General features: G+C 40.1%; 3 protein-coding genes across 11 annotated transcripts; all 3 read left to right on the top strand.

The window, feature by feature from the left end:
- Positions 1-35,392: 35,392 nt before the first annotated feature.
- LOC107776706 (uncharacterized) lies at positions 35,393-41,815 on the top strand. 9 transcript variants are annotated; one of them, XR_012706561.1, is made up of 14 exons: positions 35,393-35,849; positions 36,958-37,091; positions 37,186-37,335; positions 37,427-37,538; positions 37,721-38,003; positions 39,455-39,668; positions 39,796-39,885; positions 39,984-40,239; positions 40,419-40,531; positions 40,735-40,828; positions 40,910-40,957; positions 41,133-41,243; positions 41,315-41,405; positions 41,499-41,815. XR_012706561.1 is itself a non-coding variant. In XM_016596617.2 (14 exons), the coding sequence occupies exons 1-14, from the start codon at positions 35,603-35,605 to the stop codon at positions 41,600-41,602; spliced, it is 2,052 nt and encodes a 683-aa protein (XP_016452103.1). In that variant the 5' UTR covers positions 35,393-35,602; the 3' UTR covers positions 41,603-41,815. The 9 variants fall into 9 exon arrangements, 7 of the variants coding, with proteins under 7 accessions (XP_016452103.1, XP_016452102.1, XP_016452105.1 ...); XR_012706560.1 differs by having other exon boundaries at positions 37,661-38,003; XM_016596617.2 differs by having other exon boundaries at positions 40,730-40,828.
- A 611-nt stretch (positions 41,816-42,426) lies between these two features.
- On the top strand, positions 42,427-44,911 carry LOC142178424 (uncharacterized). The gene is made up of 2 exons (XM_075247817.1): positions 42,427-44,019; positions 44,115-44,911. Exons 1-2 carry the CDS (start codon positions 43,917-43,919, stop codon positions 44,693-44,695), a joined length of 684 nt encoding a protein of 227 aa, XP_075103918.1. The 5' UTR covers positions 42,427-43,916; the 3' UTR covers positions 44,696-44,911.
- A 621-nt stretch (positions 44,912-45,532) lies between these two features.
- LOC107792228 (uncharacterized) lies at positions 45,533-46,480 on the top strand. The gene is made up of 3 exons (XM_016614420.2): positions 45,533-45,917; positions 45,986-46,104; positions 46,190-46,480. Exons 1-3 carry the CDS (start codon positions 45,533-45,535, stop codon positions 46,478-46,480), a joined length of 795 nt encoding a protein of 264 aa, XP_016469906.2.
- Positions 46,481-72,089: the final 25,609 nt, after the last annotated feature.

Raw genomic sequence — 72,089 nt, 5'->3', positions numbered from 1 at the left:
AGGACGAGAGTAAAAGCACAAAGGGTTTTGTCGTGCCATCTTTACTTCATTGCCTGATTCGATTCCCGGATTGGTGATTTACTTAGTTATATTGTTGCTTAATTCAAAAGATGTTATTGGGTGATTTCGTACTTGCCGTTCTTTTGATATTTCCCCTATTGCATGTCCCCTCCCAGTTAATATTTTATTGTCTTACTCGTTATTTTGTTGCTTTATATCCATATCTGTATAGGATTTTACGTAGGTGTCTTGTCATAGCCTCGTGACTACCTCGTCAAGGTTAGGCTCGACACTTACAGAGTACATTGGGTCGGTTGTACTCATGCTACACTTCTGCACTTCTTGTGCAGATTCCGATATTGGTCCCACCAGCGTCTAGTGGTGCTCTACTCGGATCCAGCTACATTTAGAGACTTGAGGTATAGCTGCACAATGTTCGCAGCCCTGAAGTCCCCTTATTTTCCCATTTTTACTGTTTACCTAGTCTCAGATAGTTGTACTTTGTTTCAGACCATATATGTAGTACTCTAGTCGCTCATGTACTTGTGACTCTGGATTCTGGGAGATGTTTGGATAGTATCTTATGTATTTTATTATTTCATTTTGGACTATTTCGGTTTATCTTTATTAAATGCTTTATTTTGAATTGTTAAAAATGTTTAAATAATCTAGCTAATGTTGGCTTGCCTAGCAAGTGAAATGATAGGCGCCATCACAGTCCCGAGGGTGGGATTCCCGGACGTGACAAGTTGGTATCAGAGCACTAGGTTGCCTAGGTCTCACGAGTCATGAGCAAGCTTAGTAGAGTCTGGGGGATCGGTACGGAGACGTCTGTACTTATCTTCTAGAGGCTATAGAGCCTTAGGAAAATCTCACTTCTTTATTTCTATATAATGCGATTTAATTCTATCATTGATGTTTGAATTATTCCATTCTTGTTCTCTCATAGATGGTGAGAATGCGCACAACATCTACAGTCGGGCAGGAGCTGGAGCCCCCTATTGCAGCCACTACCAGGGCTAGGGGCCGGGGCCGAGGTAGAGGTAGAGCTCAGCCTAGAGTACATCCAGTAGCACCCACTGTGGAGCCTCTTATTGATCATGAGGAGAATATCCCAGCTCAGACTGTACCAGTCAGACCCTCTCAGGTCCCGAAAATATATATAGTCACTCTCGTACTTTAGGACGCTCTAGTCCGTGTAGTGGGCCTTATGGAGAGTGTGGGCCAGACCGGTGCATTTCTGGTGGCACCAGCCGTTTCTCAAGATGGGGGAGGAGCACAAACTCCTGCTACTCACACTCCGAAGTAAATGGCTCCCATATATCAGACTCCAGTAATTCTACCAGTTGGGGTAGTTCAACCTATTATTGCGACACAGACTGGGGAGAGGCCCGCGATGTCTTCTGAGGGATTGATGAGTTGGATAAGTTCACAAAGCTCATTCCTATTCCCTTTAGTGGTGCACATTTTAAGGACCCACGTGATTATTTGGACCATCTCTACGAGGTATTGCACAACATGGGTATTGTTGAGTCAAATGGAGTAGACTTTGCAGTCTTGGCAGAAGAGTTATGCGGATCAGAAGGATCGAAATGCAGCTTATATGGTGGGAGGGTGGGGTTCGCTCAGAGTTTTGCCTATGAAGGGCGTGATGCGGTTTGAGAGAAATGTCAAGTTTAGCCCTAGGTATATTGGGCCATTTGAGATTTTAGATAGAGTTGGGGAGGTTGCCTACAAGCTTGCATTTCCTCCTAGCCTATTTGTAGTACATCCGGTATTCCATGTTTCCATGCTTTGGAAATATCACGAGGACAACTCGCATGTTTTGGACTTCAACACGGTTCGGGATGTAGCTTATATGGTGGGAGGGAGGGGTTCGCTCAGAGTTTTGCCTATGAAGGGCATGATGCGGTTTGGGAGAAAGGTCAAGTTGAGCCCTAGGTATATTGGGCCATTTGAGATTTTAGATAGAGTTTGGGAGGTTGCCTACAAGCTTGCATTGCCTCCTAGCCTATTTGTAGTACATCCGGTATTCCATGTTTCCATGCTTTGGAAATATCACGAGGACAACTCGCATGTTTTGGACTTTAGCACGGTTCAGCTTGATGAGAATTTAGCATATGAGGAGGAGCCGGCGGCTATTCTAGCCCTGCAGGTTCGACAATTGAGGTCTAAGAGTTTTCCTTTAGTGAAAGTGCAATAGAGAGGTCAGACGATCGAAGCATGTACGTGGGATTCCGAGTTCGATATGCGGAGTAGATACCCACACATTTTCACCAGTCCAGGTACTTCTTTATGTCCGTTAACGTTTTTTTTTAGAGGTGGAGAATGTGAGACCTGATAGGTCATTTTGAGTAATAGCCCTTATTTTCGTGTTCCAAAACCTCTCTTAGCTCCATTTAATGTTTCTTGATTTGCGTGCACAGTCCGTGTCTTTTGCTGAAAAGATTTATATGAAAATTTAAAGAAAACATGATTTTTGGCTTTGAAAATAACTTGAGTTGACCATGGTCAACATGTTGTGTAAACGACCCCGGAACGGTATTTTAACGATCTTAGTGGGTCCATATCATGATTTTGGACTTGGGCATATGCCCAGAATTGAATTCGGAAGTCCCTAACTTGATTTGACTTGTTTTGTCGAAAGCTAGTAATTTGAAGCTTTACAAAATCCCTAGGTTTGACCGTAGGTTGACTTTGTGGTTACCGTGTTCGGATTTTGGTTTCAGGACATGGTATAGGTTCATATTGCTATTTGAAACTTGTCTGCAAAATTTGGTTCAAATCAGAATTGGTTTGATAGGATTCGGACACTTGGTTGTGATTTTAGAAGTTCTTGAGTTTTTATTGAAATTTCATGCATTTTGACATCCGATTCGTAGCTCTAGGTGTTATTTTGGTATTTTGATCACGCGAGCGAGTTCGTATGATGTTATTATACTTGTGTGCATGTTTGGTTTGGAGACCAAGGGGCTCGGGTGAGTTTCGAATAGGCTACGGACCATTTTTAGACTTAAAAGATTTGCTAGTGCAGCTATTTCTGATATCTGGTGCCTTGTGCTTTGCGATTGCAAAGGGGGAAATAGGACTGAGGCGAAATCGTTCATCGCAAACGCGAGGACACGGGTGTGAATGTGAAGAGTGGGGGCTTACCCTTCACGAACGCGACCATCCTCTTGTGAACGCGTAGGGTTCTGGGGTTCTGGGAGGAAATCTGTCTGATACTCTTCGCGAACGCGTTCCTTGGCTCGCGAACGCGAAGGCTGGGGAGTAAGCCTCCGCAAACACGGAGTGTATCTCGCGAATGCAAAGGCCTTTTGGCCGCTGTGCATTGCGATTGCGTCAGGTGCTTCACGAACGCGAAGAGCACCTGACGCTAGTGATTTAAACTTTCAAAAGTCAGGATTTTCTTCACTCTTCACCATTTTCAAGTTTGAACTCAGCTTAGAGGCGATTTTGAAGAGGTTTTTCATCCCATCTTCATAGGTTAGTAGATTTTAACTTGTTTCATTTTATTTCCATGAACACATTGATTTTAACCTTTAATCTGTGCTTTTTCATGGTAGAAATTAGGGATTTAGGTAGAAATTGAGATTTAGACCTCAAATTGAGGTCGGATTTCGAAACTAATTGCATAACCAAGCTCGGGGTTGACTTTTATTGACGTTTTCTAAAATCATTAAATATTGAATCTTTTTCACTCGTGGGTAGTTTCTAAAACTTATTTTGAATTATTTGAACTATATTTAGCTAGATTTGATTGGTTTGGAGGCTAATTCTAGAGGAAAAGCCGCGATTGAGTATTGATTTGGTTGCGGAGTGAGGTAAGTGTTGCTAAAATTTGAGTAACAATTAAACTTATATTGTGGTTTTAAGGATATGTGATTTAATCCAGTATCAATTGATAAACAACGAATTGAATAAATAAATTGGACAATGAAATGAATCAAACCGGTCTGCAAACAACACCTCGACCTCGACTCGAGATAGTCTCGAGGCTAGTTAATAAGAACAATAGAGGATGGAACAAATAGCGATGAACAGTGATGAACAAAGAAAACAGCATATATGTATATTCTTCTCAGTGAATAATAATTGCCCTCTACAAGTGAATGGGATCCCTCTTTATATAATAGAGGAATCCTAAATAACGCACAACTCTAATAATGGAAGTAGATCCTATGATTGGCACTAACAACTGCTTTGATTTGACCTGTTCCGGGATTTCCGCCGTGATCTTCGACCCGTTACTGATATCTCGCTATTCTGTTATTACGCCTTACTCGACGTCAGTCATGCTTGATCTCGATTGTTGCTGGCCTCGATTTCATAGAACACTTCGATCTCTAGGCTCGATGTCCTATCTTCGAGCTCGATCCCGATCTATTATGAGGTTACCCTCGGGGCAACTCCCCTGCCAACGAAATCGGGTATGCTCGATTCAACCGTTTACAGATAGTCCCCTCATTTTTGGAGTGTAATGAGAAGAAATGAATGTTGAGACTTCGATTTAATACCTCGATCAATTATGACATCAACATCGTGACATAAGAGACATAAGCAATTGAAGCGTCGTGTCTACATAGTTTCTAAGGTAATTAATTAACGCCAGTTGATGGTCGGCCACCAGTGCTTTCAAACCATCAAAGTGGATATTATAAATAGATCACCTTCATAATCTTCTCAAACTTTACTTTCAAACTTCTTCTAATCTTCAAAAGCTCTTCTATTCTCTTCAAGTTCATCAACTTTGCCGGTTTCCGTTTGCCAATCTATTATTAAAACACAAATTCTGCCTTCTTCTTCCTTAAATCTCATATAGCAATGGAAAAAACATCAAAGACTATTCCTCAAGAGGAAAAGGCCTCCTCATTGCGGTCGGTCGGTGACAAAACACCGATGGACCCACGTATCGAAGAGTGCATCCCCGGGCCATGTGAACTTACTTCCGACTTTAAAGTCGAAAACCTCTCCGGTTCCTGGCAGATGCGAGCCCATGTCTAGATACATCTATTCGATATTCGAAGGTGATCTCGAGCAGGTGAAAAAAGACTGCCACTGGGAGAATAAAGAGGTGGTGATTCCTACCCCCGAGGAGGACATCACCACTCATGTAAAAGGGTTCTTAAGTGTGTATACTTACCCTTTCACACTGGGTCCCGTCGATCCCGTCATAATCGACTTCTGCCGCCAATACCGAGTAACCCTAGGCCATATCTACCCCTCTTTTTGGCGCACTGTCATTTTTCTCAGATTCTTCTCGAGCAAGGACAATGGTATGTCTTTCACCCTCGGTCATCTCATTAGGCTATACAGCACCCGTCTTTATTGGGGCGGACTGATAAGGCTTCAGTGTCGGTCCATGAAGGTGATGTTCTCGAGCATAGACGAGGACAAGGATCGAGGGTGGATGAGCCGGTTCATCCGAGTCAAGACCTCCGACTCAATCCCCACCGAGAAGATGTCATTCCCCGAAGAATGGAACATGAAGCGTAAGTAGAACCTCACCGATAACGTTTGATTACTTGTTATGTTTCCTTTACCTCTTCTTATCTATATTCTTCTTTATGGTGAAGCTTCCCCCTGGTTTCCTGTGCAGTCCCGGACCTTGCAGGTTGGGTTCGACAACTGGTTTCAACCTCTTCGTATGCTGAGCGCTCGTGGCGCGATTTGGCCAAGGGCCGATGGGTGGCCAAAAATCATGGTAAGTTCCCCTGTCTGTGTTTGATGCTTTCCTGTGAAATACTTCTTTTTAACTTGATTTCTTCTCATACAGGCCTTGGAGATAATGTCGTCATAAGGCCACCTCCCTCGAGGAAGGGGAGGCCCTGAAGCCAACAAAAGATAAGAAAAGGAGAAGGGCCTCGACTCCAGATACCCCAAAGCCCAAGAAAAGCAAGGCTCGAAAGTCGAAGACTGATCCTTCCGTTCTATCTGCCGATGTAGTCCAAACTCTACGAGATGAAGATGAGGAGGGAGAAGATGTTGACTGCCTGCTGGTGGCTCGGAAGAGGGAAGGCACTGAAGCTTCGAGAACTGCTGAGCCGGTGACGGTCGAGGAGGTTCAGCCGCAGATCGAGGTGATCTCGGGAGAAGGTCTGAGTAGGGTCCCCGAGTCATCGGGTGTTGATGATGCCTCCTGTCGTGATGAGCAACCAGCGGGTAAGCCCGAAGGGTCTAGTTCTGAGGCCCTTCAAAGAGAAGAGAATTCCCCAAGTGACTGGCTTGGGGCAATTAACATCAATGATTCGCCGCCCGGCCCCACGCTCTCTGAGAGGCAGTTTCGGGATGCCCAGTCCATGGGGACCCCCGATGTGGGGACGGCCCCCGAAGGGGATGATATATTTCGCGGCTGCTTCGCGGGGGTCGAATATGTTCCCGAACTGGACGCATCACTCATTTTTTATGAGGCCCAGCAACTTCTGAACCAAGTGAGTTTTAGCCCATGTTACCATGCTTGCATTTGTTCTTATTTCTCAAAGTTTGATTTCCTTCCTTTCTGTACAGGCTACGACGCTCCATCAAGAAGCGTCCTCCAAATACCGAGCTGAGCTGGCCCAATGCGAGGCCAGTCTCAAAAAGCTTACGGAGGAGAGAGACGCCCTTAAACTCCTCTATGTGCACAAAGAAGATGAGATCATGAGTATTCGAGCCGAGCTGACAAGAGCTCATCAAGATCAAATCGAGCTCATTGAACGGGTAATGTAAATTTTTGGGAGCTTGTTATGTATTAACTTGATATTGGCGACTAACACTTTGATCCTGCAGGTTCAGTAGAAGGCCGAATTGGTTGAGCGGCTTCGTAAGGAGGCCAAGATGAAAGAGGCAGAGACTTTGGGGTAGAAGCAGAACATGGACTGTCTCGCCTCGGAAAAAGAAGCGGTTCGGGCCCAACTATCTTCGGTTGAGCGTTAACTCTAAAGTGTGAATGAGGAGAACTTGACCCGAGCCCAGAAGGTTGAAGAGCTCGAGACTCGATTGGCTGCTGAGCTTGCAAGGGCCACATCCGAGGCACAGGCACTCATGGCCTCTTACCGAGCTGACGCCGAAACCTCTAACACTTGGGCAGAGGAAATTTCTGATGTTGCTGAGGTTAGGTTGTCCCGTGTTACCGAGAATGCTAGGCGCCAGTCTCGAAGAGAGGCTCTTGAGGAGGAACATGCTCGTGGCTTCGACCTCACGGCTGATATCGAGAATGCGAAGGTTTGGGAGGACGAGGCTAGATCTTTGCTTTTCGATGAAGAAGACTCTGCGAGTGGATCCGAGAGTGGAGGAGATGAAGCTCCTGAAGCAGACTAGGCATTTAGGATTTTTTTCTCCTTTTGTTTTTTGTGTAAGACCATGTGTGGTCTTTGTAAATACTTTACATATATGAAAGATTCCTTTTCTTTCCGTTTTGTCTTCGATTTCTGATTTATGATAAATTCTGTTTTGCCTTTACCTTGTGAAAACTTTGTTGCAATCGAGTTGTTGTAGCCTCTATAATCAAGTGAGCAATAGCTCGAACTCGGAGTAGAACAAACCCTTAGGTTTTTTAGTTAAGCGAGGGCGAGTCCCCGAGCCTAACAATATGTTCGGGATTTTGATTTCGGACGGCTTAATCGAAGCCGTAATTGTACTATTTTTATAGCCGAGTTCGAGTAAGTTTCGAACTCACAGTAATAGACCCCTTAAGGTTTTATATCAAATAATGATGAATCCTCGAGCTATATTCAAGTCAGCTTTATTTGAGCTCGGAATAGTGGAACCCTTAGGTCCGTATTGAGTGAGAACAAAATCTCGAACTCTAAGTGTATTGGACCTTAGGCTCTTTAGATTGGGCCAATATGGCCTCTAAAAGATGGCTATTTTTTCCCTTTTTCGGCTTAGAAGACTTAGTAAAAAATTTCTTTATGCCTTAACACGTATTCTTTACCCATTGGGTTTTTTGAGGGTTCGATGTCAATTGAAACCCATTTGCTTTTTGTGCCTTAGCACATTTGTGTTAAGAAAATTTGATACCTCTTAAGGTTTTTTTAGGGATGATTTTATCGAAGCCCTTTTGATTACTTGCCGAGGGTAGCTTTTTTTAACCGGTTTTTCAAAAATTTCGAAGGCCTATTTTTATTACGGGATTCGGACGTCTTCGAGCCGCCTTAATTTGGCCGTAGCCTTTCGGTATGCCTCTTTGGCTTATTTTCCAATAACACTTCAAACTTATTTGAAGTGTTAGTCCCCGAGAATGATGGCCTTGGCCTGTAGATCGAGGGGTGCCTCTTTGAGGTCTTATGAATTTGAGTTTAGATTACTCGAATATGTCGATCGTCGACGGCAGTCCCCGAGTGTACGAGGTATATTTGCACTTGGCCCTTGAGCCATTTCTCACAAAATCATAAGTATGGAGATTGTATAGAAAACTTTCTTTGATACACAAGATGTTTGATATAAAAAGAATGCTTCTTTGTATAATTTATACATGAGTACATGTTTTTCCATCGGGGCTCGACTAATCTATATGGGCACGGTTCAGTCGACCGTTTGGCCCATTACAAAGTTTCTCTATCGATACCCTTTGACACGAAGTATTTTCCTCGAAAGTGTAACATCCGAGGTTTATATCCCCCAGTATTCGAGGTTGATTGTAAATAAGCCTTGGATACTGTTGAATCGTCCTCAGGTAGCACATAATTGTTGCCTCATTAAAAACCTCGCCGGAAAAACCCACTTGGGACAAAAACCGATCTAAGGGAAAAAGAGTGCAATGCATGCTTTAAAACCTGAGGTTTTGATGTCTTCGATCGATTATCTGTAGTGAGTTAGTGTCAAATATATAAATGAAAAAAGGGAGTAAAGTCATACCTTAGCAATAATACCGCTTGAGAAGCGATATGTTCCAATTATTTGGCAGTTGTTCGCCGTCCATCGTGTCGAGCTTATAAGATCTCTTTCCGATGATGTCGAGGACTTGGTAGGGTCCTTCCCAATTTGGACCGAGCTTTCCTTCATTAGGATCTCGAGTGTTGATGGTGACTTTCCTCAGGACTAAGTCCCCAGCTCTGAAGTGGCGAAGGTTGGTTCTCCTATTGTAGTATCTTTCGATTCATTGCTTTTGTACACCCATTCGAATGAGTGCGGCTTCTCGTTGTTCATCCAATAATTCGAGGGTAGTATTCATAGCCTCGTGATTTGACTCTTCTGTTGTATGTTGAAACCTGGCACTGGGTTCCCCGACTTCGACTGGAATCAAGGCTTCGGAGCCATATAATAAGGAGAACGGGGTTGTCCCTGTACTAGATTTTGACGTTGTTCGATATGCCCAAAGGACTTCGGGTAGAATTTCTCTCCATTTCCCCTTAGCGTCGTTCAACCTTTTCTTTAGGTTTTGAATGATAATCTTGTTCGTCGATTCGACCTATCCGTTTCCACTAGGGTGATACGGCGTTGATAATATCCTTTTTATTTTATGGTATTCGAGGAATTTTGTCACTTTGCTGCCGATAAATTGTTTTCCATTGTCACACACTATTTTGGCAGGTATCCCAAAGCGGCATATGATGTGATCCTAGATGAAGTCTATAACCTCTTTATCTCTCACTTTCTCGAACGCCTGTGCTTCAACCCATTTAGAGAAATAATCAGTCATAAATAAAATGAACTTGACTTTATTTGGGGCCGATGGCAGAGGGACGACGATATCCATCCCCCATTTCATGAATGGCCATGGGGATAGGACTGAATGAAGTTGTTCTCCGGGCTGATGGATCATCAGTGCAAACCTTTGACATTTATCATATTTTCGAACAATCCCCTTAGTGTTTTTTTCCATGCTATCCTAGTAGTATCCTGCTCTAATGATTTTGTGAGTCAGTGATTCAGCGCCGGATAGGTTCCCACAAGTGCCTTCATGGACCTATCGTAGAACATAATCGGTGTCTCCTGGCCCTAAGCATACTGCCAATGGTCCATCGAATGTCCTTCTGTATAATGTTCCATCTTCAGCCAATGTGAATTGAGTAGCTCTGGTTCGTAGGGCCCTCGACTCTTTAGGGTCCGATGAGAGCTTTTCGTTCTTCAATTATTCAATATATTTGTTCCTCCAATCCCAGGTTAAGCTTGTAGAGTTTATCTTGGCATGACCTTCCTCGATCACGGATCTCGAGAGTTGGATGACAGTCCCCGAGCTGATCTCATCTTCCTCGACCAATGACCCTAAATTTGCAAGTGCATCAGCCTCACTATTTTGTTCTCGAGGTACATGTTGTAAAGTCCATTCCTTACAACGGTGCAAAGCTACCTGCAGTTTGTCCAAATACCTTTGCATTCTATCCTCTCGAACTTCGAAGGTTTTGTTTACTTGGTTCACCACCAGTAAAGAGTCACACTTGGCTTCAATGACTTCTGCTCCCAAGCTTTTAGCTAGATCGAGACCTACAATCATGGCCTCGTACTCGGCCTCATTGTTAGTCAACCTAGAAGTTTTGATAGATTACCTAATAGTGCTACCCGTGGGCGACTTCAAAACGATGCCTAGCCCGGACCCCTGCGCATTTGAAGCACCATCTGTGAAGAGGGTCCATACCCTCGATGATGTACCCGATTTTAACAAGAGTTCCCTTTTAACTTTGGGTACGAGGATAGGCGTGAAATCGGCCACGAAGTCTGCTAAAATTTGATACTTGATGGCCGTCCGGGGTTGATATTCGATATCGTACCCACTGAGTTCGACGGCCCATTTGGCCAATCGTCCCGATAGTTCGGGTTTGTGCAAAATATTATGAAGTGGGCAAGTGGTTAATATGCATATAGGGTGACATGGAAAGTATGGTCTTAACTTTCTAGAGGCGTTTATCAGTGCAAGTGCCAATTTCTCCAAGTGTGAATATCTAGTTTCTGCTTCTCCTAAGGTTCGACTTACATAATAAATGGGAAATTGCATACCTTGCTCTTCTCGGACTAGAACACCACTTACCGCGATTTTCGATACTCCCAAGTACAAGTAAAGTCTCTCATCTGCCTTTGGAGTGTGAAGCAGTGGTGGGCTTGATAGGTATCACTTCAATCCCTCTAATGCCTGTTGGCATTCCGGGGTCGAGGCGAAATCGTTCTTCTTTTTTTAGTAGAGATAATAATCTGTGGCTTCGATCCGACGACCTCGAAATGAATTGGCCTAAGGCAACTATCCATCCAGTTAGTCTCTGTACGGCTTTTACACTGTCCACAATGGTGATGTCTTTGATGGCCTTGATTTTATCGGGGTTGATCTCGATCCCCCGATTCGATACCATGAAGCCAAGGAACTTGCCCGAACCGACCCCAAAAGCACATTTCTCGAGGTTGAGCTTCATATTGTATTTCCTTAAAATCTTGTCCTGCAAATGAGCCAAATGGTCCTCTGCGCACAGGGACTTAACTAGCATGTCATCAATATAAACTTCCAATAATTTACCTATTCGTTCTTCGAACATTTTATTTACTAGGTGTTGGTAAGTAGCTCCTGCATTTTTTATCCCGAAGGGCATTACATTATAACAATATGTTCCATACTTGGTGATAAATGAAGTCTTTTCTTGGTCTTTCGGGTTCATTTTGATTTGATTGTACCCGGAATAGGCATCGAAAAAAGTAAGGATCTCGTGGCTAGTCATGGCATCGATCATGCGATCGATGTTAGGCAGTGGAAAGGAATCTTTGGGGCATGCCTTGTTCAAATCCTTATAATCTACACACATCCTAAGTTTGTTCCCTTTTTTAGGGACTACAACTACAATGGCTAACCATTCGGGATATTTCACCTCCCGAATGGACCCTATTTTGAGAAGTTTAATTACCTCGTCCTTTATGAATGCGTGCTTTACCTCGGACTGGGGTCTTCTCTTTTGCTTCACCGATTTGAACCTAGGTCCAAGCTTAGCCGATGCGTCGTTATCTCCGGTGGGATCCCTGTCATGTCTAAATGGGAGCCAAACAAAACAATCTATGTTATCAATAAGAAATTGAATAAGCTTTTTCCTGAGTTCGGGGGTTAATCTTGTTCCCAGGTATACCTTTCGCTCGGGCAGGTACTCGATCAATATAACCTATTCCAGCTCTTCGACAGTTGATTTGGTGGTGTTAGAATCTTCGGGAACAATAAAAGTTCGAGGGGTCAGAAAATCCTCCTCTTCTTCTTCTATCTCCTGCTTCCCCGATTCGGTTGAGACTGGTGGCTGTGATTGCTATTTGACTTCCCGTTTACCTTTGATGCTCGACCTTTTCGAGGTTGATAGTATCGATATCGGCATTGCCTCATCGACCGTAAACATTTCCTTTACAGCATGCTGCTCCCCGTATACTATTTTTACACCATCCAACATCAGGAATTTCATCACTTGGTGGAGACTCGAAGGGACTGCCCTCATATTGTGGATCCAAGGCCTTCCGAGTAGGGCATTGTACCTCATGTCGCCCTAGATTATGTGGAACTTGGTATCTTGAATGGTTCTAGCCACGTTCACAAGTAGAATATCTCCCCTTTAGTTGTTTCACTGGCCATATTGAATTCGTTTAAGACCCGAGCTGTGTGCACGATTTGATTTTGCAGGACGAGCTGCTCCATGACCCTCGATCGGATGATATTTGCTGAGCTACCTGGATCCAATAAAACACGCTTAACTTGAACTTTATTTAATAAGATATAAATTACCAGAGCGTCGTTGTGAGGCTAAGAAATGCCTTTCGCTTCTTTGTCGTTGAACGATAAAGTGCCTTCGGGCACATAATCTCGGGTTCGTTTTTCCTTAGTAATTGATACCTTAGTGCGTTTGAATATGGGTCCCTGTGGAATGTCGACCCCACCGACGATCATATGAATGACATGTTGGGGTTCCTCCTGTTCATTTTTCCTATTGGCGTCCCTTTGTCTGAAATGATTCTTAGCTCGATCGCTGAGGAACTCTCGAAGGTGGCCCTCATTGAATAGACGGGCTACCTCCTCCCTTAATTGCTTGCAATCCTCGGTCATGTGACCATGCGTGCCATGATACTTGCACATCAAATTTGGGTTTCTTTGGGAAGGATCGGTTTATATGGGTCTGGGCCACCTAGTATCTTTGATCCTTCCGATTGCCTAGTACAATGCCCGATGCATCGATGCTAAAGTTATATTTCAATAACTGAGGTGCCTTTGTGGGATCGGCATACTTGTCAAAACCACTTTTGCTCATAAGTCCTCGAGAATTCTGTCCTCGATCACTTCTTCGATCGTTCCAGGTGGTATTGCGTCTTGAACCATTGTTCCTTCAATCTGCGGTATATGGTTGACATCGGTCTTTGTTTGATCTTGGCTCCCTGTCAACGTCCCTTTGATTTTTAATTGTCGACCTGTTTGGATGTACTGAACCGCATGGGGCTTCTAATTGGTCATCCTCGGCCCTGATCTTCGATTGATATCGATTGTGCACATCTGCCCAAGTTACAACTGGATACTCGATCAAATTTTGTTTCAACTGACGTGAAGCTATCGAACTCCGCTCGTTCAACCCTTGGGTGAAAGCTTAAACGGCCCAATCATCTGTGACCGGTGGCAACTCCATGCGTTCCATTTGAAATCGGGACACGAACTCCCTGAGCATTTCATTATCTCTTTGTCTTACCTTGAAAAGGTTTGATTTCCTCGTTGTGACCTTTATGGCCCCGGCGTGTTCCTTTATGAAAGAATCTGCTAACATGGCAAATGAGTCAATGGAATTTGGTGGCAGGTTGTGATACCAAATCATTGCTCCCTTCGAAAGGGTCTCTCCGAATTTTTTCAACAGCACAGATTCGATTTCATCATATTCTAAATCGTTACCCTTGATGGAGCATGTATATGAAGTAACATGCTCGTTGGAATCGGTGGTCCCATTATATTTGGGTATGTCTGGCATACGAAACTTCTTTGGAATAGGCTTCGGAGCCGCACTTGGAGGAAGCGGCTTTTGTATAAACTTCTTCGAATCCATCCCTTTCAAGATTGGTGGTGCCCCCGGTATCTGGTCAACTCGAGAGTTGTATGTCTCCACTTTTTTATCGTTGGCTTCGATTATCTTCTCCCCTGATTCAATTCTTTTGGTGAGCTCCTCGAGCATTTTCATTACCGCAAGATCAGTCCCCGATTCATTGCCATTCGACCTTTCCGGTACTGGCTCGGTACGATGAGTAATTTCCGGCTCGACCCTATTCAGAGCTCTATGTTGATTTTGTAACTGAGCAATAGCGGCTTCCTGAGCCTAAAGCATCTCGAATATCACTTGGAGACTAACTCCTTCGTCTCTTCTGCCCTGTGTTCCTTGATCATTAGATCGGCCTTCTCTGCGTACGCTCCCATTGAGACCTACACCTAGGTCCACATTTAGAGCAACGTGCGAACTAAAATCGACTGGGTTGGCAACCGATGCTTCCCTGAGATTAGCCTATGGCACCTCAACTCCAGGAGCAATCACATTTTCGTTTTCACCATGCAATCCGAGGCCATTCTCACCGTGTGTGGATGCGTTATGTGAGTTTGACACGTTTTAATCTGAAAGCAAAGATACTTGACAAGAACAAGCATAAAATAGTGTGTTTTACCAGAATCAGTACTGAACAATCACTATTATCCTCAGCCCCATGGTGGGCGCCAAACTGTTTACCCTAAAAATTGAGTAACAATTAAACTTATACTGTGGTTTTAAGGATATGTGAATTAATCTAGTATCAATTGATAAACAATGAATTGAATAAATAAATTGAAAAATGAAATGAATCAAACCAGTCTGCAAACAACACCTCGACCTCGTCTTGAGACAGCCTTGAGGCTAGTTAATAAGAACAATAGAGGATGGAACAAACAGTGATGAACAAAGAAAACAGCGTATATGTATATTCTTCTCAGTGAATAATAATTGCCCTCTACAAGTGAATGGGATCCCTCTTTATATAATAGAGAAATCCTAAATAAGGTACAACTCTAATAATGGAAGTAGATCCCATGATTGGCACTAACAACTTCTTTGATTTGATCTGTTCCGGGATTTCTGTCGTGATCTTCGACCGGTTACTGATATCTCGCTATTCCGTTATTACGCCTTACTCAACGTCAGTCAGGCTTGATCTCGATTGTTGTTGGCCTCTATCTCATAGAACACTTTGATCTCTAGGCTCGATGTTCGATCTTCGAGCTCGAGCCCGGTCTATTATGAGGTTACCCTCGGGGCAACTCCCCTGCCAACGAAATCGGGTATGCCCGATTTTGACCTTATACAATAAGTATCGTGATTAACCTTGACTTAAGGGATTAGGACTTGTTGGTCTATTTGCTACATGTATTATGTGTGGGAATGAAGTATATGTGAGGTGACAGTACATATGCATTGTTATTGGGTTAAAGCATGCGGGGGAGGGGATTATTGTTTTTTTTCTAAGTTGTTTATTTGACTATGTTCTCCATGCTTAGGTTAGATTACAACAATAACAACAACAACCCAGTATAATCCCACTAGTGAGGTCTGAGGAGGGTAGTGTGTATGCAGACCTTACCCCTACCCTAGGGTAGAGAGGCTGTTTCCGATAGACCTCCGGCTCTTTCCCTCCAAGAACTCCGCACCTTGCTCTTGGGGTGACTCGAACTCACAACCTCTTAGTTGGAAGTGGAGGGTGCTCTGTCACGACCCAAACCGATAGGCCGTGATGGGCACCCGGTACCTTACTCAACCGAGTACTAACATAACGTATCTTTTCGTATCATATTAATATAGATAACTGAGCCGGAGAGGCTGCCGTGAGATAGGTAGAATACAACATGTAATACCAACTTATACATAAGACATATGGGCCTCTAAGACCAAAATAACCACTCGTACACTAAACATAGGCCGACAAGGCCATGCAATATTTTACGTACATGACATCTGTCTATAAGCCTCTATGAATACATAATTGTCATAAAGGTCAGGACAGAACCCCGCCATACCAAACAATACACATCTAAATCGTACTAACCAAACAAGAAACTCCGGAGCAAATGGAGTGCACCAACATCTTCCGCTGAGTTGATCACCTACTTGGAGGACTCTCGACCTGTCTATCGAGACCTGCGGGCATGAAATGCAGCGTCCCCAGGCAAAAGGGATGTCAGTACAAATAATGTACCGAGTATGTAAGGAATGAAAATCAGTAAATAATCCCCAGGTGGTGCGTATATAACGTTGTAACCTTTTCCTATATCCCATATACATATAATATACGCGTATATAATGCCATCTGGTCATGGGTCAATGTATATGTATAAATGCATGAAATGCATAAGAAATACGTTAATAAGATTTCTCGGAATGTCATAAAAATAATATGCATGTCAGATAAACTTTATCAAATACGTATTTTTCTAAGACCCATGAACAGAAGATATAATAATAATAATTCACATGGGGAATCAAGAATATAGACACCCTTAGTATTTCTATGAATAGAGTCATTTATGAAAGTTGTGTATTTTGATAGTTTTATTTATATCATTTGGACCATGCCAAAATAAAGAAGGGATAGCCTTAACATACCTGGAGAAGGGGAAAATCCGTATAATATTCTTGAGAAGGATTGCATCATACTCCCTTGGAATTGCAAAATCCCATTGTTATTACGAAGTGCAATTTCGTATGGATTTCTTTACAAATCTAAGAACTCGTTGCTATTGTAACATGAAGTCTCATATGAACTTCCAAAATCTCCTCCAAAAAGAAGTCTTGTATGAATTGTGTTAGAAGTAACTCACGTTTATATCATAAACCTTAACTCTCTATTTTCTAACATTTAAATTATTGAAAGGAGGATCTCTAAGTTACTAATAAAGAACCAAACAAAAGTACTTATACAAAGGAATCTTACGTGTAAGAAAGGCAAATTTTGTCTTATGAGTCATCATGCCTCTTGGTGCCACCAAGTTACATGGCTTTAAGAGTCATTAATTTGTGACTTGATGGCTGCCACGTTAGGAAGACTTAACTTTATCCATTTATGTCTAATTACTCAATTAGCTTACTTACTTAATTAATCTCCCACTAAAAATCCATAATTACCCAATTATCCACATAATTAAGAATTATCTCAAATTACTTAAAATACTAGTCACTTTTAACATACCTTATACACCTCACTATCATGGTCATGTGGTACCTTGTATGGCACTAGTCCATAAATATCGAGTATTTTAGCTCGGGCCGTATTTTATCCCAACATGTTAAACTTTGAAGAAAAACCATTTTCTTTGATTTGCTTACCCTCTCACCTTCACGAATTTACTCATCACTTGTTTGAAATAGCGTAATGCTTATAATTTCAAAATAATCTCATTCTCGAACTTACGTCGATTAGCTTACGACAAAATTTTAACATGCAAAAATGCGGGATGTACCATCTCATTTCCGAGCTTCTATAGCGTACTTTCACATACGAAAACATGGGGTGTAATATCATTCCCCCCTTTGGAACATTCATCCTCGAATGTTAACTGATGCACTTATCATTTTCATAACTTATGTTTTCCGAATACTTTAATATTCTCCTTGCCATTTAGGTAACTGTTCTTTGAATAAATCCAAAGGCCAGGGCATTCCCCCCTTTAGGCCTCTTTCTCACACCACGGTATGTGGTCGGAATTCCTCCAATCTTGTAACTCTTGCTACCTTCTGCCATGCAGGCTGTAGGACCTTTTCCTTGCATGTGCTCCTATGCGACTCTTCCCTTCAACTTTTAGCTAGTCTTTAGGCCTCACTTTGGGAACATATATAGAACTTGATAATATGTCCCTCTGGTCATCTATAGGTGTATTGAAGTTCTTCGGTCGGTACTTTGTCGAACTTACGAATATTGCCATATCTCATTTTGTACTTTGTAACTTCTATCCATCCATTGTTGATTTACCTCAATGTTGATCTACAATCTACCATTGATATCTTGAAACTTCTTACGTAAAATATTGCCACTAGGGCTTACGTTGCATCGAGGAATATTTGAAGTGATTTTCCTGATCCACTTAGCGGCGATACTGTACTTCAATAACCGTACTTTATAGCATCCCAATGTGACTCACTTACATGGGTATTTTAATCCTGTACAATTCATGAAATCCCTTCAAATCATCACTCAATCGAAGGTTCAAACATCATCCTTCATTTATCACAAGTATACCCTCATTTTACTATCAAGGCAACATTCCATCTCTTTTAAATGCTATTAGTCTTAGACTCCTTTGAGTTCATTCAGGCTATACTGAGCTTTCTATAACTTAGAGAAACCATCAGCTCTCTTGTTTTCATGGGCTTAATCCTAAGGACTTATCCATTCTCATCACTTTCTCACTCGCTCTTTCTTATTCTTACTCTTGTCTTCCTAAAAGCTTGTCGCTTTACCATACTTTAGCTTACGACCTATACATATCTAGTTATACTACTCGCAACCTTCTTTCAACTTGCTTGCACCATAGATTTCCTTATGTTATTTTCGAACATCAAGCGAGACATCACATCGTCTCAAACTCTTCTTTACTCTCTTAACTAGGCCTCTCGGTACCTAGAAACCATAGGCTGGAAGATATATGCCACTGACGATGCTGCTATCATTCATGGATACTGAATCCCAGCGCTTCTAGCCTTCTATCCGAAGTATGGACTATTCACGATCTTCTGCATTTGAGTATCTCGTACGCTGTTCACCTTTACCTTACTTACCTTAAAATCTCGCATCACATCTTCTATCTCTTTCATGACCTCCCTTCCACATAGGTATAATTCACATCCGCGACTTGAAGCTCTATTATAATACTTGCACCTCTGGTGCATACACACTCCGGTGGGAGCTTCATATTGACTTCTTATGAGGCTAGTACTCTTCTAACTGACTTTATCGTAGACCATTATAGAATATGTCTATTGTACTATCTCTCGTGTACCTATGATATTAAGAGCGATCCTGCAATGTTCTCAATCACAATATCTATAATTTTCTGGGTCCAATAATCAGACTCCTGATTTACTTAGTTGATGTAACTCTTTAGTTTCCTCTTCCCTCTGACCAACCTTTATGTAAGCTTAAGCTGTCTTCCGATCTGTGACTCTTGGTATTAGTTATTACTTTAGCCCTTCATGGACGCTATGGAATATCCATGATACAATCTTCTAATAATTCAATCATTTGTCTATGACCTGGGCTTAATTCTTTCTTTTAACTTATACCGGAATCTTTTACGGCTGTATGATTGTCAACATATATGGTGCATGGATATCACTCTAAAGTCTTAAGTGCATAATTCTTTTTTTTTCCTCTAAGCTTCCTTTAAACGTAAGCTATTACTTTTCCCGGTCTTTCTGCCCCTCCGTTGCATGTATACTTTGCTTATCTTAGCTCCCACGCATGCTGGAATTTTTGTGCAACTCACATTGTTACAACCCAAATTCGCGTACCTTAGATCATGCCGTAAGTTAGTCGACGTAAATCCAAGAATAGATTATCTTTGAGATGATAAGAAGTTAATCATATTGGTCTTAAACGATACAAGGGTGTATAAGAGTGGTTAACAAGTATTAGAAGTTAAACGAATCAAGGATGTTGTAACCCGTATTTTTAGGTAACACTAGAGGTGATTAATTGTCCCAAGAGGTCATGTTTTAATGTATTTGAATCATATAATATCCTGATCATAAGTCTTGAAGTCAAGCGAGTTATGAAACAAAAGTCGGTAAAAGTTGTCGCAACTACGTTTATAATTTTACTTAAACTTTAGGTCAAATGTTACTACATTTTTCTCCCAATGTACTTGGAATTATGGGTTGATATACCTATCAAATTGAAGATCTATGAGTCTAATTTCCAACTCATTAAACCGTTCATCAATACGATCTCGGAATAGAGAGATATTCGCGTTTTCGCGAGAGTGCGCCAAGCAACTCTCTATGGGGCCCACATAGGCGGTTTAAGACATATGGATATATATAAGATGCCTCAACCCCGTTTTAAGTCATTATTTTTCAGTATATTCAGACCTTAGAACCCTAAAAATACTCTCTCAAGGTTCTCTCATGATCCAAGACCCAAACAAAGGGCAAACAACACAAATCAAGTGTCGGGAATCCCGTGGGGCTAGTAAGTTTCTTGTTCTTCTTGTTTTTGCTGATTTTTTTGTGTTGTTCCAGCTCATGTGGGAGGTTGTTTTAAGTGTTTTATGTTCTATAAATACTCCCTCAAGTTCTTAATATCAACCCTAGGTGATTTCAAGTCTTCTAAAGTAATTCTAGTGCCGAAAAACCCGAATTGATTGCTAGTTTCGCTTCCTTGATCTTGTGGCAGCATTGGAGGGATATTTCGTGGAAAATTAAGGTCAAATTGGAGTTGTTCTTTCTGTTTAAAGGTAAGTAACCTCTTACTCAACATGTATTTAAGATTATCCAAGTTGCGGCTAAGTCGTTGAAGCTAGAACTTGTGAAATATATATCGAAAGGCTTGGTAGTAATGTTGTTGGTTGGTGGACTGTTTTGGGAGGCTCAATATGATTATTAATGATGCTGTTTGGGCTGTTTGGTGATTGTATTGACTTGTGGGAAGTCATATAAATAGGGGAGGTGTTGTCTGTTTCATCGTAAAATAGGTTGCGGTCGATACATAATAGTTACGACGCTTAAACGATAATGATAGTGTCATTTCTCTTATTGTAAACTAAGGAGTCGTGACATTTGCATAGCTTGAGGTTGGGAAGTATATACAAGGTATGTGAGGCTATCCCCTTCATTCTTTTGCACGACTCCGATTGTACATAATGTAATGAACGAGCTTCCAAAGATACTCTACTCTTAGAAGCTAGCAGTACTTACATTGCTGCCCTTCTTATGGAACGATTGATGTTGATGTTACTTCTCTTATTCTTATGTTATCAATGTTATTGGTACTTCCTGATTCTTATAAGATTCTTGATGAAGATTTAATCCTAATAATGTGTACGAAGGATACCGACCTTACATCACTCTGAAAGGTTCAAAATGTGATTCCAATGAGTCCAACATGCATCATATATATGTATCTATTTTACTCTACCGAGCCGCGCTATAGTCGGTCGGGTATGACACCTATTGTGAATCCACTGATCAGTTGGGTTTTACCGAGCTCCACGTGGCCGGATACGATTCTACCGAGCCCTATGATGGCCGGGTACGTTTTACCGAGCCTATTATGGCCGGGTACGATATGATGATTGTGATGCCCACAAAGGCGTATGTTTTTTTAAAGTTTATGTATATATATGTATGTATCATGTATTTTATGTCAGTAGCCCTCAGAGGTACCCAGATGTCACAGGTTATATATTCTATATCCCTGTTTACATTACTATCCTTACTTATGCTTTCCTGCCTTACATACTCAGTACTTTATACGTACTGACGTGGACGCTGCATGTCGTGCTGTAGGTCCTGATAGGCGGGTAGACGCAGCTCCCCCACCACAGTAGGCTATCCAGTTCAGCGGTTATTGGTGAGATCCCTTCTCCGGACTTGTCGTGGTCTTGGTATGCGTTTTTGTTATAGACATTATGGGTATGTCGGGGCCCTGTTCCGGCAATATTGCAAAACTTATGTTCCTTTAGAGGCTCATAGATAGGTGTCGACTCATGTATGGTTTGGAATGCCTTGTCGGCTGATTTTTATTGTATAGTCTTTCATGGCAGCATGGTAGCTCGTACCTTATATATAGTTTCTTGACAGTCTTGTCGTCCCATGTTATGTATGTTCATTCCATTATCTTTCATTGTTGGATGTTCATGATCCATGTCTACCATTTATATTGATCTTGTCGGCCCTTAAAGATAATAAGGAAGGTTAGATAAAATGTACGTTGATGCTCGGCAAGTATGGCCCGGGTGCTAGTCATGACCCTCTAGTTGGGTCGTGACAAACTTGATATCAGAGCAAGTCTGTCCTAGGGGTTGTCTATGAGCCATGTCTAGAAGAGTTTTGATTATGGATGTGTAGCGTGCCACATTTATAATCAGGAGGCTACGTGACATCTAGGGTTGTTACCTTCTTCTTGAATCTAGATCGTGCGTAGAGTTGAGTCGTAAGTGTTCATATCTAATATTCACCTTGTTTTCTTTCAGCGATGCCTTTGACTAGGAAGCAAGCGATTAGTAAACGGATTGATACAGCTGTGGGAGAGGGTACCAGTCAGGTGCCTCCAGCCAGAGCAGGCCAAAGTGAGGCTTAGAGTGAGATGCCGTCTCATACCTCTTTGTCTCCTCCAGAGGATATTAGGAGGCACCCAGTACATCCAGTTCCTCCGTCTGGCACTACAGACCAGGATATGCGCAGTGCAGTGCAATTATTGACTAGCTTGGTAGCTGCTCAGGATCAGAGGCAGAATACCGGTGCTGCTGATAAACCGGTTAGTGCGAGAGTTCATGATTTTATTAATCTAGACCCTCCAGTGTTTACCGGATTAGACCTCAAGGAGGACCCGCAAACATTTATTGATCAGGTTCATCGTACATTGCGGGTTATGCATGCTAGTAATACAGAGGTAGTAGAGTTGGCTTCTTATCGGTTACGGGATTTAGCAATTTTTTGGTATGATAGTTGGGAGAGATCTAGGGGTCCGAACGCTCCTCCAGCCGTGTGGAAGGAATTTTCTGAGGCCTTTCTTCATCACTACTTGCCAGTTGAGATACGACGAGCTAGAGCTGATAAGTTCTTGAACCTTCGACAGGGTAATATGAGTGTACGAGAGTATAGTATACAGTTTGATTCTTTAGCAAGGTATGCTCCCCATATGGTGGCCAAGATGAGTGATAGGGTGCACCTGTTCGTGAACGGGTTGGGACCACATCTGATAAATGAGTGCACAACAGCCTCCTTGGTAGAGGACATGGATATTTCCCGTATTCAGGCTTATGCCCAGACCCTAGAGGATCGTAAGCGCCAGCAAAGGGCAGATAGGGAGCATGATAGGGGCCAGCATAAGAGGGAGAGATTTGCAGGGTATTATGATAAGTTTAGAGGCAGTATCAGGCCCCAGTCTTCGAGGAGTTCGGTGCCACCTATAGCTAGTGCTCCTCCACAGTTTTAGAGGCCTCGGTATGATCGATTTACCTATTCTGGTTCAGGTCAGAGTTCGAGGGCACCAGGCTCACAATTTCATAGAGATACTAGTCAGACGAGACCCCCAACACCTCGTTGTGATCAGTGCGGCAAGGCCCACTTTGGACTGTGTCGTCGAGGTTCCGATGCGTGCTATTCTTGCGGACAGCCTGGCCATATGATGCGGGATTGTCCTAACAGAGGAGGTGGTGGTATGGCTCAGCCGACTGGATCTGTGTCTGGTTCTTCCTCATCAGTTCAACCTCCAGCACAAGGTTTTCAACAGTCGACAGGTCATGGTAGAGGTAGAGGTTCAGTGCCGAGTTCGAGTGGTGCTCAAAATCGAACCTATGCTCTAGTAGGTCGACAAGATCTCGAATCATCTCCGAATGTTGTTACAGGTATATTGTCTGTGTTTTCTTATGATGTATATGCGCTAATTGATCCGGGATCTACCTTATCATATGTTACACCCTTTGTGGCTAATAAGTTTGGCATTGAACCTGAATTGATAAGTAAACCACTTGTGGTATCCACTCCGATAGGATATTTTGTCATTGCTAGAAGGGTATATAGAGGTTGCACTGCGATTATTTGTAGTCGCCAAACCTCGGCAAATTTATTTGAGTTAGAAATGGTTGATTTCGATGTGATAATAGGAATGGACTGGTTGGCCTCATGCTATGCAAATGTTGACTGTCGTACGAAGATGGTTAGGTTTCAGTTTTCTGGTGAACCCACCATTGAATGGAAGGGGAACATTGCTACACCGAAAGGTAGGTTTATTTCCTATCTTAAGGCAAGGACGATGATCTCAAAAGGTTACATTTATCATCTTGTTCGCATTAGGGATGCGGAGGCGAAGACGCCTACTCTACAATCAATCCCCGTTGTCAATGAATTTCCAGATGTTTTCACAGATGAACTCCCAGGCCTTCCTCCTGAAAGGGAGATTGAGTTTAGCATTGATGCGTTGCCTGACACTCAACCGATCTCTATCCCTCCATACAGGATGGCCCCGGCAGAGTTGCGAGAGTTGAAGGCGCAGTTGAAGGACTTGTTGGATAAGGGTTTCATTAGGCCTAGCACTTTACCTTGGGGTGTGCCAGTCTTGTTTGTGCGGAAGAAAGATGGGTCGTTAAGGATGTGTATCGATCATCGACAGTTGAATAAGTTTAAAATAAAGAACAAGTATCCAATTCCAAGGATTGATGACCTGTTTGACCAACTCCAGGGTGCCAAGTATTTCTCCAAGATTGACTTGCGTTCAGGGTATCATCAGGTGAGGGTTAAGGAGAAGGATATTCCAAAGACGGCCTTCCGGACAAGATATGGGCACTTTGAGTTCTTGGTGATGTCGTTCGGGCTAACAAATGCCCCAGCAGCTTTTATGGATGTCATGAATAGTGTATTCAGGCCGTATCTTGATGTGTTCGTGATCGTATTCATTGATGACATTCTGGTGTATTCTCGTTCAGAGGTGGAACATGCGGGCCACTTGCGGATAGTATTACAGACCCTTCAGGATCATAAGTTATATGCTAAGCTCTCCAAATGTGAATTCTGGATGAACTCAGTAGCATTCCTTGGCCATGTGATATCTGATGAGGGTATTAGTGTCGACACTCAGAAGATCGATGCAGTGAAGAATTGGCCGAGACCTACAACACCGTCAGAAATCCGCAGCTTCCTGGGGCTAGCAGGATATTATAGGCGGTTTGTAGAAGGGTTTTCCTCTATATCAGCACCATTGACTAAGTTAACACAGAAAGCTACCAAATTCCAGTGGTCTGATGCTTGTGAACGTAGTTTTCAGGAGCTAAAGAATCGATTGACATTCGCGCCAGTGCTCACTCTCCTAGAAGGAATAGAAGGTTATGTGGTATATTGTGATGCCTCAGGTATAGGTTTGGGGTACGTATTGATGCAAAAGGTGTTTGCTTATGCATCAAGACAACTGAAGAAGCATGAAAAGAATTACCCGACTCATGATTTGGAATTGGCTGCAGTAATATATGCTTTGAAGATATGGCAACACTACTTATACGACGTCCATGTTGACATCTACACAGATCACAAGAGTTTACAATACATCTTCAAGCAGAAGGAGTTGAATTTAAGGTAGCGTAGGTGGCTTGAATTACTGAAAGACTACGACGTCGAGATATTGTACCATCCCGGTAAAGCCAGTGTTGTGGCAGACGCTCTCGGCCGTAAGTCAATGGGAAGCTTAATACATATTGAGGCAGGTAGACAAGGGTTGACCAAAGAGCTTCATCAGCTGGCCATTATGAGAATCAGATTGTTGGACTCTGATGATGGAGGTGTTACTGTACAGAATACAGCAGAATCATCCTTGGTAGCCGAGGTAAAAGCACGGCAATATGAAGATCCTACCTTAGTAAGATTGAGAGAGGGAATTCAGCAGTGTAAGATTACAGCTTTCAAGATCGGAGGAGATGGGACACTGAGATACCAGGGCCGATTATGTGTGCCTAGTGTGGCAGGGTTGCGAGAGAAGATTATGATTGAGATTCATCAGTCCCGATATTCTATCCATCCCGGCTCGACAAAGATGTATCATGACGTTAAGGAGCAGTATTGGTGGGATAACATGAAGAAGTCTATTGCAGAATTTGTAGCCCAGTGTCCTAATTATCAACAAGTAAAGATCGAGCATCAGAAACCTAGCGAATTGATTCAGAATATAGAGATTCTGACCTGGAAATGGGAGGTGATTAATATGGACTTCATTATTGGATTACCTCGCTTTTATCATAAGTTTGACTCCATCTGGGTGATAGTTGATCGACTTACAAAATCTGCCCATTTTTTTGCCAGTTAAGACAACTTACATGGCTGAAGATTATGCGAAGTTGTATATCAAGGAGATTGTTAGGCTTCATGGGGTGCCGGTATCTATTATACTAGACCGAGGAGCTCAATTTACGGCTAACTTTTGGAGGTCTTTTTAGAAGGGTTTAGGCACATAAGTAAATCTCAGCACTGCATTCCATCCGCAGACTGACGGACAGGCTGAACGTACCATTCAGATGCTTGAAGATATGCTACGAGCATGTGTTCTAGATTTCAAGGGGAATTGGGATGACCATCTGGCACTCATAGAATTCGCCTACAATAATAGCTACCATTCCAGTATTAAAATGGCCCCGTATGAGGCACTGTACGGGAGGAGATATAAATCACCAGTTAGATGGTTCGAAGTCGGTGAGATAGATTTATATGGTCCAGATTTGATTCACCAAGCCATTGAGAAGGTGAAATTGATACAAGAGCGACTGAGGACGGCACAAAGCAGGCAAAAGTCTTATTCTGATGTCCGACGTCGTGATCTGGAATTTGAGGTTGGTGATTGGGTTTCCTGAAGATCTCACTGATGAAGGGTGTTATGCATTTTGGGAAGAAGGGTAAGTTGAGTCCGCGGTATATTGGGCCGTACAACATTCTTCGACGAATTGGACAGGTTGCTTATGAGTTAGAATTGCCATCCGAATTGGAATTTGTCCACCCGGTATTCCATGTATCTATGTTGAGGAAATGTATTGGAGACCCTTCTCGGGTCATCCCTATCAAAGATGTACAAGTTACAGAGGATCTATCATATGATGAAGTGCTAGTGGCTATATTAGATCGACAAGTCTGCAAGCTGAGAACAAGGGATGTAGCTTCCGTCAAAGTATTATGGAGGAACAAGAATATAGAAGAAATGACATGGGAAGCAGAAGAGGAGATGAAGTCTAAATACCCTTACCTATTCCAGAGTGAAGATAACGAGGATGCCGGGGGAAAGAAGGACATATTATAAGGTGGAACGGCTCTATGAGGTAAGCAATAGCTTGTGAATACTTTTTTTTAAATACAAAATGGTGATATGCAGATATTGTACATATCCATAATGCTTTGTATAGTCTTGTAAGGCCATAAGTTGGGTTTAACTGTTTGCAAGTTTGGCTAGTATCCATTTTATAGGGGAAACTCAGTCGGAAATTTTCGTCGGAATCCAAGATGAGTTAGACACCCCATAAACCCTTACATTCGAGGACGAATGTTCCCAAGGGGGAGAGGGTGTTACAACCCAAATTCGCATACCTTAGATCATGCCGTAAGTTAGTCGACGTAAATCCAAGAAGAGATTATCTTTGAGATAATAAGAAGTTAATCCTATTGGTCTTAAACAATACAAGGGTGTATAAGAGTGGTTAACAAGTATTAGAAGTTAAACGAATCAAGGATGTTGTAACCCGTATTTTCAGGTAACACTAGAGGTGATTAATTGTCCCAAGAGGTCATGTTTTAATGTATTTGAATCATATAATATCCGTATCATAAGTCTTGAAGTCAAGCGAGTTATGAAACAAAAGTCGATAAAAGTTGTTGCAACTTACGTTTATAATTTTACTTAAACTTTAGGTCAAATGTTACTACATTTTTCTCCCAATGTACTTAGAATTTTGGGGTGATATACCTATCAAATTGAAGATCTATGAGTCTAGTTTCCAACTCATTAAACCATTCGTCGATACGATCTCGGAATAGAGAGATATTCGCGTTTTTGCGAGAGTACGCCAAGCAGCTCTCTATGGGGCCCATATAGGCGATTTAAGACATATGGATATATATAAGATATCTCAACCCCGTTTTAAGTCATTATTTTTCAGTATATTCAGACCTTAGAACCCTAAAAACACTCTCTCAAGGTTCTCTCATGATCCAAGACCCAAACAAAGGGCAAACAACACAAATCAAGTGTCGGGAATCCCGTGGGGCTAGTAAGTTTCTTGTTCTTCTTGTTTTTGCTGATTTTCTTGTGTTGTTCCAGCACATGTGGGAGGTTGTTTTAAGTGTTTTATGTTTTGTAAATACTCCCTCAAGTTTTTAATATCAACCCTAGGTGATTTCAAGTCTTCTAAAGTAATTCTAGTGCCGAAAAATCCGAATTGATTGCTAGTTTCGCTTCCTTGTTCTTGTGGCAGCATTGGAGGGATATTTCGTGGAAAATTAAGGTCAAATTGGATTTGTTCTTTATATTTAAAGGTAAGTAACCTCTTACTCTACATGTATTTAAGATTATCCAAGTTGCGGCTAAGTCGTTGAAGCTAGAACTTGTGAAATATATATCGAAAGGCTTGGTAGTAATGTTGTTGGTTGGTGGACTATTTTGGGAGGCTCAATATGATTATTAATGATGCTGTTTGGGCTGTTTGGTGATTGTATTGACTTGTGGGAAGTCATATAAATAGGGGAGGTGCTGTCTGTTTCATCGTAAAATAGGTTGCGGTCGATACATAATAGTTACGACGCTTAAACGATAATGATAGTGTCATTTCTCTTATTGTAGACTAAGGAGTCGTGACATTTTCATAGCTTGAGGTTGGGAAGTATATACAAGGTATGTGAGGCTATCCCCTTCATTTTTTTGCACGACTCCGATTGTACATAATGTAATGAACGAGCTTCCAAAGATACTCTACTCTTAGAAGCTAGCAGTACTTACATTGCTGCCCTTCTTATGGAACGATTGATGTTGATGTTACTTCTCTTATTCTTATGTTATCAATGTTATTGGTAATTCCTGATTCTTATAAGATTCTTGATGAAGAGTTAATCCTAATAACGTGTACGAAGGATACCGACCTTACGTCACTCCGAAAGGTTCAAAATGTGATTCCAATGAGTCCAACATGCATCATATATATGTATCTATTTTACTCTATCGGGCCGCGCTATAGTCGGTCGGGTACGACACCTATTGTGCAACCACTGATCAGTTGGGTTTTACCGAGCTCTACGTGGCTGGGTACGATTCTACCGAGCCCTATGATGGCCGGGTACGTTTTACCGAGCCTATTACGGCCGGGTACGATATGATGATGGTGATGCCCACAAAGGCGTATATTTTAAAAGTTTATGTATATATATGTATGTATCATGTGTTTCATGTATATGTTTTAAACGTTTATGTATATATATATATATATATATATGTATGTATCATGTATTTCATGTCAGTAGCCCTCAGAGGTACCCAGATGTCACAGGTTGTATATTCTCTATCCCTGTTTACATTACTGTCCTTACTTATGCTTTCCTGCCTTACATACTCAGTGCTTTATACGTACTGACGTACTTTTTATTTGTGGACGCTACATGTCGTGCTGCAGGTCCTGATAGGCGGGTAGACGCAGCTCCCCCACCACAGTAGGCTATCCAGTTCAGCGATTATTGGCGAGATCCCTTCTCCGGACTTGCCGTGGTCTTGGTATGCGTTTTTGTTATAGACATTATGGGTATGTCGGGGTCCCTGTTCCGGCAATGTTGCAGAACTTATGTTCCTTTAGAGGCTCATAGACAGTTGTCGACTCATGTATGGTTTGGAATGCCTTGTCGGCTGATTTTTGTTGTATAGTCTTTCATGGCAGCATGGTAGCTCGTACCTTATATATAGTTTCTTGACAGTCTTGTCGTCCCATATTATGTATGTTCATTCCATTATCTTTCATTGTTGGATGTTCATGATCCATGTCTACCATTTATATTTATCTTGTCGGCCCTTAAAGATAATAAGGAAGGTTAGATAAAATGTACGTTGGTGCTCGGCAAGTATGGCCCGGGTGCTAGTCATGACCCTCTAGTTGGGTCGTGACACACATGGTCTCGAATATTACTTTTGATTTTTCTTCCCGTTCCTTAGCCATGGTAGGTGCCACTTTCTCATGGAGTGCATACAATGTTGTAGTGAGACTATTTTTATATGACCATTTCCTCTTTAGGTCACTATGCTTAGGTTGAAGCCTTCTTCCTTATTTCCTCAGCTAGTCTTTCATTGTATTACTTAGGGAGGACCCTCTGACTCTTATAAAGCTATGAGCTTATTATATTGTATACTCGATGGATTTTGTTTTTGGTACTCTTTCTTTGCCTATAATTATCCGTAGTTATTTACTTCCATGCCCTTGTGCTTGTAGGGTTGCTTCTGAACTGATATTTTGACTGTTTTCTCAGTGGAATTTTCTTTTATTTCCGTAATACTCACACGGTACCTTTAACTATCCCAACTCCTATCTGAATATTTCTCAAGGGTCACGATGTCATAACTGTGAGACTGAATTCCCTATGCTGGGGTTCAATACATTTATCTTGCACGATCTGTTGATTTATTTGTATCCTCTTGTCTAGCCATAACTAGACTCTTTCTGAATCAACTGCTAATTATTCGTTGGTCCATTCTCATATCTATATTCCGCGTAATCTTCTTGGGTTATCTCCTTTATCTTAACTTATATCTCGCACGTGCTCCTTATCTATCAATAACATCTCAGGCAGGAACCCTTACTTCCTCTCCTTGATGTCGTATTTGCATAATGTTCTGGAATCGTTGCATATCTATAGGATTTGAATAAGTGCAATCTTATCCCTTTCTCATTCTTTTCACATTCTTCCTTTATTAATCCATTGTTACTAGAACCACTTAATTCTAACTTAATGCCACATCACTCCATATTCCCCCCTTTAGGGGAGTACTAGGAGTTGGAGCCACGAGGATCTAACTATAGATATTTTACCCCTTCATCTTTGGCGTCTTTTCAAATCATCGATGACCCTTACTCGCCTTGCAGCAATTCTTCTGTATCAAGGATAATAAAATTCCTTATTCACGAGGGTGACACTTAGTATAACTGGCACATACAGTCCCTTAAGCTTAACTTTGCTCACATTGCTTGCTTTAGGGAAGCGTCTTCCTGAATGACCATTCTCTGAATTTCTCATGAATATTCTTCTGTTGTCCACTCTATTATTGCCGGAACGAAATCTGAAATTCTCATGATACTGACTATTATCCAATCACTCAGTCCCTAATTCATGTTTAGTTTATCTTGTTCACCAGCCCATACTGATTTCTATTGTTCTGGGGTCTAACTTTTCCTTCCGGTAGTCGTGTTGGAGTCACAAACTTATTTCTCGAAATGAGGATATGACTTTATGGCCTATACTCTTTTGTTGTCTCAAGGCCTGTCACCTCTCGTCTTTTCCTTCAATTGACTATAGACTCTGTAATACTGTTATCTTGTTGATCTACCGTTGTCAATTCATGTATCGTATCTTACTCATAATGCTTCATTAACTCTTTTCTTATTTTTCGCTAATATTTATGTCTACCACTTTATTCTGAAAACTCGAACAAGACATTCTTTTGCTTTTAGCTCCCCTTTGCTCCATCCAGTGGCTCTTCGGGTTGCTTAACGTTCTCGTTCTACTAGGGACGCGAGCCACACTAAGGTAATATTTATCCCTTCCAGGCTTTCCGTGCCTATCTTCTAATTTTTTTTAATGCTAATATTCACATCTAATTGTAATATTCTAGAGTGCACCATCTGGGTGCCTCACAAGGAGATCTATTAGCACCTTTGTAATATCCTTCGGAAATGTCAACTAACACAAATAATTCATTTACCATTTTGGGTTACTCTAACCCCAGCCAGATCCTAATATCATGTCCTTTTCTTAAACTACACATCTTAAACCCCAATAGGGTATAACTGAGATGGGTGTGGCCAATTCTACATACATCTGTTACTGTTGAAGGTAAGTCACAATGCTTATATTTTTCTGCCGGAGTTGAAAATACCGATAATCTTCATTAACTGGGTACCTCGTACCCTTCTCATCTTGCTCCTTTTACTTGTTGAAGCTTGTATCTATCTTCTGAATCTCTCATTACCTTTCACCATAGAGGTGGATAGATATTCTTGCTTTAAGGCTCCTTATCAAGAAACTTACACGTAAGGTACACACATGTTCTGCTGAAGACCCCACATTTATCCATCATAGGAATGATGCAAACTCGAGTTCCTCTAACTCAACTCTTCCACAGCTATATCTATTACCAACCATCTTTCTAGATGTAGGTATCGTCGTATTATGAATAAGATAGATTTTAGGAAATTGAATTCTTACAACTGAGCTCTACCACACGATCTAGAGTAAGAAGAAAGAGTGACAGTCTTAAATGCCCTGTAGTCTCCTGCTTATAAGTGTGGTGCACGACACACCATAAACAAGACTCTACTAGACACGGCTTGCAGACTCCCTAGGACAGAACTGCTCTGATACTACTTTTGTCACGACCCAAACCAATGGGCCGCGACGGGCACCGGATACTTTATTCAACTGAGTACCAACATAACATATCTTTTCGTATCATACTATCATAGATAACTGAGCCAGAGAGGCTGCCATGAGATAGGTAAAATACAACATGTAATACCACCTTATACATAAGACATATGGGCCTCTAAGACCAAAATAACTACTCGTACACTGAACATAGGCCGACAAGGCCATGCAATCTTTTACGTATATGACATCTGTCTACAAGCCTCTAAGAATACATAATTGTCATAAAGGTCGGGATAGAGCCCCGCCATACCAAACAATACACATCAAAATCATATTGACCAAACAAGCAACTCCGGAGTAAATGGAGTGCACCAACATCTTCCGCTGAGCTGATCGCCTACTTGGAGGACTCTCGACCTGTCTATCGAGACATGTGGGCATGAAATGCAGCGTCCTCAGGCAAAAGGGACGTCAGTACAAATAATTTACCGAGTATGTAAGGAATGAAAATCAGTAAATAATAGACATAAGAAAAACATGGAGTAAAAGACTCGACATGTACGTCTGCATAGCTCTGTGAATCATTTCATTTTTATAACGCCATGCATATGCGTATAAATATCATACCATGCATAGGTATATGTGTTCATAACATCATCAAGCCTCTGAGGGCATCCCATCATATCATTTCGGTCACTGTGGACAAATCATCAACATATACCAGCTGATCAGGTGGTGGTGCGTATATAACGTCGTAACCTTTTTCCATATCCCATATACATATAATATACACGTATATAACGTCATCTGGTCATGAGTCAATGTATATGTATAAATGCATGAAATGCATAAGAAATACGTTAATAAGATTTCTCGGAATGTCATAAAAATAATATGCCTGTCGGATAAACTTTATCAAATACATATTTTTCTGAGACCCATGAATAAAAGATATAATAATAATTCACATGGGGAATCAAGAATATAGACACCCTTAGTATTTATATGAATAGAGTCATTTATAAAAGTTGTGTATTTTGCTCGTTTCATTTGTATCATTTGGACCATGCCAAAAGAAAGAAGGGATAGCCTTAACATACCCGGAGAAGGGGAAAATCCGTATAATATTCTTGAGAAGGATTGCACCGTACTCCCTTGAAATTGCAAAATTCCGTTGTTATTACGCAGTGCAATTTTGTATGGATTTCTTTACAAATCTAAGAACTATCATTGCTATTGTAACATGAAGTCTCATATGAACTTCCAAAATCTCCTCCAAAAAGAAGTCTTATATGAATTGTGTTAGAAGTTACTCACGTTTATATCATAAATCTTAACTCTCCATTTTCTAACATTTAAATTATTGAAAGGAGGATCTCTTAAGTTACTAATAAAGAACCAAACAAAAGTACTTATACAAAGGACTCTTACGTGTAAGGAAGGCAAATTTTGTCTTATGAATCATTATGCCTCTTGGTACCACCAAGTTACATGGCTTTAAGAGTCATTAATTTATGACTTGATGGCTGCCACATTAGGAAGACTTAGCTTTATCCATTTATGCCTAATTACTCAATTAACTTACTTACTTAATTAATCTCTCACTAAAAATCTATAATTACCCAATTATCCATAAATTAAGAATTATCTCAAATTATTTAAAATACTAGTCACTTTTAACATACCTTATACACCTCACTATCATGGTCATGTGATACCTTGTATGGCACTAGTTCATAAATACCGGGTATTTTAGCCCGTGCCATATTTTATCCCAACATGTTAAACTTTGACGAAAATTCATTTTTTTTGATTTGTTTACCGTCTCACCTTCACGAATTTACTCATCACTTATTTGAAATAACATAATGCTTATAATCTCAAAATAATCTCATTCTCGAACTTACATCGATTAGCTTACGACGAAATTTTAACATACGAAAATGTGGGATGTACCATCTCATTTCCGAGCTTCTATCAATTTACTTATGGCGTACTTTCACGTACGAAAATATGGGGTGTAACATGCTCACCACTAGAGCAACCCACTCTTGTCTGCTTAGGTTAGATTATTACTTTTAATTATTTGCCTCATATCTATTGTTTATTTTTTTGAAGATGTTGGAAATTTTGAAAGTTGAGTTTGTTATCATGGCACTATAATTTAAGTGAAATTGTTTTTCGCCTTGCATTTATTATTTAGATTTGTATTGTTGCTTGGTGAGCAAGAGTGAAAAGTACGAAGGGTGATGCCGTGTCATCTTATTTATGATATTACATGGTGAGGACGAGAGTAAAAGCACGAAGGGTGATGCCATGCCATCTTATTTATGATATTACATGGTAAGGACGAGATTAAAAGTACGAAGGGTGATGACGTGCCATTTTTATTGTATTGCCTTATTCGATTCCCGGATTGGTAATTTACTTGGTTATATTGTTGCTTAATTCAGAAAATGTTATTGGGTGATTTCGTACTTGCGGTCTCTTTTGATATTTTCCCTATCGCATGTCCCCTCCCAGTTAATATTTTATTGTTTTACTCGTTATTTTGTTGCTTTATATCCATATCTGTACAGGATTTTACGTAGGTGTCTTGTCATAGCCTCGTTACTACCTCGTCGAGGTTAGACTTGACACTTACGAAGTATATTGGGTCGGTTGTACTCATGTTACACTTCCGTACTTCTTGTGCAGATACTGGTATTAGTCCCAGCGACGTCTAGTGGTGCTCTGCTCGGATCCAGCTACATCTAGAGACTTGAGGTATAGCTACACAGCGTCCGCAGCCGTAAAGTCCCCTTCTTTCTCCATTTTTACTATTTACCTAGTCAGACAATTGTACTTTATTTCAGACCATATATGTAGTACTCTAGTCGCTTATGCACTTGTGACTTCAGATTCTGGGAGATGTTTGGATATCATCTTATGTATGTTATTATTCCGTTTCAGATTATTTCGGTTTATCTTTATTAATAAGTATTTTGAATTGTTAAAAATATTTAAATAATCTAGCTAACGTTTACTTGCCTAACCAGTGAAATGTTAGGCGTCATCACGGTACCGAGGGCGGTCATTACGAAAAACCACATAAGTTTTAAGGGTTGTCAAGTCCAAAATAATTAGAAGTAGCAATAAAATCAGTAAAATATTTGTTAGCCCCTGTGAGCCAGTCGTGGTGCATTTCCCTCCTCAACTCTCATTATCTTTCCTTTCTCAAAATCTCAGTTTCCTTTCTCCGCCACAAGAATTCAGAATTTGAAGAACCGTGTAATGTAACCCTCCAATTTTCTTGCGTATAAAACCCAATCACACCTCCTTTGGTTAATGGATTTCAAGTCCCATCAAACCCTTAAACCTTCTCTCTCCTCTCTATGGCTCGTTTTCTTTCACTGTCATTCTCTTCGAACCCCAAAGCTCCTGCTTCCCTCTGTTGTACATCTCCTATGATGTCCGTGAAGAAAATGAAAACGGCTGGTTCTGGTGCTGTCAACAAAGATGCAGCAGCTATACTGTGGTACAAACACGATCTTCGTGTCGACGATCACCCCGGCATTGTTGCAGCTTCTATGCATCGCACACTTGTACCTTTATACATCTTCGATCCCCGGATTCTTTCTCGTATATTCCTTAACCATTTCGAATAATGGGTCTTCTTGGAAAAGTGTTTTACCCATTCCTTTTATTTAATGTGATGGGCTCACGGGCGAAGCCACACTTAAGGTAGGGTGGTCAAGTGACCACCCTTTGTTGGAAAATTACATTGCCTATATAAGTAAAATATTAGGTTTTAGAGTTACATATCATATATTGAAGGCCCATTGTCGGAATTTGTTTTTACTTATTTTAAGTTTGAACACCCTTCCGAAAATTCCTAACTTCGCCACTGTCATGGGCTAGGAGTGTAAAAAGTTAATGTTATTTATCTGTTATATTTGGTGATACTAGAAGAAAATAGTTAAGGAGTGATTTAAAAGTTAATTTGATGAAGATATTACATCAAAGTTTAAAATCTGAATGATAAATAAATTTGAGTTCTTGAAAGTTATGAAAGTTGTTTAGAGAGACTGCCAAAAAATACTAGTAACAGAGCTAGTATGAATCTCCAGTTTTTTCAGTTATCCATTTTCTGTTTGATTAATTTGATGATTGTTGAACTAAACATAACAATTGAGAATTGCCGACAGGGCTTAATTCAAGTGGCAAAGGTTGAGGGATTTGTGACTTAGGTCACACGTTCGAAACCTAGTGATCTTTGCTTGTTTATTTGAAGATAGCCAAAGCAGAGCAGTGGCAGATTTTTTGAACTTCCAGTAACTCACAAAAAAGTTCTTTCTGCTCTGCCTGTATCAGAGGAGCGAACTTCAAATGGTCAATATTTTACCCTTTAGGAACTTGCTAAAGAGTCGAGTGAGCTACTCATGTATTCTGCTCAAGTTTAAGCACAAAAATTTAAGTGTAAAATTATGTGGAGTGTCTAATCATTGGAAGTGATCCTTTTAGTTGGATTTGAGTGTGTGTGTGTGTATATATTCAAGACACTACACTCTCATGTTAAATGCTTATGTGATTTAAAATAATATTACTTTTAAGGGTGCAACATTAACAATGTTACAAAAATTTAAATTTGTTCTCGTGAAGCCTGAGAACTATGTCTAATAAATGAGTTAGCTTCCAACTTCTAGTACATTTTAACTTGGTTTTTTGACTCTTGTTGTCATTTTCACAGGATTTCCGGATGACATGCTTGAATTACTTCTTTTTGCTTTGAAGGATCTGAAGAGTTCACTCAGGGAGCAGGGATCTAATCTGATGATCAGGTCCGGGACTGCAGAGAGTATCATTGAAGGGCTTGCCAAAGAGGTTGTTACATACTATATTTGCTTATTCTGATATTTAACTTGCCAGGAATGGGGAAACTTCAGGCAGTCATCCACTTATATGAGGTTTGGAACAGGTCAAGGCTACCAACATATTTACAGAGGAGGAGGTAGAGTTTGGCTTATGGAGAATGGTAGAAGGTGTAAAAGAGACCTTGGATACAATATCTTTTGCTGAGGGGACTCCCAAACTTGCAATATGGAACAGTCCATTTTATGATATGAAGGTATTGCTCTGTCTTATTTCGGCCTCCAGATGCTCTGTAGGGGAGACAAAAATTCTGATTTCCTGATTTTTCAACTTCTATCTATATCCAGAGCTTGAAGGATTTGCCCAAATCATACGATGAATTCAAGAAGATGAAATTGCCCACTATGTCACCTATTTCCCCCCAAGTGTTACCAAAAGGAGATATGAGCTTGTCTTGGGGTATGCTCTGATAACTTTTTTTCCCTAACGGCCTAACCAACACCGTGCAACACTCTTCGGATATCTATCATTTTTTTCCCCTATGCTCACACCAGGGGATATAACAATAGTATATGGAATAGGTACTTTGCCCACATTAGAAGATTTGAAGAAATTTATGGATGACAATGCTGGCATGTTAGGAAACAGATGGGCTTCAATTGAGAAGGATTCAGCTACAAGTGAATTGCGAAAAGACCAGGCAGCAACTCTGAGTAATGTGGTTCAAGGTTTGAGAGAGGAAAAGTTTAATGGGAACAGTCAAAGTGATTCAAGTCTCAAGAAAATTCAGAGGAAGAGACCCGTAAAATCTGCTTTTGTCACACAATGTGGAAATATAGCGGGAGGTGGTACAAGTCTAGTGTTGAATGCTTTGGCTGCATATTTGAGATATCTGGAGGGTACTTCCCGAGATGAATGGCAGGAGTATGAGTCGTCTCTTTATTTTTCTTTGTGCCATGATTGTCACTGAATCCCCCCATATCCTATGATATCTTTTGGTTGGTTGATCAAAGCTTCTAAGGTATTTGTAGGCTAGATATATTTATAAATGAGTTTTACTCTCTGAAAAATGTTGTATTATTTATATTTATTCATCTATGCCAATGAACATCGGAAAAACGTTTGAACTGATTTTTGTGTTTATTTAATTGTAAATATAATTTTAAACAAGCTCCAAAGGCTTTGGTTCAATGGTAGGACATAGCGCATGATGTGTAGGTTAGGCTTAGTCACGAGTTTGATAATTGCTATGGACTAGCTTGGTATTTAAGTATTTAAGTGGAGAAGGATAGAGGGGCAGACCTATTATTCACCGAGTTTCGAACCGTGTGCCAACTGGTCCTCAAGGATTTCTCAGTGGCTAGTGGTCAATAAAGTGGGTTGAGAATTAAGATGTCTCAAGTTCAAATCACATCGGAGGTAAAAACACTAGGTGATTTCTTCCCACTTGGTCAAGCCTTGGCAGTCAGAGTTACCAACACCTGCGTTGGTGGGAGGTAGCAGGGACCCCGTGGAATTAGTCGAGGTGCGCGTAAGCTGATTCAGACACTACAGTTATAGAAAAAGATATTATTTTCTACCTTATGGAAAAAGATAATATTTTAAACAAATGTTGGATTGTATTACAAAGCTTGAAATCTGTCACTTCAGGATGGATAAAAAAGGAATGCAGATCATTTACTTTAGCTAGTATAGCAGAGTCTACGAGTCTCCTATTCCTGTTGATGGATATCAATTCCCATGTTGAGATCAGATATGCAGAAATATCAGGTCAGAGTATTTTGTGCTATTATGGAGGACAATTATATCTTGGAATCAGTCTTTTCTTAGAGAGTATAGTTCAAATAAACATTGATGTCGGGAGTAGTGATTTTGAGTAATATGATTTCAGTAGGTTTATGGTCCATATGCATCTTTTCACACTGAGATGGTCTTCAAGATTTCAACTCTGAAGCTGTTGTAAGTGCATTTTATATTGTTCTTATACCATTCGGAAAGAATTCTGAAGTTTGACTGCTTAGCTTACTGTGTTACTAAACCGGGAGCCTTTGGAAGACATTGTACATCGGATCCTTCTGTAGCAAGTAGTATAAGTGGAAATAGATGAGGAAGAGGACTGTCAGTTGAGCGTTTTGATGAAAAGGAAACAGAAAATATGAGCATTGGCCCCCTCTAGAAGTTTTAAGACCTTGTAATTTTACTGCTTTGCTTATCTCGTATCTGCATCCTCTATTGCATCTATTTGATCTGCACTATTTTGCCTTATTTTAATTAAAACGGATGTTACGGAAACATGAGACTTTGTGCAGAAACTCACCACTTCAAGGAAAGAATTTTCTCATGATTAACTGATGGCAATTGGCTTTATTTTGCAGGGTACATGAAAAACTGCGTGCAGCTGAAACTCGGGAAGGAGCCTCATTTGGTGCTCTTTTTGGGTCTGCTCTTCTTCTTGGAATAATTTCCAGAAGAAGAGTGTATTATGAAGCGATTGAGTACGAGAAAGAACGAAATGCTGGAATTATATCGCATTTTGGGTGCTCGGCAAAAATGGCTGCTGCAGCAGCGGATACTGTGTGTTCAATGGAGGTATTTTGGGTCTCAGAAATTGTTTTGGATCATAATATGAATGTTCTTGGGTCAAATTCATTTGCTATCTACTGAGAAAAGTATTTCTCACGAATATCTTTTAATAAGAACCCGATTGCTGTCATAGTGGTATACGCTGTTGGCTTTGAAAAGTAAGGCAGCTAGTTTGGGAGGTTCCTCTGTTAGGATATGGAGATGGAATGGCTATCTGATCCATGTGAGTGAGATTTTTGAAATTGTAGGATACTGAGCTTATTTTCTGTCTATTACGTGATGTGGTGTACCTGTCTACTGATGTTTATTCCGCCTTTGCAGTATAAACAGAGTGGTGATGTAGGTCCTGCTCTTCTGCTCGTGCATGGTTTTGGTGCTTTTTGGAGCCATTATCGTGACAATATACAAAACATTGCGGAATGTGGAAATCGAGTCTGGGCAATGACACTCCTGGGGTTTGGTGAATCAGAAAAACCAAATATTGTCTACACTGAAGTTGTGTGGGCTAAATTGCTGAGAGATTTCATAATTGAAGTAGTGGGAGAACCTGTCCATCTTGTTGGCAACTCAATTGGTGGCATGTACTAATACTTAAGCTCCTACAAAATCACCATCCCAAGAAAAGTGAAGGAAAAAAACATTGAGCGGACAAATATAGAAATACACCAGTTTTCACTAATATTTGCATTTCTTGCCGTGATTTTGCTATTTTTGTTCATAATTGGTCTTGTTGATTGTGCTCTTCTGATTAACCAGGATATCTTGTTGCCATTGTTGCTTGTCTTTGGCCTACTTTGGCCAAGTCTGTGATCCTTTTGAATAGTGCTGGCAATGTTATTCCTGGCTATTCTGGTTCACGCCATTCTGATGTAAGAAACGTGAAATCATCTTTTACCAACTTAAATATGCAATTTAGGATACCATTTTTCGTGTTATTATGTTATTAGAGATGATATCTTTACTGTAGAAGCAATTCCCAATCCAATCATTGTAGACTTTCTTCCAAATGTTCAACCATAACATTTAGACTAAAGTTCATGGAAAATTGAGCTTGCCGTATATTTTAGGTCAGGCAAACTTCAGGACCAGCATGGCTAGGTGCTCGGTTCCTTTCACTGTTCTTGCGTTTGAATCTGAGGAAAATAGTGAGAAGTTGCTATCCAATTGTAAGTGTGCTTTAGTTTTTTACAACATGTGTCTTTGTTGCCTTTTATACACTGTTTAGCCTCAGCTTTTGTTTTCTGCAGAGAAGTGATCGTGCAGATGAGTGGCTTGTCCAGGAAATGCTGCGAGCAGTATCCTTGTCGTTACATTCCTATGATCTTTAAGTTGTGACAGCTCAAGTATATATTTTGGTCCTTGTCAGTGGTTCAAAGCCTTCCTGTCATCTTTTTAAGTGCTACAACTATCATAGTGAATAAATTACCATATCACAAATTTTATGATGCACTGCCTTGACAAAATCTTCAGTCTTATGACCCTGGTGTAGTGGTGGTCTTAGAAAGCATTTTCAGCTTTGATCTTTCTGTCCCTCTTAATTATCTTTTGCAAGGAATTGAGAAAAGAGTTCTTGTATTACAGGTAATACATTAATACATTCCTTCTTCATCATTTCCCTAGTTATAATGCTTATCGTGCTGCTATTCTCTTAGGGAATGAAAGATCCAATTTCTGATTCACAATCAAGGTTAGATATGCTGAGAGAACACTGTGAAGGAATCATAATCAGAGAGCTGGATGCTGGTATTTCATGGCAGCTTTGATTTTCTATTTCCTCGTTAGTACCTGCAATAAATCTGTTTATATTTTCTCATGTTGCACCATTTGATATTTCAGGACATTGCCCACATGATGAAAAACCAGAGGAAGTCAACTCTATCATTCAAGAATGGGTAGATACACTTGAAAGTGAAATACTTACAACTAGCTCAACAAGGTAGAAATTATTGTAAAAAGTAGTATTGTTCCCACTTCCATTCGGTAATCTGACTCTAATTAATTCTATACATCTACAAGTGCATGTATAATTTGTTATAGGTTTGATGTGCAGAATTGGTCTGTATTGCTGAATAACAAGTTTGTAGTTTTCGTCATTCCTATGAATCATTACCACAGTAACATACTATAGTAAATATCAAATTTAATTTGCTCTATTTGTTAGTATATGTTGTTAACAAAAGTCTGGATTGCTGAGGGGATGGGGGGACAGTATTGTAGCATGGTTACTACACTCCTGTGCAGGTTGAACCAAAGATATCTCACTGGATTCATAGCTTGTACAACTACAGCTACTTACTATGCATCACTTCTAAAGATGAGCAAGGTCATGATATTTTGGAATGTCAACATCCTACCTTGATATATTTAGAATCAAAACATTCCCCTGTATTTTATACAATGAAACAAACCGCATAAACACATGCAAATATTATCTTGAACTCTACACATAAAAACCTCATGTTCTCACCGAGTAGGAAAGACAAGGATGTCAAAATCCTATTCTACTCCGATAGCACAAAGAGTGAATGAAAAAAGGGAAACACTTGTCAATGAAGTGGGTGAGAATCATGAGATCTCGAGTTCAAATTCCAGCGGAGGCAAAAAATACTAGGTGCAATGTTGTAAATAGCGAGCGCTACGTCGCTAATAGCGATGCGAGACTGTGTCGCTATTTTACTCTGTTGCGTTGCAATTTACAGAAAGCGCTCGCCTCTGCCTGTGTAGCGAGAGGCGACGGTGTAGCGAGATGCGACTGTAGCGTCGCTTTTTTTTTTTTAAAAAAGGGCAAAGACTAAAGAAAAAGGTCGCGATTAGGGCTTGAGCTCTCAGAAGTTTCTTTCTTCTTCAACTTCGAACAACAGAGCAGCCAAGGAGCTCGCGATTAGGGTCGCGGCCGTGCCATCGTCTTCTTCATCTGAAAACTTCAAGTTTCTGCCAAGTGCCATCGTCTTCTTCATCAAGTTTCTGCCATCTGAAAGCCCAAGTATGCTTCTCTTCTTCGAATTTCCTTTCTTTCTTCTTCTCTTCTTCTTTCTATTTTTTTTTTGCTCTATTTTTTGTCGAGAACAACAGAAACAGAGGGTCTGTTTTTGTGCTCTGTTTTTCGAGCAAAACAACAGAGGCTCTTTCTTTCTTTCTTCCCTTCCTCTTTCTTCTTCTCTTATTTTTTTTTGGCTCTGTTTTGAGCAAGCAGCAGAGGAAGAGCAGAGGCAGTAGAGTCTCTTTTTAGGCTCTATTTGTTTTTTGCTTTGTTTTTTCAGTTATAGACATAGTCTTATAGAGTAGAATTAATTGTATATTGACTTGATAATTTTTTTCTATAAAACAATATTGAAATGACATCATCCGATAGTAATAAACGAAATGATATAGCTTGGAATTATGCTATACAAGGCTCATCAGGATCCGCAATTAAATGTGTGTTTTGTGAAAAAATATATTATGGTGGAATAACTCGTCACAAGAAACATTTGATAGGTGGATTTAAAAATGTAATACAATGTCCTCTTTGTTCGGCCGAGGTTAGGGAGGAAGTAAAAGCATTTGTTGAGAAGAAAAATATGACAATAACTCAAATGAATTATGAAGCATGGTGAATCTAATTGATAAAGATGATGAAATGGAATTATGAAACATCGGTGCCCCAAAACTCAAAAGATATCTTCAAATAGTTCTAGTGGGTCATCCACGGCACGTACGGTGACAAAAGGTCCTCTCAATCTTTATTTTTCGGCAAAACAACAAGAAAAGGAAAAATGTGATTCTGGTTCAAGTTTAGAAGCCAAGAAGATTTTGAGGGATCGTGCCGTAAGTGCCTTTGTAACATGGATGTACGATGTAGGGCTTCCTTTCAACTATGTTAACTACAAAACTTTTGACAAATTCATTGAGGCTGTAGGACAATATGGCCCAAGAATGAAGCCTCCTAGCTATCATGAAGTTAGAGTAACTCATCTTAAAAAAGAGATGAAGAAGATAGACAAAATTATTGAGGAGCATAAAGTGGAATGGAACAAGTTTGGATGTTCCATTATGATGGATAAATGGACAACACGGAATGAAAAAATGATCATAAATGTGTTGGTGAACTCTCCAAGAGGGAGTGTTTTTCTTGAATCTTACGATGCTAGCAACTCTTCTACGGATGGAAGCGAAATGTACAGCTTGTTTAGAAAGACTATTGATAAAATTGGAAAGAAAATTGTTGTATAAGTTGTTACCGATAATGCTAGTAAGAATGTTAGTGCGTGTAAGATGATGGAAGCTATGTATCCACACATTTATTGGACTCCATATGCTGCCTATTGTATCAACTTGATGTTTGGTGACATATTCAAGGAAAACCCATATGCTTCAGGTAACTTTAATATAGTTATCTTTAAAGCTTTAACTTTATTTATTCTTATGCCCTATTAAGTATTAACTATAAAATTATTATTGTTACTTTTACAGTTTTCACTAAAGCCGTCAAGATATATTCTTACATCAGTCAGAGGCCGTTGTTGTTGAATTTGATGATGAAATTCACAAATGAAAGAAATTTGGTGAGACCGGTCAAGATTAGATTTGCAACGGCTATCTTAACTTTGCATAGTTTTTACTTGCAGAAGAAAAACTTGAGAAAGCTAGTTCTTTCAAATGAATGGAAAGATAATAGATATGCAAAGGAAGCTGCAGGGAAAGAAACTGCCAAAGTTCTTATTTCTCCATCATTCTGGAATGACGTCGTTCGGGCTCTTAAAGTTGGTGGTCCTTTGATTAGGGTGCTTCGTATGGTGGATGGGGAGAGAAAACCACCAATGGGCTATCTTTATGAAATTATGGATAGAGCCAAAGAGACTATTGAAACGTCATTTGAGGGAGATGTTAGGAAATATGAGAAAGTTTTTGAGATTATTGATAGCAGGTGGTCGAATCAACTCCATCGACCTTTGCATGCAGCAGGCCATCTTCTAAACCCGAGATTATTTTACAAGAACACCAGAAATAATACTTTGGATTCAGAGGTATGGGTTGAATACCATCAATGTTGATTCAATTTGTTACATTTTCAAAATAGATTGAAGTTGCTAAGATTTCCAAAATATTTTAGAGTGTAAGGAAGCTCAAGTGAGGTATGTTGGCTAAACTCTTCTTTAAGAATTGGAACCCCCATTATCCTTGTAAGTTCCAAAGTGTTTATTACAAATCGAGTATTCCGAATAAGTTTTGTGACAAAGATATTTGTTCAATTCATGTTTCAAATGCTCTTATCATGCTGTATTATAAATTGAGGATGTGTTCCAATCTATGGATTGTGTATCTACATATTATAATTCCAAGTCGTAACTTACGTGAAAACTATTATGTTAAATTGTATAGAGATTGTGATTGGGATTACACCTCCACCCGCATACATTGGGGTGAGGCGGCAAGACCGCTTTATGTACGATTGTGGTATTGTTGTTGCACCACAAAATAGCATATATATATATATATATATATATATATATATATATATATATATATATATATATTGGGGGATCGGCATGGCCGCTTTGTGTAGGTATTGGTATCGTTTATGCATTTCCACCCGCATATATTGGGGTGAGGCGGCATAGCCGCTTTGTGTAGGTTTTTGGTATTGTGGTTATACCTCCACCCGCATATGTTGGGGGTGAGGCGGCAGGGCCGCTTGAGTAGAGTTTTGGTATTGTGCTTACACCTCCACCTGCATACATTGGGTTGAAACTGCCAATGAATGGAAAGATAATAGATATGCAAAGGAAGCTGCAGGGAAAGAAACTACCAAAGTTCTTATTTTTCCATCATTCTGGAATGACATCGTTCGAGCTCTTAAAGTTGGTGGTCCTTTGATTAGGGTGCTTCGTATGGTGGATGGGGAGAGAAAACCACCAATGGGCTATCTTTATGAAGTTATGCATAGAGCCAAAGAGACTATGGAAACGTCATTTGAGGGAGATGTTAGGAAATATGAGAAAGTTTTTGAGATTATTGATAGCAGGTGGTCGAATCAACTCCATCGACCTTTGCATGCAGCAGGCCATCTTCTAAACCCGGAATTATTTTACAAGAACACCAGAGATGACACTTTGGATTCAGAGGTGTGGGTTGGATACCATCAATGTCTTGAGAAGTTGGTCCCCGATTTAGCGATGATAGATCAAATAGGGGAGGAGTTTGGTAGGTACTTACAAGTAGATGGCCTATTTGGTTTACAGGCGGCCATTAGAGCCAGAGACATAAGGTCGCCAGGTATCCTTATAGCTTTAATTTAATTTTTTTGATTTATACTTATTAACTTTTAGAATATTTTTCTGTAGTTGAATGGTGGATGCAATTTGGACATCAAACTCCAAACTTGCAAAAGTTTGCCATCAAAGTACTAAGCCTAACTTGTAGTGCATCTGAATGCGAGAGAAATTGGAGCGTATTTGAGCATGTAAGAAGCAGATTTATTATATCAATATATTCTATATTATATTATTATTAGTATCTATTAATTAATCTAAACAATTTATGCGCAGATTCACTCCAAGAAAAGGAATAGGCTTGAGCTATTGCGTCTCAATGATCTACTGTATATTAAATATAATAGAACATTGAGGCGACGTTATGAAGCTCGCGATACCATTGATCCAATTTTGTTGGATAACATTGACGAGGCAAATGAATGGTTAACTGGAGCCCCCCAAAATCATGAAGATGAACAAGTGTATGTAGGAGATGATCTTGATTGGGGTACTGTTTCTATGGCGGCTGGAGTTGAGGAGAATATCTATGGTCTTAGAGGGAGTTCTTCAAGTTCAAATTACTAGGGAAAGGGAGTAGCAAGTTCAATTTTTTTTTTGCTCTGATGAAGACTCCGCTGATGAAGAAGATGATAGCCAATATAATGCTAACATTCATGAAGTTCTAAAATTTGAAAATCTTGAAGAAGAATAGATGTTGCTTGTTTTAGACTTTTAGACTTTAGTTTATGAATCTACTATGACTATCTATTGAGTTTTTAATTTTTGAATTGATATATTTATTAATATATTATTGTTATTGAGTTTTTAGTTATATATATATAAAGATAATATTTTATGCTTTCGTATAAATTGTCGCTTCACATCAAAAATTGTCGTTTCACATAAAAAAGGCGAGCGCGTTGCTGCGCGCCTCTCGCCTCAGTGAAGCGGTTCCTCGTCGCTATTTGTCGCCGCACGCTATCCAAAATACTGATTAGGTGATTTCTTCCCATCTATTCAAGCTTTGGTGGATAGAGTTATCTAGTACCTGTTGCTGGTGGTAGGTGGCAGGTATCCCATAGAATTAATCGAGGTGCGCGCAAGCTGACCGGGACACCACGGTTATCCAAAAAAAAGAGAGAAAGGAAACACTTTCCTAAATGCCTCTATAGCCTCTCGCTTATAGATATGGAGCTTTACATATCCATAAGCAAGAGCATTCGAGTTAATGCTATTTGTTGCATATCTTCTTTATGTACAGATTTGGTGCATTTTGTTATTTGAAAAGGCATGCTTATTATTTTCCTCTTTGGTTGTATACCTTATTATTGATATTCGCTATTTCTTGGATTTTTCTCTATTTTTGTATATGCTTTTGAATTGCACAAGTTATATAAAGTGAGTATCTTTTGACTAAAATCTTGCCACTAGTTCGTTGATGTTAGTTTTGATACTTACTGAGTACATGCGATTAGTGGTATGCCGAGTTCGAGAGCGAGTATTAAAGACAAATCAGTATTTCAGTTATTAGCTATCATTTGTTCATGGTAGCCTAGGATCTTGTATTTATGTTTATGTATATTCCAACAAATTATGTATTTTCTCATATTGGTGTTGTATTTCTATCTATAGTTGCTCATGACTTATGACACTAGTTATTTGATAGTTATTGAAATTCCGCATTTTTGTTTCTTATTAATATGATGATTTTCTGATGTGGGTTATACTAGTTATGGTTGGTTCGCCTAGAAGTTTGGGTTAGGTACCATCACGACTTGTTGGGATTTGGGCCGTGATAAAATGGTGGCAGAGCAAGGTTCCCTGGTCTTACGAGTTATGAGCAGTGTCTTAATAGATTCTACATGAGTCTAGAATATCTATGCATGATAAAGACTCAACCTTTATACCAAAATCGACACATATTCACGTGTTAGACACAAATCCATGTCTCCACAACCTTGCGTGCACACTGCCGGTGGGATTTCAATGTTCAGTGACTCTAGAGGAACAAATCTATATCCACATGCAGGCGGAATGTAAATTCATACACCCGAATAAATATCTTAGTACCGGAATGTGAATCCACACGTCCAATGAAACATGAATTCACAAGCTAGAACACTCTCAGATGAATGATGAGAACTAGATCTATTAGCATGGTGCATATAAGGAAATAATGTATGATTACGCAGTTCTACCATGTAATACAAGTACATGAAATTCATAATGTTAAACTAGCATGTTAATGTAACGACCCAGCAGGGATTTTTTGTGTATTTTAGCCCCATTCCCTTATTTGATATTCCCCGTATGTGTATTTGATATTTGATGATTTGCAGGGATGGTTGGGTTTGGTTTCGGGAAGGTTTTGGAGTGAATTGAGACACTTATCTTCATTTTGGAAGCTTAAGTTGTAAGAGTTGACCGAGATTTGACTTTATTATAGACAACCTCGAATTCGAATTTTGATGGTTTCAATAGGTTCGCATGGTGATTTTGGTTTAGGCGTATGTTCGGATTTAGATTTGGAGGTCCTAGGATGTTTTGGCTCTAATTGTCGGAAGTTAGAAATTTAAATGTTTAGAAAGTTCTTGACCGGAGTTGACTTTGGTGATATCAGGTCCAAATTATTGTCTGAGACTTGAAATAAGTTTGTTTTGTCATTTGGGATTTCTTTGTGAAGTTTGGTTAAAATCCGGATTGGTTAGGCTTAAAAAGGCGCTTGGTATGAAGTTCGAAGTTTATGAACTTAAGAGACTGATTTTGAATGACGATTCTTAGTTTGATGTTAATTATGGTATTTTGAGCCTTTGGATAGGTTTGGGGGGTCTCGGGGGGCTCGGGTTTGTTTCTAAATAGTTTCTGATCAATTTGATATTGGTTGGCAGTTCTGGTGCTGGTGTGTCGCACATGCATGGTTTTGTGTGCAAGTGCAAGTCTACAGAAGCGGACAGGTGATCGCAGATGCGAGTATTGCTGGAGGCTGGAGGATCCCCAGATGCGAAGAGTTGGCTCATCTATGAGTGCACATGCGAAGTTTAGTGCAGAAGCGAAAGCAGGCACACTTGGGGACTTGCGCAGAAGCGGAGGTGTGTCGCTCCAGCGTGACTACAGAAGCGGAGTTTAAGTGGACTTGCAGATGCGATATTTCTACCGCAGAAGTAGTGTCGCATAAGTGACAGAATTGTCCGCAAATACAAAAATTTTCTGGGTAGTGTTATAATTCAATGCTTTAGCTTACTTTTCGTTATTTTGAGTTTTGGAGCTCTGCTAGAGGCGATTTTTGGGGAGAATTTCATCACCACTTTAAGGGTAAGTGATTTCTACTTGATTTTGATACTATCTTGTTTTCCCATGGATGATTACAAATAGATTATGGGATTTGAAAGAGGAAATTTGGGATTTTTGTCTATAACTTAAGAGAGTAAACATTAGGGATTTGGGAGTCGATTTGGACTCGATTTTGGAATCTAATAATATATTTGGACTCGTGGGGTAATGGGTAGTCGGGATCTATACTTTGACTCGGGTTTTGACCGTGTTGGGCCGGGTTGGACTTGTTGACTTTTGAGGATTTGATTAAAGATCGGAGCTTTATTGTTTGGGGTTGTTTCCTATGGATTTGTTTGAAGTTATTGAGTTGTTTTTACTAGATTCGAGCCGGTCAGAGGTGGTTTCTAAAGGAAAGGCAATTTTGGAGGGTTGATTTTGCCCGATTGAGGTAACAATCTTGCCTAATCTTATGTGAGAGAATAACCCTTAGACTTGGACCTTATTTGTCTAATTGTAATGTATGTGATGTGACGTGTATGCGGGATGATAAACGTATATGCGGGTGTAATGTATGAAAAATAACCGGATTAGACTCTAGGCTTTTGCCATGCCTTGATTTGATTGTGTTCTATGATACATGTGTAATTCTTTGTATGGCTATATGAGCTTATCCTTTCATGCTAGAGATCATGTTTTAAGATTAATACTTCCTAATTAGCCAAGATGAGCATTTGTGGAACTATTGCTAAATTGATTTAGCCGTAGTCATGTCTTATATCTTGAGCAACATCCGCACCCTATTATTTTCATGTCCTCGTGCACTTTATTGATGAATTATGATAATATGTATCTTGATAATATAATATTATATTGAATTATTTTGTTTATAGCACATTTGGCCATGTTGGGGCGGATATTGTTATTGTGACGGTATGTGGGAATAAGGGTGACATTTATATCGATGATATGTGGAGTATAAGGGTGGAATCTATAGCGATGATATGTGGAGTATAAGGGTGTCATTCTTGTTGATGATATATGGAGAATAAGGGTGACATTCTTGTGGTGATGATATGTGGAGTACAAGGGTGGCATTCTTGTTGATGAAATGTGTAGTATAAGGCTGGTATTCCTCATTCAAAGTTGCTTTTAACATGCTACTCTATCCCTCTATTCCTCATAAAGTTCCTCATCAAGTTTCTTGTTGATGAAACTTGTTGCCTTTCCTCATCAAGTTGATTTCACGTTGCTTTTAACATGCAGCTCTATCCCTCTGTTATTGACTGATAATTCTTTTGTCAAACACGATTTACCTGTGATGAGTTAATAACTCTTGTATTGTTGTGTTGATGGTACTACATCTCGTTATATTCTTGTTGTCTGTTATTTGAGATGTTGCATAGGTTAGTTGATTAGTAAGTATTACATGATTTGAACCTCGTTACTACTTCACCGATGTTAGTATTGTTACTTAGGAATACATGTTGTCCCTTACTCGTGCTACACTTTTGCACATTTCATGCAGATCCGGGTGCTAGAGGTAGCGGTCATCGAAAGTGAGCTTGGACTATTCTGGAGGATTCAAGGTAGTGTTGTATGGACGCCACAGACCCTTGGAGTCCACTTCTCTTATTTTTATACTATTGTATTACTTCAAAACAATATTGTACTTATCGAGATTCGTTATATATCCTGTTTAGATCTTATAACTTAGTATTGCCTAATTTTGGGAGTTTGGCATATGTACTACCTTTTTGGCTTTGTCAGAGCTTTATTTTTTTGTTTATGTTAAATTCAGAATTATTATATCTTATTTCGATGTTTCGTATCATTGTGTGGTTGACTTACCTAGTCTTAGAGGTTAGGTACCATCACGACCATTGGTGGGATTTTGGGTCGTGATAAGTTAGTATAAGAGCTCTAGGTTCATAAGTTGTACAAGTCATGAGCAAGTCTAGTAGAGTCCTGTAGATCGGTACGAAGACGTCTGTACTTATCTTCGAGAGGCTACCGGGCTGTTAGGAAACTTCACTTTCTTTCATTATTTATCGTACGAATTTGTTTATTCTAAAGTTTGAATCCTTACTCTTCTATTCTCTAATATGGTGAGGACACATTCCACTGGATCAGCTAAGCAGGCACCAGTGCCCCTTGTTAGAGCCGCGAGAGGCTAGGGCTAAGGTAGAGGCCGAGGTGGGGCACGCGACACAACTGGAGCCCTTACTAAAGCAGCAGTGGTGGAGCCACCAGTAGCTCCAGTTGAGGAACAAAAGCCCAATCATGTTGAGCTGGTGGGACCCGCTTGGGCACCTGAGGGGCCTATGTCTACCCCTGGAGTTCAAGAGACCTAGGTTGATTTTATGAGTATGTTTGAGAGCTTTGCCCATGCAGGGTTGAATCCGGTTGCACCAGCTACTTCATAGGCTGGGGGAGGAGCCTAGACTCCCACCACATGTATGCCAGAGCAGTTGAATCATGTTTACTAAACATCGAGTGTTCTACCGGTGCAACAAGTAGTTGCAGGTCTGCCTAAGGTAGGGCAAGTCGCATTTTGTGAGAAGTATAGGAGGTTGGAGAGGATTCAGAGACTCCATGCCAATTCGGTATAGGGGTTACTAAGGATGCACACGGTTTGTTGGATCAGTGTCATCGTATTCTGAGTAATTTAGGTTTGGTGAAGTGGAACGAGGTCAATTTTACTACCTTGCAGTTGAAGGGCCAGTATACAGATGTTGGCAGACTTATGAGGCGAGTAGGCCAGCTGGCGCAACACCACTTACATGGTCTTAGTTCTCAGATCTTTTCTTGGGGGAGTTTATCCCACGTAACCGTAGGGACGAGTTGCATAGTAAGTTTGAACATTTGCGCCAGGAGGGTATGACTGTGACCCACTATGCTATGAAGTTTACAGAGTTATCCCACTATGCAGCTCCTTTGGTTTCTAATGAGAGACAGAGTCCGTAGATTTGTTGAGGGACTCACATACAACCTTAAATTTGGGATGGCACGGGAGTTGTAGAGACTGTATTTCATCGGGTTATGGGATTTCTAGGAGGTTAGGGCTTATCCACAGGCAGGAGAAAGAGGGTAGGGAGGCTAAGAAGCCCCGTGGGTACAATTCTAAGAAAGGTAAAAGTCTCCCTTTTTGCTAGTCACTGATTTTCTGCCGATACGGGCCTAGATTCACGCCGTGATATCCGGTTGGGTACGGATATCACGACCCTTTGTTAGACATGTGCGGTGGTTTGGTAATGCTCTTCGAAGTCTTGGGACTCGAACCGGATCCGGAGGACGTGGTCTCGATGGTTCCGAGAGAAGGTGCTTTTCTCGAGCCCTGATACGATATGCTCCTGGCTTTGATTCCGATTCCTTACGGTCTCGTCCCTGCTCCGTTTGCCTCACTGAGAAATCGGAATGCTCATTGGCTCGGTATTACCCGTATACAAAGATATATTCCATTAATTAGACAATGAGAAGATTACATGGACAACACCAATTTCATTACCATTAGAACTTCAATCAAGAGTTCCCAAAATATTACATTACACTTTCATAGTTTAGAAGTGGAAACATGTGATGCAAATACAACACTTTTAGTTTGACTTTTCCAAAATCAAGATACAACCCACACTATGTCTATGGAGCCTCTAATGGATACAAAAGAGTAGTGTGATGGTGCCGGCAACAAGGCCCCGGCTATAACTCAAAACACTATACATAAGGAACAAAAGATACAAGACCCTGAGATGAAGTGGGGCTCATCAAGTCAGCTGAGAAGAGGGTGTACTGCTATCATTGATCGATGTCGCATGCTGTGGAATCACCTGCATCCATTAAAGATGCAACGTCCCCGGCAAAAGGGACGTTAGTACATATGGAATAGTACTAGTATGTAAGACTAAATACCCTCTCAATAGAACGAGTAATAGTACAATGAGAAAGAAATATAGAATCAATGCGAGCCTCAAACAATATTAAAGTGTCAAGTTAAGAGAAAGATAAATTTCAATATTTTTAAGTTGGGAGATCTTTAGTACCGGTATACCACCGTGTTATTAGCACGGAGTCTGATCACGGCCCAATCGGCTAAGCTATCTCACCCAAGACATCCAATCACAACGCCACCATGTGCGCGACATAACTTCTGATCTCAGCCCGATCGGCTAAGCCCTCTCACCACAATGTCATATGGGTCGACATTGTAAGGCCCCGTAGTATTTCGTCAAGGAATTTAAGGTTTCATGGTGCCGAAGTAGGCTTATGTGTTTGGGGATTGTAGAAATTCTTGGCTCGGACTTTTTGGGTTTAACAATGCACTGGGGAGTAAAGAAAAATTTTTGGCAGAAGAGGGTATTTCTGCGGCCCACTATGCGGTCGCAGAATCATTCTGCGGACCGCATAATGGCCGCAGAGTGAAGCAGATGCGGGACAAGATTTGGAGGAAGACTGCGGTACATTATGCGACCGCAAACCAGTTTTGCGGTGCATTATGCGACCGCAGAACAGGTCTGCGGGCCGCATAATCACCGCAGACCCAGAGAGGCGACATCAGCTTTTGGGGCCAAATTGTGCGGCCGATATGCGGACCGCATATCCATTCTGCGGTCGCATATGCGACCGCATATCCTGTTTTTGGAGCTTCATTTTTGGGTTTTTATAACCCCATCCTACTTCGTTAAATAGACGATCTGTACCATCCTTTGAGCAAAAATCTGATATTTTGAGGGTTAGAGAGTGCCCTAGAGTGGGAGAGAGTTCTTCAACAATTTGTTCTTCAATTGTTGCTCGAATCTTAGATGATTAACAAGGAAAACTCACTAGGTTTTCATCCTAGAGGTAAGATTCTACACCCTAACCCTTCATTTCGAAAGTTAACTAGAAATGGGTAATTGGTAAGATAATTCTTGGGTATGGGAGTTGGTTATTTTGCATGCATATGTTATAAAGGGGTGTAGGAAGATTGTTGAGCTAAAAATGGTAAAGAATGGGTTGTGGAATGATGGAATCCTCCATAAAAGGACCTTGAAACCTTAATGCACACCTAGTGTTTGATAAAATGCTTAAATGAGCTAGAACCATGATCATCTTCCTAATTTTGATTCAATTTGTTACATTTTCAAAATAGATTGAAGTTGCTAAGATTTTTGAAATATTTTAGAGTGTAAGGAAGCTCAAGTGAGGTATGTTGGCTAAACTCTTCTTTAAGAATTGGAACCCCCATTACCCTTGTAAGTTCCAAAGTGTTTATTACAAATCGAGTATTCCGAATAAGTTTTGTGACAAAGATATTTGTTCAATTCATGTTTCAAATGCTCTTATTATGCTGTATTATAAATTGAGGATGTGTTCCAATCTATGGATTGTGTATCTACATGTTATAATTCCAAGTCGTAACTTACGTGAAAACTATTATGCTAAATTGTATAGAGATTGTGATTGGGATTACACCTCCACCCGCATACATTGGGGTGAGGCGGCAAGGCCGCTTTATGTACGATTGTGGTATTGTTGTTGCACCACCACCAACATATATATATATATATATATATATTGGGGTGAGGCGTCATAGTCGCTTTGTGTAGGTATTGGTATCGTTGATGCATTTCCACCCGCATATATTGGGGTGAGGTGGCATGGCCGCTTTGTGTAGGTTTTTGGTATTGTGGTTATACCTTCACCCGCATACGTTGGGTGTGAGGCAGCAGGGCCGCTTGAGTAGAGTTTTGGTATTGTGCCTACACCTCCACCTGCATACATTGGGTTGAGGCGACGGGGCCGCTTTGTGTGAAAATGGTTACAGAGGATCTCATCTTAAATTCTATAAATGTTATTGCCAGCTCTTAATAAGCTTGCTTTGGCTTAAATGGCTATCTATGCTATTCTATTGTCACCCTGAATCATCATATTCATATTGTATTTCCGAATTCTTAAATTGGTGTTTGGTTTTCATACTAGTATTATTCGACATGTACTAACGTCCCTTTTGCCGGGGGCGCTACATTTTTAATAGATGCAGGTGGTTCCACAACGGAGGATATTGACTAGTGATAGCGGTGCTCATTCTTCCCAGCTGACTTGGTGAGCCCCATCTCATTCCAGGGTTGTGCATCTTTTGTTTTGTATGTGTTATCGTGTTTTAAGGTATAGCCGGAGCCTTGTTGCCGACACTATCATTGTTCTCTTTAGTATTTTTAGAGGCTCTGTAGACTTAGTGTGGGTTATATATGGGCGTTGGGAATATTAAACAAGTTGAGTTGTGATTAAATCACTTGTTCCACTTTGAACCATGAAGGTGTGTGTTTTGAGACTTATTAAACGAAGTAACTAATGGTAATGAATTGGTATTGTAGACATGATCACCTTATTGTCTAATTAACGAAAATATGTATTATCTTTATTCATGGATGCGTTTGGGTAGAAGGAAACCTAACAGGCTTGCTCGGCCGGGTTGAGCGCCGGTCGCGCTCCCCGATTTTGGGGCGTGACAAACATCACATCACATTCCGTAGAAATCATCTCATCCCAATTAAGGGGAATAATCTCAACACATCAATCTCATCCCATTGAAGGGGAACAATCTCAACACATCAATACGGGGATTTACCCCTCAATCAATCCTACACCGGCACGTGTAGTTTCGGGGTAAGGTTATCTCAACCTACCCTTCCTCGGTGACTAAACGATGCTCCCAAAATATTTAATATAAAAAGGAGTTACAGTTCATTTCATAATCTTTCGCACGTCTTTTCATTTCATTGGCACTAGTGGCCACAAGTGTAATTTCGTTCTTGGCACGTTAGCCGTATTTCATATTTCATACTCACTCCTTTCATTTTGAAACATCATCATGGATTATCAACATTGAGGGCATTTCCAATCGAGACATTAAGTATATATATGAGCAATAAGGGTCTTAAGCACATTGAGTTTTTCTTCCATAATTAGGCATAATAACTTGCAATTGAAACATGATTTTAAATCATAACACCTTTGATACATTGGTCATACTCAGTTACATTCTCGGAGAAGATCATGATATGATAGGAACATTTGGAACACATCTTGAGTACATACATCTTTCAACACTACACTTATTTAGAATAATCAAATTTATTAGGAAGGACTCCGAACATGAGAAATAAGAACTTGAGCCAATCATAATTGCAACTTATGACGACATCATGGAATTCAATTCTACAAGAGGAGTTTAGCCAACATACCTCGCTTGAGTTTTGCTTAATTTACTAAAACGTCCCGACAATCCTAGCGACTTTAATCTATTTGAGAGATGACAAAATTGAACCATAATTAGGAAGAGATTTATGGGTTCAGCCCAGTTAGGCATTAGCCTACATCGGCACCACGAAACCCCAGGTTCTAGGTAAACTTTTATGGGGCCTTAGAACTAGGCAAGCCAACGATCACATAACAACTACGCATTTGAATTAAAAACAAGATTAAGTAAGCTCAACAGTGGAAAATTTCATGGATAACTGATAAAACAACTATAACTCAACTACAACAATCCCAAAATCCTGGTGTCACTAGGTACATGAGTTAATAAGGTCACCATAATCTAAAACTCTAGTACAACTATCTGAGAAAATAAAACAGTACTGAATAAAAATGAAAGGAAGGAGAGTCAAGGTTTGCGGTCGTCATAGCAGCTACCTCGAAGTCTCCGAGCAGTACTAGTACCAGATCTAGCAATCACCGCGTCCAGATGTACCTGGATCTGCTCACGAATTGCAGAGTGTACTATAAGTACAACCAACCCAATGTACTCAATAAGTAACAGGACTAACCTCTGGCTGAAGGCAGTGACGAGCTCAGAAAGATACAATCCAAATCAAAATAATGACAACACAAATATAACAAGATAATGGCAGTAGTAACTCAGAGAACATCCATATTTAGCTCGTACACAGTAGAGAAATTTAGGCATGCTTTCAAGTTCAACAATCTATGCTCAGCACTAATAAAATATGCCAAGTACAGCTAGCATGGGGAACGTTACATTTCTATGCCTACATGTCAAATATGCATGTCAAATGTAATGCATCACATTGATAATCCCAGGTACTCACACTCTCATAGTACTCAATCTGTATATCTCAAACTCCCACTCATTATACACAATCACTCAGCACTGTACGGGTGCCTGGCATCTATGCCCCTCACCAAAGCACATACATATAAATCACTATGCTTGCGCTCACTACTGGTATGTCAGACTCCGGAGGGGCGGATCCTACCCAAGCGCTAAAATAAAGCGTATAAGGCCTGCTGCAGCGTGCAGCCCAATCAATAATAATAAATAAGCCAATAAAGCCTGCTACAATGTGCAACCCAATCCATAATAATAAAAATAAATATAAAGCCAATATGGACTACTGCGGCGTGAAGCCCGATCCACCATATCATTCACAATCCGGCTCTTAGGACCCAACCCAATCATCAATCCCTCTAGTCTCACAGACTCAAAAGTCTCATACCACTTAGCCCAAATAATGATAAATGATGTAACAATAAATGATAACAGAGACTGAGATGTGATATGTAGATGAATAAATATGACCGAGTACATAATTGCAACTTAAGCAAATAACTCAACAGCAGAAATGACCTCTGTGGGTCCCAATAGAATAAGCACATAGCCTAAACATGATTTATAACATGGATCACAGCTCAATTACTCTATCAAGTAGGAATTACACGGATAAAACAAGATTAGATAACTACACAGTACCACAGAATCAACCGAGTCATAATTACCATGGTGCACGCCCACACGCCCGTCACCTAACATGTGTGTCACCCCAACAACAACCATGTAACAAGTATTTCAGGGATTCATACCCTAAGTACAAAGTTTAGAAGTGTTACTTACCTCAAAGTGCGCAACTCAATGCTCCAACAAACCCTTGCCTCGCGAATCGGCCTCCGAACGATTCGAATCTAGTCACAAACAACTTAATATAATTAATACAAACTATAAGAATCGATCCCATACGATAAAGCTAAGTTCTTTAACCAAATTCAAAAATTCAATCCAAAAAGTCAACCCCGGGCCCACATTTCGGATCCCAAAAAAACTTATAAAATACGAACACCCATTCAATAACGAGTCCAACCATACCAAAATCATCCAATTCCGACATCAAATAGACCTTCAAACCTCCATTTTTTGTTTTTCCAAAGTTTTCACAAAATTCCCTATTTCTTCACTTCAATTCACTAATTAAATGCTAAAACAAAGATAGAATCATGGAATAATGATGAATCGGAGTAAAAAAGGCTTACTCCAATCCAAGATGTGAAAATCCCCTAAATAATCGCCCAAAATCGAGTTCTCCAACTCAAAATGTGAAAATAATACTCTAACCCTCGATTTGGAATTTTAAAGCTACTGCCCAGTGATTACACATCGCCATCGCGGAACATCCCACGTGATCGCGAAGAACAATATCCTCAGTTACCAAAATCCCTTCTACGCAAACGCACCCTCAAGGTCGCTAACGCGGTGACCAATCTTTCAAACCTGCGCGATTGCGGACTGACTCACGCGACCGTAAAGAACAATGCGTCTGAATCCCATGCCTCTCCTACCTTCTTCGCGAACACGTTCATACACCTGCGTTCGCGTAACACAAAATCTCAGAACTCCATGATCGCGTCTACCATATCGTGAATGCATAGAAGAAATTCCCAGCTACCAGAAAGAGACTCTACGCGATCACGTCCCACTTCACGCGATCGCGAAAGAGGAAACTAGAAGCACAGATATCAGCAATCCCACAAAGTCCAAAATGAGTCCAAACTTGATCCGAAACAAACCCGAGGCCCCCGAGACACCATCCAATTATGCCAACAAGTCCTAAAACAAGATACGAACTTATTTTAAGCTTCAAATCACATCAAACAACATTGAAATCACGATCTCACCCCAATTCAAGCCTAAAGAACTATTGAACTTCCAACTTCTAAAACTAATGCCGAAACATATCGAACCAACTCTGATTAACCTAAATTTTTTCACACAAGTAATAAATGACACAATAGATCTATTCCAACTCCCGAAACCAAAATTCGAGCCCGATATCAACAAAGTCAACTCTCGGTCAAACTTCTCAACTTTCCAAACCTTCGCCAATTCAAGCCAAAACGACCTAAGGATGTCCAAATCAATATCCAGCCGTACTCCTACATCCAAAATCACCATACGAAGCTATTAGAACCATCAAAACTCAATTCTGGAGTATTTTACTCATAAGTCAACATTCGACCAACTCTTTCAACTTAAGCTTCCAACCTTGGGACTAAGTGCCCCAATTTATTCCAAAACATTCCCGGAACTAAACCAACCACCCCTGTAAGTTACATAACCACAAATGAACATAGAATAAGCACTAAACTGAGGAACAAGGATACAATACTCAAAATGACCGACCAGGTCATTACAAGGTCGTAGTTTGGACCACAGCTTGGGATCTGTGGTTTTGGTTGAGTGAGTATGTGCTTTTGGACTCTATGCCCGGTAGTGTCCCGAAGAGTGGGATTGATATGTCGGTGAGTTGTTGGATGGATATATGATGAGTATTTTGTGACTGAGGACTATGCTTTGGATAGGACGAGAAGAGTTTGCTTTAGAGGTGAAAAGGATTGTGGGTGCTTGATTTCTATCTTGATGTGTTGTATGGTCTCAAAATATGACTGTGTTGAGGGATCTTTCAGTTGCTCATTTGTTGAGTGAAGTAGATTCTTATGCCTCTTTGACAGGTTCAGGCCGAGGAGGATTTTGCGATTGCATAGTGGTTGCGACTGTGATGAGGGTCATGGAGGGATGCCAGTTTGAGGCTAAGCAGGTAGGTTATCACCTGCAGGGTAGTCTACGGATGTGTGATTCTTCTCATGTTTTTTGGAGAGTTTCTTCCTACCAGTGGGTTATGTGTGTTGCAATTTGAGTTTGGATCGCTTGAAGAAGTTGGCTTGACTATCACGAGGATGAATGTAGGTTTCGTAGATGATTTGAGGTATTGTATGATTAGTGCTACATAAGTTTATGAAGGATTTGGCTGAATTATGGTGCAAGATAGTGGCATTTTTGAAGTAAAGGTATTGTGTGTTATCGTATATTATGTTCTATGGCTTAGAGCAAAGTGGGGGAGTCTGCTATCGAAAATTAGATGACACCGTTATGTGTTGTATTTGTTTCGGTATGAGGCATGTTTGTGGATTAGTTATGACTTGATGAGGTTAGTTTTAAGGATTGACTTGAGCAAGGAAATTTCTAAATACATGATATATTACACTTTACGGGTATATGAAAATCATAGGATGATTTGGGTTTGTTATTTGTGATGGATGTAGTGTGCATGGAGTAGGTATTTACTCGGTTGCATTAAGGTGGGGTTACTTCATTGGGTGTTGGTGTTATAATGGAGACGTCACGATCCAAAACCCACTGTAGGCCGTGATGGCGCCCAACGTCACCGTTAGGCAAGCCAACGATGAACTATCACGTTAATCATTCATTTTATTACTTTCAAAATTATAAATTTTATTAAGTAAAGAAGTTTACGCATGGAAGGTCATAGGTACATACATAATTAGTAAGATATAAAAATAAAAGATGACAATATTATGCAAATCCATAAACATCAACTATAATATCCCAAAATCCGGTGTCACAAGTGCATGAGCATATACTAAGGAGTACAATAATAATACAACATCTGTCTGGAATACAAAATAGAAAAGATAATGTAAATAAGTATGATGGAGACTCTGTGGCCTGCGACACGTAGCATGGAATGCAACTCACCATAAAGTCCTCAGTAGCTGCGCCTACGCGCCAAGATGACCACTAAATGAACCTGTCAGATCCTGCACATTTAGTGCAGAAGTGTAGCATGAGCACGTAAATCAACGTGTATCTAGTAAGTATCTAGCCTAACCCTGGAGAAGTAGTGATGAGGGGTCGACATCAACACCTCTCATTGGTCCAATAAAACAATATAATAAATTATAAACAAATATGAAACACAACAGTAACCATGAGGTAAAAACTGCAACTCATCTAATCCTCCAACATTTCTTTTGGTGATATAAATCTCTCAAATCTCATATGCTATCTCAACAGATCCGAAAATATCAAGTGCAAATCTTAGACGGATAAGGAATACCATATGAATGCCAGGTCTCGATCAAAGGGGGATCTCATGAATATTCGGACTCCTAGCAGTATCGCGCACGATTATGTCGAGGTCGTACGGTCCGATCCAGAGTAGTGTGTACATTGCTGAGGGTCGACCGCTGCGAACCATAGATGCATCTCAATATATTGCCGAGGTGTTCGGCCCGATCCATAGGAAAGGAAAATACTTATAGAATTACGAGTCACATGCTTACAATACATGTATAGGAGCATAAAGTATACTTGACTTTTACCGTTTATTAAATGTCTCACCAAACAGCTCAAGGTGAAAAAGCTCGGCCTAATATATTCCCAAATAAATTTCAATTAGAAATTCAATTAATTAAGCAAGCAAATTGAGTTCAAATAATTCAAATATTACATGATAAAGTCCTAAGTCTACCCGGACATAAACTTGCTTTTAGCTATGTACAGACTCTCATCACCTCGTGTGTACGTAGCACCCATAACAAGTAGCACATAACAATTTAATACCTACGGGGTAGTTTCCCCCTCACAAGGTTAGACAGGAGACTTACCTCGTTCCGAAGTTCCATAACCGGCTCCAACGCCTCTCTAACTCTTGAAACTGATGCTCATCAACCCGAAACTGGTCAAACATTTATGCAAACCAATAAAAATATACTCCAACACTCATAATTAATCAATTTATAATAATTTCCAACTCCGCTCGAAAAGTTAACAAAGTCAACAATCGGGTCCACGTGCCCGGATTCCAAAACTTTGTGAAGATAAATATTACCCATAATAGTCGCACCCCGTTTTCTCGCGAAAGGGGGTTTAGACATATGACAATGGGTGTTAAAAGAGCAGATCCACCACCTAATGATTTTGAGCTGCATTAGGGCACTTATTTGTAAATAACTTTGTTTGAACTAGTCCGTTGTTACACCCCATGTTTCGTACGTAAAAATATATCGTAAGTCAATTAATGTAAGCTCAGAAATGAGATTATCTTTGAATTTTAATAATGTTACCTTGGAGGGTATAAATATTTAAGATCATGAGCTTCAAGTACCAAGAGGGTTGGAAGGCTTAGAAGCTAAACGAATTGAAGAAAATAAGTTTCGTCGAAAGTCGGCAAGTTGGGAATGTTATAACATGTACTTTTAGAGTTAGACTAGGGTGCTTAAAATGATAAGGAGTTTATGTTATGAGTTATTTTTGTTGTATGATAGCCGTGTGTTATGTTTGAAGTCAAGCGAGTTGTGGAACAAAAGTTGGCAAAGGTCATCACAAGTTACATTCATAAATGTGCTGAAAATTAGGTCAAATGTAGCTGAGCTTTTCTCCCAATATACTTTGAACTACGGGATTATCCACTTACCAAATTGAAGATCTACGAGTCTAGTTTCTAACGCATTAAACCTTTCATCGATACGATATCGAAGTAGATAGACATTTGTATTTCGCGAGACTCCGCAGACTGCATAAGTGACAAGTAGGTGTGTCACCTACTTGCTTAAATGAAAGGACGAAATATGTCCAAAAAGGGGCTAGTTTGAGTCGGCCAGAGAGCCCTTTTAAGTACTGATTTCCTTTAGATATTACACTAATTATAGATCAAAAAAGAGAGAGAGAGACACCCCATCAAACTTCTCTCAAAAATATCAACACAAAATTCTAAATGATTTTCTCTTATTTTTAAGTTCTAGTTGGAGGAAAACCTAAGGGTTGAAGAACCAAGGTTGGAGCCAAGATATTCATCAAATAAGGTAAGTATACTCCCCTCTTTCATCCATTTTTTTTCTTCTTTAAAAGTAAAGAAATTCATTCAATAATTGTAACAAATTACGGGACGGTGATAGAAAACTGTGAGTTCGAGTTATTCAACTTGTAATGGATTATTTTGTGGGTGGTTTCGTGTAGTTTTTGGGTTGTATGTTTTGCTGTTGTTTTATGGAGTTTTGGAGGAGAAAGGGTTCGGAGAAAAACCACATAATGGCATAATGATGGGCTGGTCGTTCGTCGATACATCTTCAGGTTGTTTGACACTGCTATGGTTGTCGTTTTGTGATATATTGTGATGGAGATAAGGTTTGAAAATGATGTATACATGTTGTTATTGTTGTTTGATTTGAGTAAAGTGAAAAGAATAAGGGAAGGTGCAGTCCAAAATTTCGTAGACGAGCTAGTCACTCATTTGTGTTGACTTCTAGCTTCCGTAAGCTTAACAATGGTCCCTTATTGTTTGTTGTAGATTGAAGTACTAACGGGCTGGACCGTTGCCTTGTGGTTAAGTAAACGACGAAGCTATGTTAAGGCTATCCCTTCTTTCCTTTTGACATGATCCATATGATACAAACAAAACGAGCAAACGCGCAACTTTCACAAATGACTCTATTCATAGAAGTACAAGGGGTGCCTATGTTCTTAATTCCCCATGTGTCCTATTATTATATCATGTGTTCATGGGTCTCAAAAAATATGTAAGTTGATAAAGTTTATTTCATGATATTAATCGAAGGCATATTGATCTTATGACATTCCAAGAGATCTTATTGACTTACTTCATTATGCATTTCATTCATTTATACATGTACATTGACCCATGACAAGATGGCGTTATATACGCATATATTATATGTATATGGGGTATGGGGAAAGGTTACGACATTATATACACACCATCACCTTATCAGCTGGTATACGTTGATGTTTTCGCCCACGGAGGCCGAGATGATATGATGGGATGCCCTCAAAGGCTTGATGATGTTATGTAAGCATATACCTATGCGTGGTATGACATTTATACGCATATGCATGACATTATAAATATTTCATAATTCACTAAACTATTCAGATTTACAGGTTGAGTTCTTTACAACATGTTTCTTTCATGTCTTTTATATACTACTTTTCATGCCTTAGATACTCAGTACTTTATTCGTACTGATGTCCCTTTTGCTTGGGGATGCTGTTTTTCATGCCAGCAGGTCCCGATAGATAGGTTGACAGTCCTCCTAGTAGGCTATCAACTCAATGGCCGGTGTTGCTGCACTCTACTTGCTCTGGAGTTGCCTATTTGGTCAGTATGCTTTGGACATATATTGATTGGTATGGCGGGGCCCTGTCCCGACCTTTATGTATCACGCCCCGACCTCGGGGAGCGCGACTGGTGCTCAACCGAGATAATCCGGCCAAGCAAGTGTGTACGAGGCCTTCTACCCAAACTCGCCCATGAACAAAGAGAAGATATATTTCATTAATTAGACAATGAGAAGGTTACGTGAATACTCCGAATTTCATTACCGTTAGAACTTCATTCAAGATTTCCCAAAATATTACATTACACATTCATAGTTTAGGAGTGGAAACATATGATACAAATACAACATTTCTAATTTGACTTCCTAAAACAAGGGTGCCACCCATGCTATGTCTACGGAGCCTCTAATAGATACAAAAGAGTAGCATGATGGTGCCGGCAACAAGGCTCTGGCTATACCTCAAACAATATACATACGGGACAGGAGATACAAGCCGCTGAAATGAAATGGGGCTCACCAAGTCAGATGAGGAGAGGGTGTGCTGCTATCACTGATCAATACCACCTACTATGGAACCACCTGCATCCATTAAAGATGCAGCGCCCCCAGTAAAGGGGAGGTTAGTACATATGGAATAGTACTAGTATGTAAAACTAAATACCCTCTCAATAGAACGAGTAACAGTAAAAGGAGAAGGAAACATCAAATCAATAAGAGCGTCAAATAGTATCAAGGTGTCAAGTTAGGAGAAAAGTAAATTTCAAGTAGGTTTCAATATTGTTAAGTTAGGATATCTTTAGTACCGATATACCACCGTGCTTTTATCACGAAGTCCGATCGGCTAGGCCATATCACCCTGAGACATCCACTCACAACACCACCATGTGCGTGACATGGCGTCGGATCTCAGCCCGATCGGCTAAGCCGTCTCTACACAATGCCGTGTGGGTCGACATCACATCACATATCGCTAGCAATAATCTTATCCCATTTAAGAGGAAACATCTCAACACATCAATCGCATCCCATATGAGGAGAAACAATCTCATCACATAAACACGGTGATTTACCCCTCAATCACTCCTACACCGATACGTGTAGTTTCGGGGTTTAGTCATTTCAACCTACCCTTCCTTGGTGACTAAACGATACTCCCAAAGCATTTATTATTTAAAGGATTTACAACTCATTTCATAATCTTTCATATGTATTTCCATTTCATTGGCACTAGTGGCCACAATTGTAATATCATTCTTGGCACGTCGTCTGTATTTCATATTTCATACTCACTCCTATAACTTTCAATCGTTACCACGAATCATCATCAATAAGAGAATTTCAAATCAAGACTTTGAGCACACATATGAACAAAAAAGAGTCTTAAGCACATTGAGTTTCTCTTCTACAAATAGGCATACCAACTTGCAATTGAAACATGATTTTAAATCACAACACCTTTGGTACATTGATCATGCTAGATTTTATCATCGGAGGGAATAATGATGTGATAGGAACATTTGGAACACATTTTGAGTATATTCATTGTCACGCCCCAAACACAGGGAGCGCGACCGACGCTCAACCGAGTGAACCCGGCCGAGCAAGCCTATTAGATTTCCTTCTACCCAAACTCATCCATGAATAAGGATAATACATATTTTCGTTAATTAGACAATAAGGTGATCATGTCTACAATACCAATTCATTACCATTAGTTACTCAATTAATAAGTCTCAAAACACACATCATGGTTCAAAGTGGAACAAGTGATTTAATCACAACACAACTAGTTTAACATTCCCAACACCCATACACAACCCACACTTAGTCTACGGAGCCTCTAAAATACCAAAGAGTACAATGATAGTGCCGGCAACAAGGCTCCGGCTATACCTCAAAACACGATAACACATACGAAACAAAAGATGCACAACGCCGGAATGAGATGGGGCTCACCAAGTCAGCTGGGAAGAATGAGCACCGCTATCACTAGTCAATATCCTCCGCTGTGGAACCACCTGCATCCATTAAAGATGTAGCGCCCCCAGCAAAAGGGACATTAGTACATGTCGAATAGTACTAGTATGAAAATCAAACACCAATTTAAGAACTCGGAAATACAATATGAACATGATGAACCAGGGCGACAATAGAATAGCATAGATAGCCGGTTAACCAAAACAAGCTTATCAAGAGCTGTCATTAATATTTATAGAATTCAAGATGTGAGTAGAGGTGTAATCACAATACCAAAACTCTACTCAAGCGGCCTTGTCGCCTCACCCCAACTTGTAATAAATAACTTGGAACTTACACGGATATTGGGGTTCCAATTCTTAAAGAAGAGTTTAGCTAACATACCTCAACTGAGATTCCTTAAACTCTAAAATGATCCGAAATTTTTTAGCAACTTCAATCTATTTTAGAAATATAACAAATTGAACCAAAATTTTGGAAAATGATCATGGTTCTAGTTCATTTGAGCATTTTATCAAACACTAGGTGTGCATTAAGGTTTCAAGGTCCTTTTATGAAGGATTTCATCATCCCACAACCCACTCTTTACCATTTTTAGCTCACAATCTTTCTACACCCTTTGATAACACATGCATGCAAAATAAATAACTCCCATACCCAAGAATTGTCTTGCCAATTACCCATTCTTATGTAAATTTTGAAATTACGGGCTAGGGTGTAGAATCTTACCTTTAGGATGAAGACCTAGTGAGTTTTCCTTGTTAATCTTTGAAGATTTGAGCAAGAAATTGAAGGACAATTTATTGAAGATCACTCTCCCACTCTAGGGCACTCTCTCACTCTCAAAATATTAGGTTTTAGCTCAAAAATGGACTATGGCATATGTTTTAACGAAATAGGGTCGGGTATAAAAATCCCAAAAATGAAGCCCCGGGACAGGATCTGCGGTCCGCATATCGGCCGCACAATTTGGTGCCAAAAACTAGAAAATAACTGCCTGGGTCTGCGGTCACTATGCGGCTTGCAGTCCTGTTTTGCGGTCGCATAACGCACCGCAAAACCTCCCTCCGTAAAAACTCCAAGGCTTATTGTGCAATAAAAGTGAGGCCCGCGAAATGGTTGTGCGGTCGCATAACTGGCCGTGAAATTGACATAAAAAATGGCCTAAACAACTGCTTCACACTGCGGCCATTCTGCAGCCCGCAGAGTGATTATGCGGCCGCATAATGGGCTGCAGAAATGACCAACCCTGCAAAATATTTTCCTTCAACTCCCCAGCGCACTGTTCAATCCAAAAAGTTCAAACTTTCTACTATTATTAACCTCTACGCCTTCTCCGATACTTTTGGAAAAATTTCACGGGGCCTTACATTCATCTTTTAACACAACACTTATTTAGAATAATCAAACTTATTAGGGAGGACTCGGAACATAAGGAATAGAAATTGAGCCAATCATAATTGCAACTTACGAGGACATCATAGAAATCGATTCTATAAGAGGAGTTTAGACAACATACCTCGCTTGAGCTCCCTTAAATTATTAAAATGCTCCGAAAATCCTAGCAACTTCAATCTATTAGAAACATGACAAATTTGAACCATAATTAGGAAGATACTCAAGGTTTCAGCTCATTTGAGCATTTTATCAAGCACTAGGTGTGCATTAAGGTTTCATGGTCCTCCTATGGTGGATTCCTTTACCCAACAATCAATCCCCACTTCAATAGGCCACCCGCAATTACTCCACAACCTTTCTACCACCTTTATTAGTACATGCATGCATAAATAAGACCTCTTATTCTTAAAACCTTCTTCCCCATTACCTATTCCCAACCCAATTTTCGAAATTGAAGCGTATGGGTAGAATATTACCTCTTGGATGGAGGTCTTGTGAGTTATCCTTGTGAATTCTTCCGGACTTGAGCAAAGATTGATGAACAAATAGCTTAGGAATTCCTCTTCTCAATCTAGACCATTTTTCTCTCTCTAAAATATCAGTTTGAACCTTCTAAAATGATCTTTAATGTTATTTTATAAAAATGGAATCGGGTTTTAAAAATCAGAAAATGGACCCTCCGAACTCAACTTTGCGGTCGCAGAGTGCACCACAGATCAGGTCTGCGGCCTGCAAAATGGACCGCAGAAACGGTCCCAAAAACTAGGTTGGTCTTCTCTAGTCTGCGGCAAGGTCTGCGACCCACATGTCAATTGTGCGGCCGCAGAATGGACTGCATAATCTCCCTCCGAAAATCTTCATGCTGGTTCTACGACGGATGTGTGGACCGCGAAACAATTATGCGGTAGCATAGTTGACCGCAAAACAACCTCCAAAATTGGACTATTTCTCTGCTTAACTCTGCGGCGGATCTGCGGTCCGCAGAAATGCCATGTTCGGCAATAATTTTTCTTCAACTCCCCAATGCTCTGTTCAACCCAAAAAGTCCATACCGCGGTGACCAAGCTTGCCGTGAAGATTTCTACAACCCTCAAATACATTAGCCTACCTCGACACCATGAAACCCCGAATTTTAGTAAAATTTTACGGGGCCTTACAGAATCATGAACAATAATCAAATCCGAGTCAAAACACTAACCCAATCCATATTCGAGTTCTCAATCTCAAAATATTGTAAAATGAGTTCCTAGCCCGAAAATAACAACTTATATGCACTGTATAAGTTTGTATTCCATGTTGGGTTGTCCTATTTCAAGTATTCTCTTATGTTTTATTTTGGTTATCTTATGACGGCCTTTTTGGCTCATTTACCCATGATAGTATGATACTAAAGATACATTAAATTGGTGTTCGGTTGAGTTAGGCACCGGGTGCCCTTCGCGGCCCTTTGGTTTGGGTCATGACAAAAGTGGTATCAGAGTAGTTATATTCTAGGGAGTCTACAAGTCATGTCTAGTAGAGTCTTGTTTATGGGTATGTTGTGCACCACACTTATAAGTAGGAGGCTACAGGGCATTTAGGACTGTCACTCTTTCTTCCTACTCTAGATCGTGTGGTAGAGCTCAGTTGTAAGAATTCAAACTCCTAAATTCTATTTTATTCGTAATACAACGATACCTACATCCAGAAAGACAGTTGGTAAGAGATTGCATGTGGCTGTGGAAGAGTTGAGTTAGAGGAACTCGATTTTGCATCATGCTTATGATGAGTAAATGTGAGGTCTTCAGCAGATCATGTGTGTACTAAGACGTGTAAGCTTCTTGATAAGGAACCCTAAGGCAAGAATATCTATCCACCCATATGGTAAAAAGAAATAAGAGAATCATAAGGTAGATACAAGTTTCAGCAAGGAAAAGAAGCAAGGTGAAGAAGGGTACGAGGTACCCAGCTAATGAAGATTATTAGTAATTACCATTTAGGCAGAGAAATATAAGCATTTTGAGTTGCCTTCAACAGTAACATAGGTATATACAATTGGCCACACCCATCTCAGTTATGCCCTAGGGGAGCTAACAGATATAGTTTAAGAGAAGGATGGGATAACATGATCCAGTTGGGGTTAGAGTAGCCCAAAATGGTGGATGGATTGTTAGTGTTAGCTGGTATTTTCGAAGAATATTGCAAATGTGATAATAATTCTCCTTGTGAGATACCCAGATAGTGCACTCTAGAATAGTACAGTTAGATATAAATACTAGAATGTTCAGAATCAGACGATATGCACTGAAATCCTAGAAGGGATAAACATTTACCTTAGTATGACTCTCGTCCCTAGTAAAGAGAGAATGTTAAGCGACCTGAAGAGCCACTGGATGGACCAAGGGGACTAAAAGCGAAAGAATATTTTGTTGAGGTTTTTCAGAACAAGGTAATAGATAGAAACATTAGCAGGAGAATAAGAAAAGAGTAAATGAAGCATTATGAGTAAGATGTGATAAATGGGTGATAACGGTAAATCAAAATATGATAAGATGACAGAGTCTATATTCAGTGAAGGAAAATACAAAAAGAGGTAGGTCTTGAGACAATAAAAGGGTATAATCCATAAAGTCATATCCTTATTTCGAGAAATAAGTTGGTGACTCCAATGTGATTACGAGAAGGAAAAATTAGATCCCCAGAGTAATAGAAATTAGTATGGGCTAGTGAACAAGATAAACTGAACATGAATTAGGGACAGAAGGATTTGATAATAGTCGGCATCGTGAGAGTTTCAGAGATAGCATTCCGAAAATAATAGAATGGACAACAAAAGAATAACCTTTAAAGTTCATTCAGGAAGACATTACCTAAAGCAAGCACAGTGAGCAGAGTTAAGATTAAGGGACTAAGTGTGTCTGTTACACTAGGTGTCACCCTCGTGCATAAGAAATTCAATTATCCTTGGTACAGAAGGGTTACCGCAAGGAGAGTATGAGTCAGTGAAGATATATAAAGACACCAAAGATGAAGAGGGAAAACATTTATTGGAAAATCTTCAGAGCATTAAATGTTAGTACTTTCCTTGGGGGGGGGGGGGAGATGGTGTGATATGGCATTATGTTGGAGTTATGTGGTTCAGGTAAATGTGGAATAGTAAAAGAGAAATACGATAAAAAGGTGAAAGGAATGAGATTGCATTTATTCAGATCCTACAGATATGTTAGGAATTCAGAACATTATGCAAGCACGACACCGGGAAGAGTTAATAAGGGTTCCCGCCCAGGATGTTATTGATAAATAAGTGTGAATGAACACTTGATACATAAGGAGGCCGTGCGAGAGGTAAGTTAAGATCAAGGAAATAAACCAAGAGAGATTACCCGAAATATAGATATGATAGTGGACCAATGAGTAGTTAGTAGTTGATTCAGGAAGAGTCTAGTTATGGCTAGACAAGAGGTTACATATAAATTAGTAGATCATACAAGATAAATGTAGTGAACTCCGTCATAGGGAATTCAGTCTCGTATAAATGACATCATACTCCTTGTGAAATATTTAGATAGGAGTTGGGGGTAGTTAAAGGTACAGTATAAGTGTTACGGAAATAATAGAGAGTGACACTGAGGAGATAGTCAAAATTTTAGTTCAGAAGAAACCCTATGAGCACAAGGGCGTGGAGGTAAGTAACTAAGGATAATTATAGGCGAGGAAGAACATAAAAAATTCCGTCAGGTATACGATGTGATAAGCTCGCAGCTTTATAAGAGTCATAGGGTCTTCCCTAAGTACGACAACGAAAGACTAGCTGAGGAAATAAGGAAGGAGGCTTCAACCTAAGCATAGTAACTTGAAGAAGAAATGGTCTTGTAACAACAGTCTCACTACAACATTGGATGCACTCCATAAGAAAGTGGCACCTATCGTGACTAATAAATGGGAAGTAAGTGATATTCGAGATTATATGGGTTGCATGAAATTCCAATATGTGTGGGCTCTAAGATAAGCCATTATTCATGCAACAAGTGGCAGAACGACCAGGAAAAGAAATTGCTTACATTTAAAGACAACTAAGATGGCACGAAAGGGAATCTATGATGCTAGAAAGTTAAAAGAAGGTCGCGAGTAGTATAAATAGATATGTGTAGGTCGTAAGCTAAAGTACGGTAGAGCGAAAAGGTTTTAGGTAGACCTGATTAAGGATAAGGAAATGTGAATGAGAAGGTGACGAGAATAGGTAAGTCCTCGAGATTAAACCCATCAAAACAAGATAGCTGATGGTTTCTTTAAGTTATAGAAAGCTCAGTACAACCTGAATGAACTCAGAGGAGTCTAAGACTAGGAGCAATTAGAAGAG

Source organism: Nicotiana tabacum, chromosome 24, assembly GCF_000715075.1.
Source record: "Nicotiana tabacum cultivar K326 chromosome 24, ASM71507v2, whole genome shotgun sequence".
Taxonomy (NCBI): Eukaryota; Viridiplantae; Streptophyta; class Magnoliopsida; order Solanales; family Solanaceae; genus Nicotiana; species Nicotiana tabacum.
This window is presented reverse-complemented; position numbering and strand designations above follow the sequence as displayed.

Bases quoted from the DNA above. Each gene is read 5' to 3' on its own strand.
- LOC142178424 (XM_075247817.1), top strand. From the start codon at position 43,917: ATGATGGAAGCTATGTATCCACACATTTATTGGACTCCATATGCTGCC. The intron at 44,020-44,114 runs GTAACTTTAATA...TTACTTTTACAG, and splicing joins GGAAAACCCATATGCTTCAG to TTTTCACTAAAGCCGTCAAG.
- LOC107792228 (XM_016614420.2), top strand. From the start codon at position 45,533: ATGGTGGATGGGGAGAGAAAACCACCAATGGGCTATCTTTATGAAGTT. The intron at 45,918-45,985 runs GTATCCTTATAG...ATTTTTCTGTAG, and splicing joins CAGAGACATAAGGTCGCCAG to TTGAATGGTGGATGCAATTT. The intron at 46,105-46,189 runs GTAAGAAGCAGA...ATTTATGCGCAG, and splicing joins ATTGGAGCGTATTTGAGCAT to ATTCACTCCAAGAAAAGGAA.
- LOC107776706 (XM_016596616.2), top strand. From the start codon at position 35,603: ATGGCTCGTTTTCTTTCACTGTCATTCTCTTCGAACCCCAAAGCTCCT. The intron at 39,886-39,983 runs GTGAGTGAGATT...CCGCCTTTGCAG, and splicing joins GGAATGGCTATCTGATCCAT to TATAAACAGAGTGGTGATGT. The intron at 40,958-41,132 runs GTATCCTTGTCG...CAAAATCTTCAG, and splicing joins TCCAGGAAATGCTGCGAGCA to TCTTATGACCCTGGTGTAGT.